Consider the following 72,089-nt stretch of genomic DNA (forward strand, 5'->3'; position numbering starts at 1 on the left):
TTAGAGACTGCCCTGGGCTGCCAGGGTACCTGAAACACCTTTAAGTCTGCATACACTCATTTGTTGCTAGTATATCGTCTCCTATAAATAAGCATTGGAATGTGGATTGGAGGGTGGGTTACCCAAGTGCTAGACGGGGTCTACACATTGACTTCCAGATCGCTGTGGCAGGGCAAATGCTACTCTTTTCCCCTCTGTGCTAAGGGCCCTGCCCGTATTTGTCCTACAAGTCGGCTTTGTCATGTACAGACTTTCTGAGAGACATCGCCCTTTTTGTGAATGTGAAGTTTTGGAGGAATTGCAGAACAGGAGGCTATGGAAGTGTTTGGTTTGTATACATTTGAGCCTTAGAGCAAACTGAGATTCTCTTTATAAAGCTTGTGCCAGGGAGAAATGCAATTAAGAAAAAAGACCTGCCGAGAGAAAGAGAGAGAGAGAGAGAGAGAGGAGGAGGAGGTGTTTTATTTACATTTTTTAATGCATTCCAACACATCAAATTGTGGTCAGCAAACCGGAAAGGAAAGGACATATTTCATGCCATAAAGAAGGCACCAAGTGAATTTTTTTTTGTTTGCTTTTTCTCCTAAGAAGACTACACTCCTGCCTAGCCTTTCTGTCCATTTTGAAATGAATATGGGTATAATTTTTTTCGTTTGCTATAGTTTTGAGGATTTTTTTTTAAATAATTGATTTGCTAATAAAATAGTTCTGTACCATTTAGCTACTTAACTTTGAGAAACTTACCCCCAAAGTGTGTTTGTGATCAAAGTTAGCTAGTCAAGATTTGTATTTTGGGTAAAAGAAGGACACAGTATTTAACAGATAATTTGGGAAATTGAGGGGGCCTTTTTTTTTTTTTTAAGACTCATAAAATAAACTGAAAATTATAGGAAAAAATAGCCATGCCTGGGTAGTCGCATTATATGTATTCAACTATGAATCTACTAATCTAGAAAGGTTAGTAGCAATGGAAATGTGTATAATATGGAACTTTGTTATTGTATTCATCTTTTTAAAAAGAATTTGATAAAATAATCATTTGATGGTACATCATCAAGATCTGGATGAAATTTTTACGAGATATCAATGTTGATTCTTTTAAAACCTCAGAGTGAGGAAACAAACACATTCCCAGATGTGTCTTGTCCTGCAAAGTAGCCACTGGAGGAGACTTCAACTTGCTCTAGTGTCACTGTTGATCTGTGGTTTTGAATAGTTTTCTGAACTCCTAGAAGGGCACTGAAGCAGCCAGACTCCCTTGCCTACTGGTCATATGCAGCAACCAAGATTTCTGAAGCCTAAACTGTCAGGTAGAGTAATGGGAAATAGAAACAAACAAACCAAAAAAGCCATGTTCAGAGGTCACAGGCCATGCCACTTGTCCGATCCCACCATCTGAAGGATCTGATTCTGTGACTCAACTACCTATAGCCTGGCTTCGCCTTGGACAGAGGAGGCTGAGCCCTTATCAGCCTGAGTAATTCAGTTCTTCTCTGCTTACCCCTGATGGGATAAAGGGGGAGAATTCTCAGGAAGAGCTGCAATTTTCAATTTGTTTGACTTGTGTTGGGGCTTTCATTGTCTTTTCTTAGCCAAGAGATGAGGGATTTTGAAATCTACTACCTTCTTCACATACTCACATTTGCATGCTCCTCCTCCCCCCAGTCTTTATTCATTCTGTATACTTGATCATTTCTGGGCCAGTATCAGCTCCTTGGTCATCTCCTTTCTGGAGTTTATGTGTGTTTTCCTGTTTGGGGTATCTACCTGCAGCCAGGGACAAAAACTGCAGGATTCTTGATCCATGCTGAGGATTTGGTTTCACTTAGTAGTAAAATTCTTTCTGCAGACTAGAAGGTCTTGGGTTTAAAATTGCAGGAGCCCATCTCCCATGTCATTGGGTTGTTTGTAATTTATGTATTATGGGGGGTGGGGTGGAAGTAGTCTGTTCATAGTAATGATAGCTCGGAGAATTCTGTATATGAGCCAAATGTAGGACAGTTGAGCTGAAAAGACCCTCTCTTGTCTACATGATACCCCACAGGGTATTTTGGTTTTTTTTTTTTTTTTTTTTAATAGGTCCCCAAAGAACATTTTGTTCCCCTTTCAGACGGTTTGGAGATACAGTCATTTTTGGTTCCAGCCGGTAGGTCAGCACAACATTCGCAAGTGAAATGGTGACAGCCAAACACGTTCATGTCCAACTAATGACAATACTTTCTCTGAAACTCTAGAATTCTGGAATTATTTGGATCTTAAAGTATCTCCAGTTGACTTTAAGACGGCAACATAAGTTTTTGATAATACTATCCACATTCTGATTTAAGCCGTGGCCATTCTTTCTTTCTTTTTTCCCCCAAAACCCTCAGAAAGTAGCTTTCCAAGTTAAACGAGACCAGGGTGATCCAGTGAATGTTTGACTTCAAATAATTTTTAAAATAACTTGTTCACTGTTCAAGTGCTTCAGTAAAAGAGCGGCAGTGGAGTAAAGTTGCTTTGAAAAGCAACTCTGCCTGGCAGAGGAATTCCAGCACTTCTGCCGAGAGATGGATATTGAATATGTGTGGCGAATGCCCCCACTCTGTATTACGGGGAAGTTCCTTATTGAATATTTCTCGCTCGCAAAGCTGGAGTCACTGTGAAACCTCACTCCTCGGATCTCTGTCAGGGCTGAACTAGCCTCCCGACCTAGTAACAAATTGCCTTTTTATGGGTTCATGTTCGAACTGAGACCAAACATCTGCATTCCGAGGCATCAAGCCGTAGAGCCTAGTATGAGGGCCAGCCGTGACCATACTAATCCGGTTGTTCTAGAAAATGGAGCAAATGGTCCTGGCACAAAATTCTGAAAGTCTTTTCCCAAAGCAAGGGTGAAGAAAGAGACTATATCCATCAGGTGATGGTCACTACCATCCTGGAAGGCGAGCCCTGTTACCATCTCTCATTACAGGTAGGTCACCCAGGTCAGGTCAGCTCATTATCTACCCAAGGTCTTCCAGCTGAGGCCTGGATTTGAGGTCTCAGCTCTGTTCAGCTCCCTGGGCTTCCCTGGAGGCTCAGATGGTAAAGTGTGTGCTTTACCCTGCAATGCGGGAGACCCGGGTTCAATCCCTGGGTTGGAAATATCCCCTGGAGAAAGGAAATGGCAACCCACTCCAGTATTCTTGCTTGGAAAACTCTATGGACAGAGGAGCCTGGGAGGCAACAGTCCATGGGGTCGCAAAGAGTTGGACACGACTGAGTGACTTCATTAACTTCACTTCACTGTTTAGCTCTAAAGCCTTCCTTTTGCTCTCAGATTATGCCAGCTCTTATAAAACAGGTGAAAGGCATGGCTCTGTGGCCTGGCCAGCAAGCCCTTTGGCTCCCTGGCACCAAGTCCCCTTCCTGCCTTCCTTCCCATCAGGTCTGTCAGGGCTTGAGCCACGTGGAGGGCTCCTCTCTGTACCACTCCATCTCTGTGCCTTTGCTGGCTCTTTCCCCTCCTCCTACATGGCCTTCCCCTGAAGGCTCTGCACAGCCGCTGGCTTCCCTGTCTGGCCGTGTTAACGTGGCCTCTGCTGGTCTGATGACCTGGAGGTCACTGTTGGGGATTTTCTGTGCAAGTCCTCTTGGAGTCGGAAGTGTCCAACCTGGGGCCACACAGGCAGGATCAGCATCGATTCAGCTCTGTATCTCTCACCAGCTGACCCCAGGCCTTGGTCAGTGGGTGTGCTAAATAGCTCCCTGTTTAAGTAAAGAGTACAGCTTCACCTTGTCACACTCACCCCAGCTCCACTTCCCTGCTTCTCAGTTCAGTTCAATTGGTCAGTCATGTCCGACTGTTTGCGACCCCATGAATCGCAGCATGCCAGGCCTCCCTGTCCATCACCAACTCCCGGAGTTTACCCAAACTCATGTCCATCGAGTCAGTGGTGCCATCCAGCCATCTCATCCTCTGTCATCCCCTTCTCCTCCTGCCCCCAATCCCTCCCAGCATCAGGGTCTTTTCCAATGAGTCAACTCTTCCCATGAGGTGGCCAATGTATTGGAGTTTCAGCTTTAGCATCAGTCCTTCCAAAGAACACCCAGGACTGATCTCCTTTATGATGGACTGGTTGGATCTCCTTGCAGCCCAAGGGACTCTCAAGAGTCTTCTCCAACACCACAGTTCAAAAGCATCAATTCTTCGGCACTCAGCTTTCTTCACAGTCCAACTCTCACATCCATACATGACCACTGGAAAAACCATAGCCTTGACTAGTCAGACCTTTGTTGGCAAAGTAATGTCTCTGCTTTTGAATATGCTATCTAGGTTGGTCATAACTTTCCTTCCAAGGAGTAAGCGTCTTTTATTTCATGGCTGCAGTCACCATCTGCAGTGATTCTGAAGCCCCCCAAAATAAAGTCTGCCACTGTTTCCACTGTTTCCCCATCTATTTGCCATGAAGTGACGGGACCAGATGCCATGATCTTCGTTTTCTGAATGTTGAGCTTTAAGCCAACTTTTTCACTCTCCGCTTTCACTTTCATCAAGAGGCTTTTGAGTTCCTCTTCACTTTCTGCCATAACGGTGGTGTTATCTGAATATCTGAGATTATTGATATTTCTCCCAGCCATCTTGATTCCAGCTTGTGCTTCCTCCAGCCCAGCTTTTCTCATGATGTACTCTGCATATAAGTTAAATAAACAGGGTGACAATATACAGCTTTACATACTCCTTTTCCTATTTGGAACCACTCTGTTGTTCCATGTCCAGTTCTAACTGTTGCTTCCTGACCTGCATATAGGTTTCTCAAGAGGCAGGTCAGGTGGTCTGGTATTCCCATCTCTTTCAGAATTTCCCACAGTTTAAAGGCTTTGGCATAGTCAATAAAGCAGAAATCAGTGTTTTCCTGGAACTCTCTTGCTTTTTCAATGATCCATCGGATGTTGGCAATTTGATCTCTGGTTCCTCTGCCTTTTCTAAAACTAGCTTGAACATCTGGAAGTTCATGGTTCACATATTCCTGAAGCCTGGCTTGGAGAATTTTGAGCATTACTTTACTAGCATGTGAGATGAGTGCAATTGTGCGGTAGTTTGAGCATTCTTTGGCATTGCCTTTCTTTGGGATTGGAATGAAAACTGACCTTTTCTAGGAGAAGGCAATGGCACCCCACTCCAGTACTGTTGCCTGGAAACTCCCATGGACAGAGGAGCTTGGTAGGCTGCAGTCCATGGGGTCACTAAGAGTCGGACATGACTGAGCAACTTCACCTTCACTTTTCACTTTCATGCATTGGAGAAGGAAATGGCAACCCACTCCAGTGTTCTTGCCTGGAGAATCCCAGGGACGGGGGAGCCTGGTGGGCTGCCATCTCTGGGGTGGCACAAAGTCAGACATGACTGAAGCGACTTAGCAGCAGCAGCAGGCCTGTGGCCACTGCTGAGTTTTCCAAATTTGCTGGCATATTGAGTGCAGAACTTTCACAGCATCATCTTTCAGGATTTGAAATAGCTCAACTGGAATTCCATCACCTCCACTAGCTTTGTTCATAGTAATGCTTTCTAAGGCCCACTTGACTTCACATTCCAGGATATCTGGCTCTAGGTGAGTGATCACACCATTGTGATTATCTGGGTCGTGAAGATCTTTTTTGTATAGTTATTCTGTGTATTCTTACCACCTCTTCTTAATATCTTCTGCTTTTGTTAGGTCCATACCATTTCTGTCCTTTATCGAGCCCATCTTTGCATGAAACGTTCCCTTGGCATCTCTAATTTTCTTGAAGAGATCCTTAGTCTTTCCCATTCTGTTGTTTTCCTCTATTTCTTTGCATTGATAGCTAAGGAAGGCTTTCTTATCTTTCCTTGCTATTCTTTGGAACTCTGCATTCAGATGCTTATATCTTTCCTTTTCTCCTTTGCTTTTCGCTTCTCTTCTTTTCTCAGCTATTTGTAAGGCCTCCTCAAACAGCCATTTTGCTTTTTTGCATTTCTTTTCCATGGGGATGGTCTTGCTACCTGTCTCCTGTACAATGTCACGAACCTCCATTCATAGTTCATCAGGCACTCTATCTATCAGATCTAGTCCCTTAAATCTATTTCTCACTTCCACTGTATAATCATAAGGGATTTGATTTAGGTCATACCTGAGTGGTCTAGTGGTTTTCCCTACTTTTTTCAATTTAAGTCTGAATTTGGCAATAAGGAGTTCATGATCTGAGCCACAGTCAGCTCCCAGTCTTGATTTTGCTGACTGTATAGAGCTTCTCCATCTTTGGCTGCAAAGAATATAATCAATCTGATTTCAGTGTTGACCATCTGGTGATGTCCATGTGTAGAGTCTTCTCTTGTGTTGTTGGAAGAGGGTGTTTGCTATGATCAGTGCGTTCTCTTGACAAAATTCTATTAGCCTTTGCCCTGCTTCATTCTGTACTCCAAGGCCAAATTTGCCTGTTACTCCAGGTATTTCTTGACTTCCTACTTTTGCATTCCAGTCCCCTATAATGAAAAGGACATCTTTTTTGGGTGTTAGTTCTAAAAGGTCTTGTAGGTCTTCATAGAACCATTCAACTTCAGCTTCTTCAGCGTTACTGGTTGGGGCATAGGCTTGGATTACCATGATATTGAATGGTTTGCCTTGGAAATGAACAGAGATCATTCTGTCATTTTTGAGATTGCATCCAAGTACTGCATTTCAGACTCTTTTGTTGACCATGATGGCTACTCCATTTCTTCTGAGGGATTCCTGCCCACAGTAGTAGATATAATGGTCATCTGAGTTAAATTCACCCATTCCAGTCCATTTTAATTCACTGATTCCTAGAATGGCAATGTTCACTCTTGCCATCTCCTGTTTGTCCACTTCCAATTTGCATTGATTCATGGACCTAACATTCCAGGTTCCTATGCAATATTGCTCTTACAGCATCGGACCTTGCTTCTATCACCAGTCACATCCATAACTGGGTATTGTTTTTGCTTTGGCTCCATCCCTTCATTCTTTCTTGAGTTATTTCTCCACTGATCTCCAGTAGCATACTGGGTACCTACCAACCTGGGGAGTTCCTCTTTCAGTATCCTATCATCTTGCCTTTTCATACTGTTCATGGGGTTCTCAAGGCAAGAATACTGAAGTGGTTTGCCATTCCCTTCTCCAGTGGACCACATTCTGTCAGACCTCTCCACCATGACCCGTCCGTCTTGGGTGGCCCCACACGGCATGGCTTAGTTTCATTGAGTTAGACAAGGCTGTGGTCCGTATGATCAGATTGGCTAGTTTTCTGTGATTATGGTTTCAGTGTGTCTGCCCTCTAATGCCCTCTTGCACCACCTACTGTCTCACTTGGGTTTCTCTTACCTTGGACGTGGGGTATCTCTTCACAGCTGCTCCAGCAAAGCACAGCTGCTGCTCCTTACCTTGGACGAGTCACCCCTCCTGCTTCTAGATCTCTCCAAATTCCAGGCCAAAGACCATTAGCAGGAGAGTGTTCCTTACCCTCCATGGGTGATCCCCTAAGATGGATAAGCTCCCCAAAGCTGGCTGGGATCATCTTGCAGCCAGCATGCACCTGCAGATCGCATGGGTGTCTCTTCTTCGGCCACACCTGTGTGCACTGGCAGACTGTCACCTTTGAAATGAGCATGGGCACATCCAGATGGAGTGTCCTTTGGTCATCTGGGTGGGTCCCAAATGAAGCTGGCATGAAGACTCCCCAAGCCAGCCTGGGTTCTGTCCCATCAGAGTCTTCCTCTTCCCATCTGTGAAGCAGGGAAAAAATACCATCAGGGAACAAACTGAGAGGCCCTCTCAGCTCAGACACCTGCGGTCATCCAATGCTAGGTTGAGTTCTGGTTGCATTCAGGGAAGATACATCCCAGGTTCCCAGTGGGACAGCCTAGAAGGGACAGAAAAGGTCAGAATCTAGGTCAAGGCCACACTGGGGTGTGGGAACAGAGCTGCCCGGGCAAAACTGACCTCCCAAGATGTTCCCTCCTGGCCGTGGGTGGTCGAAAGGGCTGCTCTTAACACCTAAGCAGTGACATATTGTTCAGGGATCCTCCGCCAACTTTGGGGGTCCTATTTCAAGACCATGGTCCGCACTCCCTTGTTGTTGTTTGGGTGCTAAGTCACATCTGACTCTTTGTGACACTGTGGACTGCAGCACACCAGGCTTTCCGGTCCTTCACCATCTCCCGGAGTTTACTCAAACTCGTGTCCATCAAGTCTGTGATGCCATCCAACCATCTCATCCTCTGTTGCCCGCTTCTCTTCTTGCCCTCAGTCTATCCCAGCATCAGGGGCTTTTCCAAAGAGTCAGCTTTTTGCATCAGGTGGCCATTCCCTGAGCCTCCACATGGACAAAGCAAGTCAGGGAAAGATGATCGCTTGGCCCAGCAAAAGACTGACACCAGTGGTGGAACTCCAGCCCTGGTATTTCATTTAGTGAGTGTGGTAGCACTCAGCACTGGCAGAGCTTAGCCATCTCAGTCTGACTCCAGAGCTGCTAATCCCCACGGTGGCAGCCTTGGAGAGGAACTTGAGAGGCTGGCCCTCGGGGTGACCTGGTGGCTACAAGTTCAGGCTCTGCTGTTAGGCTGATCCCTAGCTCTTCTGTCTACAAGCTGTGTGAGTCAGAGGAGCCCTAGAACCTTTCTGCATTTCAGTCTTCGGTTCTGTAAAATGGGGATGGTGAAACCTGCACCCTGCCCCCTAACCTCCCCCCCCCCCACCCCCCCGCCATCTCTGGGTGGGTGAGGATTCATCAGACAGCTGCAGGAATGTTTTCAGGCTTAAAGGCACATTAAGAGATTTTTACTGATTAAGACCCCCTTCTGCCATGCCCCCAAACTAAGGAAGTTATTCATCAAGGGACAGAGAAGCGGACAGTTTAGTGTGGACTGGGCTTTGCATCGTGCATAACAAAAGGCTCAAATCCTATCCCAGGGGAATTTCCAAGGAAAAAGGTGCTTTAGTGAAAAATCACAGTTTTCCACTTCTTTCTTTGATCCTCAGATTAAAGCAATGGAGGATGGGAAGAGGTGGGGTACCAGAGCAGGGACTGGTCACTCAGCTTTTCTGATGGGGAAACTTTGGGCCAGACAAGTTCAATGACTTGCTGGCCTGGCCTCCCGGTAGCCCTGGTCTCCTGTGTAGCAGACTTCTGAGTGCAGCCTTGGAGCCCTTTGGCTTCTTCAAGTAACAAGCCAGTCCAAGTCTGCTTGGGTCAAAATCAAGGTAATTTCCAGCTGTGACTAGTCTGAAAAGCTGCCAGACCACTTGCTGGGAGGGTGAGGTCATCCTGCAAAGCTGTGCATACCGACCTGCCCAGGTGGAAGTAGCTCTCAGACTATCTCTGCCTCCCGAGAAAGCAGGGGGAAGTGGCCAGATTTTAGGTCAGAGTTCAACTGTAACCAGTGCTTTATCTCTTCTCCACCCAACACCTACTGAAGAGTTTAAGGACTCTGCCCCAAACCTGTTTGAATGAAGCATATATTATCCGTAGATTAATGTAATAAGTAAGGGTTAAGATTTAAGATGAATCGCAGCATGCCAGGCCTCCCTGTCCATCACCAACTCCCGAAGTTCACTCAGACTCATGTCCATTGAGTCAGTGATGCCATCCAGCCATCTCATCCTCTGTCGTCCCCTTCTCCTCTTGCCCCCAATCCCTCCCAGCATCAGAGTCTTTTCCAATGAGTCAACTCTTCCCATGAGGTGGCCAAAGTAATGGAGTTTCAACTTTAGCATCATTCCTTCCAAAGAAATCCCACGGCTGATCTCCTTCAGAATGGACTGGTTGGATCTCCTTGCAGTCTAAGGGACTCTCAAGAGTCTTCTCCAACACCACAGTTCAAAAGCATCAATTCTTTGGCGCTCAGCCTTCTTCACAGTCCAACTCTCACATCCATACACGACCACAGGAAAAACCATAGCCTTGACTAGATGAATCTTTGTTGGCAAAATAATGTCTCTGCTTTTGAATATGCTATCTAGGTTGGTCATAACTTTCCTTCCAAGGAGGAAGCGTCTTTTAATTTCATGGCTGCAGTCACCATCTGTAGTGATTTTGGAGCCCAGAAAAATAAAGTCTGACACTGTTTCCACTGTTTCCCCATCTATTTGCCATGAAGCAATGGGACCGGATGCCATGATCTTCATTTTCTGAATGTTGAGCTTTAAACCAACTTTTTCACTCTCCACTTTCACTTTCATCAAGAGGCTTTTGAGTTCCTCTTCACTTTCTGCCATAAGGGTGGTGTCATCTGCATATCTGAGGTTATTGGTATTTCTCCCGGCAATCTTGATTCCAGCTTGTGTTTCTTCCAGTCCAGCGTTTCTCATGATGTACTCTGCATATAAGTTAAATAAGCAGGGTGACAATATACAGACTTGACGTATTCCTTTTCCTATTTGGAACCAGTCTGTTGTTCCATGTCCAGTTCTAACTGTTGCTTCCTGACCTGCATACAGATTTCTCAAGAGGCAGGTCAGGTGGTCTGGCATTCCCATCTCTTGAAGAATTTTCCACAGTTTATTGTGATCCACACAGTCAAAGGCTTTGGCATAGTCAATAAAGCAGAAATAGATGTTTTCCTGGAACTCTCTTGCTTTTTCCATGATCCAGCAGATGTTGGCAATTTGATCTCTGGTTCCTCTGCCTTTTCTAAAACCAGCTTGAACATCAGGAAGTTCACGGTTCACATATTGCTGAAGCCTGGCTTGGAGAATTTTGAGCATTACTTTACTAGCGTGTGAGATGAGTGCAATTGTGCGGTAGTTTGAGCATTCTTTGGCATTGCCTTTCTTTGGGATTGGAATGAAAACTGACCTTTTCCAGTCCTGTGGCCACTGCTGAGTTTTCCAAATTTGCTGGCATATTGAGTGCAGCACTTTCACAGCATCATCTTTCAAGATTTGGAAGGCCTGGCGTGCTGTGATTCATGGGGTCGCAAAGAGTTGAACATGACTAAGCGACTGATCTGATCTGATCTGAAGTAGATTTACCCTATGACTCCCCTCTGCTCTTACTATACACAAAGTCTGTTGAAGGATACTCATGAAGGATAATGAAATACATTAGAATCAACCTAAATTTCACCAGTTAAATTTCACTTATTCAATAACCAGCACAAATTCATAGTGGACCCCCCACAGTTGTTGAAGAGAATGAGGTAGCATACACGTAACTGATGTGGAAGACGCTCCAGGATGGATTGTAGTGACACAGGCAAGTTGTGGAACTCTTGCCTGGGATGACTGTGCCCACTTCTGTGTGTGTGTGTCTGTTCGTGTGTGTATAACAGATTCATGACAGCAGTATTAGGCTTCCCAAGTGACTCAGAGGTAAAGAATCCACCTGCCCTTGGAGGAGACTGAGGTTCAATCCCTGGGTTGGGAAGATCCCCTGGAGAAGGAAATGGCAACCTCCTCCAGGATTCTTGCCTGGAGAATCCCCATAGACAGAGGAGCCTGGCAGGCTACAGTCCATGAGGTCACAAAAGAACTGAATATGCCTTAGTGACTACACAACAAAAGTAAATATAAATGAGATGATATTTGGAAGGCAGTCAGAGAAATACCTGGAACACTGTAAATCTGTACTGTGTTTGAGAAATAAATATTATTGCAAGAGGAAAAGGTGGGGAAGGTCCATTCTAGATCTCAGAGTTGTGGTTGACTTTCTGTTGGAGGGGCTGGTATTGGGGCTGATGATTAAAGGGGACTCAAGCCTTATCTCTCAGAGAAGGCGATGGCACCCCACTCCAGTACTCTTGCCTGGAAAATCCCATGGACGGAGGAGCCTGGTAGGCTGCAGTCCATGGGGTCTCGAAGAGTCGGACGGGACTGAGCGACTTCACTTTCACTTTTCACTTTCATGCATTGGAGAAGGAAATGGCAACCCACTCCAGTGTACTTGCCTGGAGAATCCCAGGGATGGGGGAGCCTGGTGGGCTGCTGTCTACGGGGTCGCACAGAGTAGGACATGACTGAAGCGACGCAGCAGCAGCAGCAGCAAGCCTTATCTCTGTTTTATTTTTGTGATTCATGTTTTATTTGTGATATTAAAATTCAAGGACTTCCCTGGTGGTCCAGGGGTTAAGAGTCCATGCTGCCAATGTGGGGGATGCAGGTTCTATCCCTGGTCAGAGAACTAAGATCCCACATACTGTGTGGTGTGGCCAAATGATAAAAGAAGAAAAAAAAATGTTTTTAATTCAATATACACCCCAGCCCAGTATCTCCAAAATATGAAACTCCTTTCCTCCTCTGTACAGGCAGCTTAAAGGAAAACAGCCCCAAGGTGAAACAGACACGTTGAGATAAGACCCAGCTGGCACCCGCTCCCCCTTTCTCAACAAACACCTCATCACAGGCAAACAGTATCCTTGGAAATGAGTCCCCCTTCTAATGACTCACTCTCCTGGCTTCCTGGACAGCAGTTGGGGATATGGGGAAGATGGGAGGGTCCCCAGTGAACAAATTACAAGTTTAAGTTCTTAAGACTGGATTCAGGTCCCCAAATGCACCCTTTGTATGTGTAAATTACTTCTGATCTCCTAGGTGGGGACTTCTATCTTTATGCATCTCTTAATTCTTTTTTTTTTTTTTTAAACTTTACATAATTGTATTAGTTTTGCCAAATATCAAAATGAATCTGCCACAGGTATACATGTATTCCCCATCCTGAACCCTCCTCCCTCCTCCTTCCCCATACCATCCCTCTGGGTCGTCCCAGTGCACCAGCCCCATGCATCCAGTATTGTGCATCGAACCTGGACTGGCAACTCGTTTCTTACATGATATTTTACATGTTTCAATGCCATTCTCCCAAATCTTCCCACCCTCTCCCTCTCCCACAGAGTCCATAAGACTGTTCTATACATCAGTGTCTCTTTTGCTGTCTCGTACACCAGGTTATTGTTACCATCTTTCTAAATTCCATATATATGCGTTAGTATACTGTATTGGTATTTTTCCTTCTGGCTTACTTCACTCTATATAATAGGCTCCAGTTTCATCCACCTCATTAGAACTGATTCAAATGTATTCTTTTTAATGGCTGAGTAATACTCCATTGTGTATATGTACCACAGCTTTCTTATCCATTCATCTGCTGATGGGCATCTAGGTTGCTTCCATGTCCTGGCTATTATAAACAGTGCTACAATGAACATTGGGGTACATGTGTCTCTTTCCCTTCTGGTTTCCTCAGTGTGTATGCCCAGCAGTGGGATTGCTGGATCATAAGGCAGTTCTATTTCCAGTTTTTTAAGGAATCTCCACACTGTTCTCCATAGTGGCTATACTAGTTTGCATTCCCACCAACAGTGTAAGAGGGTTCCCTTTTCTCCACACCCTTTCCAGCATTTATTATTTGTAGACTTTTGGATCGCAGCCATTCTGACTGGTGTGAAATGGTACCTCATAGTGGTTTTGATTTGCATTTCTCTGATAATGAGTGATGTTGAGCATCTTTTCATGTGTTTGTTAGCCATCTGTATGTCTTCTTTGGAGAAATGTCTATTTAGTTCCTTGGCCCATTTTTTGATTGGGTCATTTATTTTTCTAAGCTTCTGCACATCAAAGGAAACTATTAGCAAGGTGAAAAGACAGCCTTCAGAATGGGAGAAAATAATAGCAAATGAAGCAACTGACAAACAACTAATCTCAAAAATATACAAGCAACTCCTATAGCTCAACTCCATAAAAATACATGACCCAATTAATTCTACTTTTTAAGCATGCATTTTACTGGATGTAAAACTTCGTGTGTATGCTCAGTCATGTCGGACTCTGTGGAGCCCCACGGAGTGTAGCCAGTCAGGCTCCTCTGCCCATGGGATTTTACAGGCAAGGACACTGGAGTGGGGTGCCATTTTCTACTCTAAGGGATCTTCCTAACTTAGGGATTGAACCCAAGTCTCTTGCATCTACTGCATTGGCAGGTAGAATCTTCACCACTAACACCACCTGGGAAACCCATATAAAATACTAAGTTTTACTATTTGTGCAACACACGTGCAGGTATGTATATGATTATGTTAGACCATAACCTTGTCAGTGAAGTTATTTGGTCAAAAGTGACACATGTTTAAAAGTTGACTTAAAAAAAAACAAACGTGTACCTCTTAATTCTTGAGAAACAAGTAGAGTGCGTGTGAGCATAATTATAATTACAGCATCTTTGCCCCTTGGTACCTAGTAGTGCCTGGTACTCACAGATGCTCATATATTTGTGAGATTGAATTAATGACAAAGGAATTGCTATCATAAAGCCTGAAATTAACATTCTGATCCTTCAAATCCATATTTGCAGTATACTCATCCAACAGATATTTATCACTTACTTTCTGTGTGCCAGGCGCTACAGGCTCATGTGCTGGAAAAAAGTGATGAATGTAGAAAAATCCCTGACCTCACAGGGCTTACATTAAAAAGAGATTTCCAGCAATAAAAAGCTGAGACTAAAGAGAAAATAAAATGCAGGACTTTTAACTGCTCAGAGCAGTGGACAGGAATAGGAAACTCTTATCACAGTTCAAAGTTGCAAAGAACAATGTCTGAATTATTGGGAGTCACAAAAAACTGTCTAGTCAAGCCTATGGTTTTTCCAGTGGTCATGTATGGATGTGAGAGTTAGACTATAAAGAAAGCTGAGCGCCGAAGAACTGATGCTTTTGAACTGTGGGGTTGGAGAAGACTCTTGAGAGTCCCTTGGACTGCAAGGAGATCCAACCAGTCCATTCTAAAGGAAATCAGTCCTGAGTATTCATCAGAAGGACTGATGCTGAAGCTGAAACTCCAATACTTTGGCCACCTGATGCAAAGAACTGACTCATTTGAAAAGACCCTGATGCTGGGAAAGATTGAAGCCAGGAGGAGAAGGATACAACAGAAGAGGAGATGGTTGGATGGCATCACCAACTCGATAGACATGAGTTTGAGCAAGCTCCAGGAGTTGGTGATGGACAAGGAGGCCTGGCGTGCTGCAGTCCATGGGGTCACAAAGAGTTGGACATGACTGAGCAACTGAACTGAACTGAACATAACCTCATAACTCAAATGTATATACCACATTTGATTTTTTTTAAGTCTCTATTAAATGTGTTACAATATTGCTTCTATTTTATATTTTGGTTTTTTGGCCAAGAGGCATGTGAGATCTTAGATCCCCTCAGCGATGGAACCCTCACCCTCTGCATTGGAAGGTGAAGTCTTAACCTCTGGACAACTAGGGAAGTCCCATGCAATTTATTTATATATATATACATATTTGTATATCCTGATAGAGCTATTTTTAATAAGCCTACTTATCTTCAATCCAGGAAAGATCTATCAGTCGACGGATGAACTTGGGGAATGTAGATTTGATGCCATGAACTCCTGGACCAGTTATTGTACTCAGAACTGAGTTCAAACTCTAGTTTTACCAACTTCTGGCTGGGTAATAGGAATTACAGGGCAAGTTCTCAGGGTGTCTGAGCCTCAGTTAAGATTGTGTGTTAGGATTGCTTTGGAGGTGTTGTTACATGAAAGAGAAGGAACGTAGGTTCCAGTCCCCAGTACGTACTGGCTCAGTCAGTGGAAGCATTCTGGCCTGGGGCAGCCAGCAAGACACCTGCCCCCGCACAGAGGCAGGTCACTTATTGTAACCTAGGGAAGCACCCTGCGTGTTCAGATTGGGCCTTACCTAGGCCCTAAATGGGCTTCTCTGTGGGTTCAGATGGCAACGAATCTTCCTGTAATGCAGGAGACCTGGGTTCAATCCCTGGGTTGGGAAGATCCGCTAGAGAAGGGAATGGCTACCTATTCAAGTATTCTTGCCTAGAGAATTCCATGGATTGAGGAGCCTGGCAGGCTGTAGTTCACGGGGTTGCAAAGAGACTAACACACACACAAGGCCCTAAACACTTCTATGACCCCAGTCATTCTATGGAGACTCAATTTGACTCTGAAAATCCACTCAGAAAATTCAATGGAGGAAGGAGAAAGATAAAGAGGCTCTTGATAGTGTATCCTTATCTTTAATATCTTTTAAAGCCCTTTTATCTTGCATTATCATCTCCATTTGCACATGAGGACCTGAGATCCTGGAAGATTAAGTGATCACACAGATTGTAAGATTGTAGCAGATAAGCAAACCCAAATCTGCCCAAAGTCTGTATTCTTTTCAGGCAACACACAGGGAGTTAAGGAGGAGATGCAGTAGGAAGGAAATTTCCAATAAAGGCTTTCTTGTGGTATTTTGCTTGAGCAGGTTTTTAACCTCCCTGATCCTCAGTTTTCACATCTATGTTTGTAGTTGTAGTTTGATTAGTAAGTCATGTCTGACTCTTCTTTGACCCCCTGGACTGTAGTCTGCCAAGCTTCTCTGTCCATTTAATTTTCCAGGCAAGAATACTGGAGTGGGTTGCCATTCCCTTCTCCAGGGGATCTTCCCAGCCCAGGGATCAAACCTGTGCCCCCTCATTGCAGGTGGCTTCTTTACCACTGAGCCACCAGCGAAGCCCCTTTGCATCTATAAGATGGGACTAATGGTAGCCTACCCACACACATTGTTGCGGGCACTAAAGGGGCTATTTGTGAGTGCCTTTAGCAACATGGTGATCAGGAGGATGGTACTCTTCACAGAAGTCAGACTCTGTGTTTAGAGAAAAAACATATTTGTTGCTTATAGTTTTTTAAAAAAATTTTAATTTAATTTTTACTTTATATTGTAGTATGGTTGATGTATAATGTTGTGGTATTTTCAGGTGTACAGAAAATTGATTCAGTTATACGTAAACATATGTCCATTCTTTTTCAGATTCTTTCCCCATATAGGTTATTACAGAATATTGACTAGAGTCCCCTACATGATACAGTAGGTCCTTGTTGATTATCTATTTTATATATAGTATGTGTATATGTTAATCCCAAATCCCTAATTTACCCTCCCCCCCCCACCATGTTGCTTGAATTTCCTTTATGTGCACATAGAGTGTGATAGATGATAAAGATTACCCTAGGCCCTGATGCTGGGAAAGATTGAAGGCGGGAGAAGAAGGGGACAACAGAGGATAAGATGGCTGGATGGCATCATCGACTCAATGGACATGAGTTTGAGCAAGCTCCGGGAGATAGTGAAGGACAGGGATGCCTGGCGCGATGCAGTCCATGGGGTCACAAAAGTCGATCACAACTTTGCGACTGAACAACAGCAAAATGGCCACATAAGCCTCAGAATCTCATCACAAGAGAATGAGGGTGCTGAGCGGCCTTTGTGTGCACAGACGCACGTGACAGCTTAGCCTGGTGCTTGGCAGGCGCTATGCTGGAGTTACTGAAGAGATCTGGTGAGCAGGTAAAACCAAGATTTGAACCAGGCGCCTGACTAAACAGATGTGGGCAGCTGGCTGACTGTCTTCTAGACCAGCAGTCCCTAAGTTTCTTGGCACTAGGGACTGACTTCATGGAAGGTAATTTTTGGACAGACAGGGGTGGGAGAAGGGGGGTGAAGGGTAGGAATGGTTTTAGAATGATCCAGGTGCATTACATTTATGGTGGACTTTATTAGCATTGAATCAGCTCCACCTCAGATCATCAGGCATTAGATTCTGGAGATGGGGGACTGCTGTTCCTTTCTGCCTCCCTTGGATGCTACTGAGACTCAAAAAGAAAGGATCTGAGTCAGAGTTGCAAATTGCCACAGGCACTGCAAGGCGTGAGCCTCACCAACACCCCCTTCCCCTCTGCATGACTTAGGACAGGTGGAGTGTTTCTGAGAATGGGACTGACCGCAGGTATGGAACGTGGCCAAATCCCATTAGATCTCTTCCTCTTTGGAGTGCCCACCCAGGACTGGGGGCCGATGTCACTGGCTAACTGACAACCAGGTCAACTGCTCAAAGCTGAGAATCCAGTCCACCAAAACTACTTCCAGCAATGGAAGAAGGTGCTTGAAACCCACCTAATGCCACTCATGCCTCGGGACACAGGCAGCCCTCTGCAGAGCAGCAGGCATGCCCTGGGAGACGTTATTGACGACTGGCCTGCACTGCAGTAACGAGGGGCAGGTTCCCTGCACCTCTCCGAGGAGGGTCCTGCTGGAGGGACCCGTCACTCCCTGTTGAGTAGCTTGGCTATCTGGTCCTGGCTCCAACATTCTTGGCATAAGTAACGAGCACTTTAGTGTGGATCGATTATCCACGCCCCAGGGTTAAACAGGGTCTGAGTTCTATCAGATGTACCCTCTGCAGTTCCTTCTCTATCATGGGCTCAGGTCCCCTGCAACATGGAAAAACTGTATAGACTTCACTGTTAGACTGCTCCGGGTTCAGACATCACCTCTGACACTTTGTTGTTCAGACACTCAGTCGTATATGACTCTTTGTAATCCCAGGGACTGCAGCACGCCAGGCTTCCCTGTCCTTCACCATCTCCCGGAGCTTGCTCAAACTCAGGTCCATCAGGTCGGTGACGCCATCCAACCATCTCATCCTGCGTCAACCCATTCTCCTCCTGCCTTCAATCTTTCCCAGCATCAGGGTCTTTTCCAATGAGTCAGCTCTTCGCATCAGGTAGCTAAAGTATTGGAGCTTCAGCATCAGTCCTTCCAAAGAGTATTTAGGACTGATCTCCTTTAGGATGGACCGGTTGGAGCTCCTTGCAGTCCAAGGGACTCTCAAGAGTCTTCTCCAACACCACAGTTCAAAAGCATCGATTCTTTGGCCCTCAGCCTTCTTTATGGCTCAACTCTCACATCCATACATAACTACTGGAGAATGGTTTTTCCAGTGGTCATGTATGGATATGAGAGTTGGACTGTGAAGAAAGCTGAGCACCAAAGAATTGATGCTTTTGAACTGTGGTGTTGGAGAAGACTCTTGAGAGTCCCTTGGACTGCAAGGAGCTCCAACCGGTCCATCCTAAAGGAGATCAGTCCTTGGTGTTCATTGGAAGGACTGATGCTGAAGCTGAAACTCCAATACTTTGGCCACCTCATGGAAAGAGTTGACTCATTGGAAAAGACTCTGATGCTGGGAGGGATTGGGGGCAGGAGGAGAAGGGGATGACAGAGGATGACATGGCTGGATGGCATCACCGACTTGATGTATATGAGTTTGGGTAAGCTCCAGGAGTTGGCAATGGACAGGGAGGCCTGGCGTGCTGCGATTCATGGGGTCGCAAAGAGTAGGACATGACTGAACAACTAACTGAACTGAGCTGAACACAGTCAAAGGCTTTAGCATAGTCAGTGAAACAGAAGTATATATTTTTCTGGAGTTCTCTTTGTCTATGACTCAATGTATGTTGGCAATTTGATATCTGATTCCTCTGCCTTTTCTAAATCCAGCTTGTACATCTGGAAGTTCACAGTTCACGTACTTTTGAAGCCCAGCTTGGAGGATTTTGAGCATTATAGCGTGTGAGATGAGAGCAATTGCATGGTAGTTTGAACATTCTGTCACTTTAAGCAGTAGGATTATGGGTAAAGCCTTTTAAGTTTGATTCACACTCACTGTGATCCTCTTTAAAATGGGAATAAAGACACACCTACCAGAGCTGGGGTAAAGTGATGCTGACAGTGGTGTCGCTGTCCCCATGAAGGACATGTCTACCTTTAGGGTTAGGCCTACAGGTTCCACTCAGGGTTAGACTGAGGTCTACAGTGTGGTCAGAGTTAGGGACCACCCCTGGGGAATTAATGGGTCTTAGAAGTACTTGGGTTGACTTCGATGACTGTACATCTCCCAGAATTGCTAAGTAGTTAAGAGTCAACTCAGATTAAGTGCTTAGCACTTCCTGTAGCTCATCATTCCTAGATGTGCTTTTTCTATTAACCATATTCTAATGCATCTGACCTTGGTGTTGAATTTCACTAATGGTGAGCCATCATTAAATCGGCAGCACATTTATCTTTGTTTGTAAGCTTAAAATAACGGTGCCAGGACTTTCCCAGCGGTCCAGTGCTTAAAACTCCACCTTCCAATGCAGTGAGTGTGGGTTGGATCCCTGGTTGGGGAACTAAGATCCCTCATACCGCAAGTGGGGCCAAAAATTTAAAATAATAAATAAATAAAACAAACTTGTCTTAAAAAAAAAATAGTGCATCTGACATTGGATGGCCCCTTTGGTTTGGAAAAACATAGGGCAGAGTTGCTGTTCTTGAGTCACCTGCCCTCTGCTTATACATCAGTTTCGCTCAGATGAGTCACCAAGCCCCCCTGCCCACCCCACCCCCCCCCCCCCCAGCCCCTTCACTGTGTCTGGGAGCTTCCATCTCCACTACAGCATGTGTCACACGGCACTTCCTGCTCACTACACATGCATATTTTTCTATCCTGCTTCTATAAGATCCTCCAGGAAAGGAATTGATTTACTTTCATTCCCACGTGGTCTTGGTCCCCCAGGAGCAGGGTCTCATATGAACCATAATGTTAGTAAGAGCTGCCGTTTATTGGGCATTTGAACAAACAAGGCATTTGCCAGAGGCTTTGCTTTGGGGCTGCACTGGGTCTTTGATGCTCTGAGAGCTTTTCTCTATTTGCAGAGAGCAGGGGCTACTCTCTTACTGTGCTGTGCAGACTTCTCTTTGCAGTGGTTTCTCTTTTTGCTGAGCCTGGGCTCTAGGGTGTGTGGGCTTCAGTCATTGCAGTACATGGGCTCAGTAGTTGTGCTGCATGGGCTTAGTTGCTCCATGGCCTGTGAGATCTTAGTTCCTGGACCATGGATCGAACCTGTGTCCCCTGCATTGGAATGCAGATTCTTAATCACTAGAGCACCAGGAAGTCCAAGTTTACTTTTTCAATAATGGCCTTGGGGCTTCTTTAAAGACAATTTTTAAAAATTGCTTTATCAAGGTATAATTTGCCTCCTATAAAGTTTACCCTTTTAAAAGTATACACTTCACTGATTTTGAGCGTTCACAAGACTGTATGGCCATCACCACCGTCTAATTTCAAAACATTTTTATTATGCCTTGAAGAAAATGCATAGTCATTAGCAATCACTGCCATTCTCCCCCCCAAATCCCCTGGCAAACACTAACTACTCTTTTTATGGATTTGCCTATTCTGGACATTTCAAATATACAGAATCATATGATATGTGACCGTTAGTGGCTGGCTTCTTTCACTTGGCATGTTTCAAGATTCCTCTATGTTGTAATGTGTGTCACTGTCTCATTCCTTTTGAAGGCTGACTGAGGAGAAGGAAAGAGCAACCCCACCCCCTCCAGTATTCTTGCCTGGAGAATTCCATGGATGGAGGAGCCTGGTGGGCTATAGTCCACCGGGTCACAAAGAGTTGGATACGACTGAGCGACTTAACTAACTAATATTCCACTGTATAGCTAGACCACATTTTGTTTATCCATCGGTTGGTTGATGGACATTGGTGTCGTTTTCATCTTTTGGCTATTTTGACTATTGCTGCCACAGATGTTTATGTACAGGTCTTTGTGTGGACGTAGATTTTCATTTCTCTTGGGTGTATATCTAGTAATAGAATTCCTGAATCATGTAGCAACTCTATATTTAATCAGTTAACGAATTGCTAGACTGTTTTCCAAAGTGAATATAACATTTTACGTTCCCAGCAGCAATGCGAGCAGGTCCCATTTCCTGCACGTTTTCACCAACACTTGTTATTGTCTGTCTTTGTTAACTGTAACTATCCTAAGTGTGCAGTGATATCTTATTCTACTTTTGATTGGCATTATCCTAATGACTCATGGTGGTGAACAATTTTTTTGTGGCTTATTGGCTTTTTGTATGTTTTTCTTGGAGACATAGCTATTTGAGTCCTTTGCTTATTTTTAAATTGAGTTGCTTTTATTGTTGAATTGTAAGAATTTTTTATATGTTCTGGATACAGTTCCCTTTAGTAGCTATGTGATTTACAGAAATATTGTCTCATTCTGTGTGTTCTTTTTACTTCCTTTTTCCCTTTCTTTTTTTCTTTTTTTTTGGCCATGTCTTGCAGCTTGTGGGATCTTTGCTCCCTGACTGTGGGTCAAACCCGTGCCCCCTGTGGTGGAAATGCCGAGTCCTACCCACAGGATCGCCAAGGAATTCCCTCTTTTTACTTTCTTAATAGTGCCAAAAATAATTTCCAAAGTGGTTGTATCATTTTGCATTCCCTTCAGTGATGAACATTTATGTATTTTTAAACCTTTTATTCATCCGTTTTCAAACTAACGAGGTGGTTCCCTAGTTATATTCCAAGAGAGATCCAATGAGTTCTTTTTTTTTCCCTTTCCTCTAAGGATCACAAATTCGTGGATTCAAATTTATGTTTCCTTATTATTTCAGATGGTAAAGAATCTGCCTGCAATGCAGGAGACCTGGGTTTGATCTCTGGATTGAGAAGATCCCCTGGAGAAGGGAATAGCTACCCACTCCAGTATTCTCAGGACTTCCCTGGTGGCTCAAATGGTAAAGAATCTTCCTGTAATGTGGGAGACCTGGGCTCAATATCTGGGTCAGGAAGATCTTCGGGAGAAGGGAATGGCTGGCTACCCACTTCAGTATTCTTGTCTGGTGAATTTCATGAACTGAGGAGCCTGTCAGGCTACAATCCACGGGGTCAGAAAGAGTCAGACACAACTGATCGACACTTTCACTTCACATAGTAAAATTAGTTTTATTTATGCTCACATTTTCCATTGTGAATGGGAATCTTTTCAGATTTGCTCCTGAGTCCCAAGTTGATGGGGCCACGGCTATTTTTCTTCTTTCTTTCTTTCTCTCTCTCTTTCTCTCTTTCTTTTTCTTTAGTTAAGGGAGCAGGTAGATTTTTTTTTTTTTTTTTTAGTTCTTCCCAATACAAACTGGAACTTGGCATGCAAGTACCCCTCCTAAAGGCGTTCCCCCCAACCCCAGCCCCCATTTGAGGCCACATGGCTCCCCACGGGGCAGCTCTCCACCCCGCAGGGCCCCCCAGCAGCGCAGAAGCCCGAGTAGTGTGGCCACCAGCCAGCATTTGCAGCCTCTGGGTCAGAGCGGAGGCTCACTAACCCTCTTCTTCACCAGCCCCTCAGCCACGCGTGTGTCTGCCAGGCTGGGGAGGAGCCGCCTGTGCGCGTGTGGCTCTGAGGGACATGAGGGGCTGGAGAAGCAATAAAGTAAACCAGATGTGGGTCTGGGGCTGGGTGGACATGGGGACAGGACCAGTCACGGCCCCTGCAAAGACCCATTCCTTCTTCTTTGCGGTGGTTTCGGTTCCGGACGGCTTCCAGCGTGTCCCCAAGGCTCACGTCGTCCTGGTCTAGGAGCTGATCCCGCTTGTGGATCTCCCCGCACTCTGAGATGCTCTGTTGCCCCTCCACAGGCTGGGGGACCTTCCTCCTGATGTACCTTCCAGGAAGTAGCCTGCGGTCCCGACCACAAGGTCCATGGGGATGTGACCTACAGAGTGTAAGTGCGCACCACGGTCCAGGGCACAAGCCACAGGATGTCTTCATGGTGCAATGCGCTTCTCCGTCTGCCCCGCCCCCTGCCCACCGCGCATGTGCCCTGGAGAACCCCACAGCCATCACGCCTGGGACCCCTTCCACCTGGCCCCAGTAGTCTCTCATAGCTGCCTTGGTTTGTTATATGACAAGATGTTCCAGAATCACCCTGTTCATTTCCTGCCTGACACCTGGAATTGATCATTCTAGATTTCTTTAAGAGAGAAACAGGGGCTTCCTAGGTGGCTCAATGGTAAAAGAATACCCTTGCCAATGAAGGAGACTCAAGAGATACCGGTTCACCGGTTCGATCCCTGGGTGGGGAAGATCCCCTGGAGAAGGAAATAGCAACCCACTCCAGTATTCTTGCCTGGAGAATTCCATGGACAGAGGAGCCTGGAGGGCTACAGTCCATGAGGTCTCAGAGAGTCTGGAGGCGACTGAGCCGCAGGGCATGCAAGAGAGAAACAACATTTAGAGATCACAATCTGGTTTGCTCATTTATACTGATGGAATGTTGTTTCCAGTACTTTTCCGTGGATCTAGAGTTAACACAGTAAAATACATCATGAGTTTGTACTGATGCTTCTAGTCCAAACGAAGGCTATTTTAACTTTTCTAAAGTCAGATTGCTATCTCCTTGTTCCTACAGCAAAATCCTGGCTTCCAAAGGCAATCGGAAGAAGATAAGATAAGCTGATAAGCAAAGCTCTAACAAAACACCAGACATTTACTGAGTGATCTGTATGTACCCTGGCCCCATCCAGTCCTCACAACCAGCCTAGGACCCAGGCACAGAGAGGCTGAGGAAGCTGCCTGGTCACACAGCTAGTTCACAGCAAAGCCAGGACTCAGACCCAGAGCGTGGCTCCAGGGTGAGCCCCTCAACTCTTCCCTCCTTAACCCCCTCCCTTTGCTTAAGATAGAAGGCACTGGGGGCCCCAAAAGAGAGGAGTGATCATAGAGCTGAGAAATTGAGCGGAAGGAGAGATCACTTCCACAGTGGGCTAGGGACACTGGGAAGGTTTCTGTGATGTTCTGGATTCAGGGACAACACCTGCGCCATGCCAGTGACAGGCGAGATCCATCACACCTGAGACACAGTGGACCACGTTCAGAAAGGTAAGAAAACCCATCCATCATTAAAGCAGCACCTGGACATTTTGGGTATCTGACTTGCATGTCTTGTTCTGCCCCACCCCAGCTGTGTTTGAGTGTGGAAGGGAGTAAGAATGCCCTACAGCCAGCAGAGTGAAACTCAGACGAGGGTACCCAAGAGGGAGTCCCATGACCTGCAAGGGCTGGGCCAGCCCATCTATGTGGGCCTGTCACCCTGGCCACCGCAGAGGAATGGGGGCACCCTGTCTGCAGGAGTTTCATGAAGACATCAGTGTCATTCCCCTCTGGTGACTAATGTGGAAACAGACTGGGGAGAGACTTTCCAAAGTTCATGCAGCTACTAAGTGTAGATCATGACCTACATCTGATCGTGACCTCAGGCCTCAGACCGCGGCCCCTTCCTTTGTGAAGTGCAGCTCAGGAAAGCAGGGTTTTACATCCCTGGTGGGTGTATCCATTTCCTAGTGTTGCTGTAACCAAGTGCCACAAACTGGATGACTTAAATGACCCAAATTGACTCATAGATTTTTTCTTTTTTTAACTTTTAACTTTATATTGGAGGGGCTTCCTTGGTGGCTCAGACAGTAAAATATCTGCCTGCAATGTCGGAGACTCAGGTTAGATCCTTGGGTCGGGAAGATCCCCTGGAGAAGGAAATGGCAGATACCCACTCCAGTATTCTTGCCTTAAGAATTCCATGGACAGACGAGCCTGGTGGGCTACAGTTCATGGGGTTGCAAAGAGTCAGACAGGACTGGGCAACTTTCACTCCCAAGACAGCCAGTTAACAACGTTGATAGTTTCATGTGGAAGCAAAGGGATTCAGCCTACATATACGTATATCCATTCTCCCCCAAATTCTCCTCCTATTCAGGCTGCCACATAACACTGAGCAGAGTTCTCTGTGCTACACAGTAAGTCCTTATTGTTGACTCAGTTCTGGAGGTCAGAAGTCCGAAGTCAAGGCGTTGGCAGGGTTGGCTCCTTCTGAGATGGTGAGGGAGAGGCTATTGCAGATCTTTCTCCCAGGAGCCAACAGCCTCAGGCGTCCTTGGGGTATTGAGGATGGTCTGTCTTCACGCACCTTCCTTCTGTATGTGTGTCTGTATCCACATTCCCACATTTAAATAAGCACACCAGTCCTGCCGGATGATGACCCACCCTAATTGCCTCATTCATCAAGTTAAAGATTGTATTTTTTCACTAAAGACCCTATATTAAAATAAGGTCACATTCTGAGGTCCTGAGGGTAGGGACTTCAACATATGAATTTGGAAGGGACACAGCAGCTTACATCATTTGGGATGGGGGATGGTCCCTTCCATAGTGCCAGTGAGCTGGGCAGAACTCAGGCCTCAGTGGATACTTCCAGGCAGCTTAGTTCTCTCTGAAGCCCTCACTCAGCATTTTCCTGCCTCTCCTTCCCTGTGTGTGTGTGTGTGTGTGTGTTTCCTCTGTGCTGTGTCTGCTTTGTCTCTGATCATGAGCTGCTCTGGTGGCAGGGACCACATCTTGGTTATCTTTGGACGCTCCTGCCAAGCCATGCTTTGCCAATTAAAAGTTCTCAGTACAGTGGGGCAACATTTTCCAGGGCTTTATCTTAAGTAAACTCAAGCCTTCACCTGTGCTTCCCCTCTGCCAGCTTTATATATTTTAAAATAATTTGCAACCATTCTCATAAAAATTAATTCATGGCAAAGGTCATTCAGTTTAGTTCAGTTCAGTCGCTCAGTAGTGTCCGACTCTTTGCGACCCCATGAATCGCAGCACGCCAGGCCTCCCTGTCCATCACCAACTCCCGGAGTTCACTCAAACTCACGTCCATCGAGTCAGTGATGCCATCCAGCCATCTCATCCTCTGTCGTCCCCTTCTCCTCCTGCCCCCAATCCCTCCCAGCATCAGAGTCTTTTCCAATGAGTCAACTCTTCGCATGAGGTGGCCAAAGTACTGGAGTTTCAGCTTTAGCATCAGTCCTTCCAATGAATACCCAGGACTGATCTCCTTTAGAATGGACTGGTTGGATCTCCTTGCAGTCCTAGGGACTCTCAAGAGTCTTCTCCAACACCACAGTTCAAAAGCATCAATTCTTTGGTGCTCAGCTTTCTTCACAGTCTAACTCTCACATCCATACATGACCACTGGAAATACCATAGCCTTGACTAGATGGATCTTTGTTGGCAAAAGTCATTGATGCATGTTAAAATCTCTGGGTGAACATTATTGGGGAAAATGATACAAATACAGACTCAAAACCTCACAGAACATGAGGATTACAGATTACTTATCAATTACAAGGGCTTCCCCAGTGGCTCCGATGGTAAAGAATCCACCTGATCAATTAGAAAAAGAGACTAGAGATTTCTTAATAATTAAAAAGGAGAAAATCTGAGATACCACCTCAATGAGTGAATGTAGTTACCCTCACTGGGATAGGAGTGATTGATCCTACCAGCCCTGCCATGGGATGCAGTGGGAGGGATCCAACATTGTTCATGTTGCATATTTGCAGAATATTTTTAACTTGAATATAATAATGAGGACAACCTTCAGACAAATCTAGATGGTGGAATACTCTATACAACAGCTTCTTTGTGACCTTAAAAAATGTTATTACCCTGAGAGATGAGGGTGGGCTAAGGAATTGTTACAGATTAAAGGTGACTAAGGACACACGACAACTGAATGTGGTATGAAATCCTTGTTGCCAGCCAGAATCAGGAGAAAGTTGCTAATTGGCTAGTGGCCCCCACACAGAGGTTTCCCCTGTGGCTCAGCTGGTAAAGAATCTGCCTGCAATGCAGGAGACCTGGGTTCAATCCCTGGGTTGGGAAAATCCCCTGGAGAAGGGAAAGGCTACCCACTCCAGTATTCTGGCCTGGAGAATTCTATGGACTGTATAGTCCATGGGGTTGCAAAGAGTCAGACACGACTGAGTGACTTTCACTTCACCCCACATAGAGGAGCACAGGATTAGACTGTGAAGCAAGACAGTGGTGGGTTCAAATCCCAACCCTGCCACTTTGTGAACATTGGGCAGATCATTTAATGACTTTCAGCCTTAATGTTTCCTAAACTGTAAAGTGGGATTTGACTAGGGAACCCATCTCTTCAGGTTGTTTTCAAAATTAAAGGTACTGATCTGTGTAAAGTACTTTATGGACTATTCGTCCACCCTTCCATTCAACCCATTCAACACGGAGGGGTTACCAGTTCCAGACAGAGCACTCAGCAGGTAGTAAAAGCACTCCCTGAGCAAGTGTGGATTCAAACCAACGCTGGCAGTGCTGTGCTCATGATAAATGCATTCTAAAGGTACTAGGAAGAAGCAGCAAGCTCTGAGATGGCCTGACTCCTGGCTCAAGGCTGGACCATTCTGAGTGCCTGAATCTATCTAGGGACCTAGTTATTCAACAGTTGTTCACTCTACAAGCATTTCCTGCACCAAATAGTCAAGCCTGGAACAGTGGGAGGAAATACAGGTGACAAGACAAGGATAGAGGAGCTGGAAGGGGAGCCAGGCAAGGAACTTGGAGACGTGGGCCCATAAGAGACTGATGAGACTTGGAGGAGAGACAGGGACATGAGACAAGGCCCATGGTGAGACAGCTGGAGATGATGCTCAGCATCAAGACCACCGTATGGACCCAATATCCAGGAAGGATGGAGGAAGTAGCTTCCTTCTCAAGTGAGTGGACATTTCAGTGATATTTTGCACATGTAAGACTTAAGGAGAGGTAGAGATGACATTTCTAATTTAAAAAATAAAACATTCATATGGAAGTCAAATAGCAGACAATGGCCGTGGGAGTTTGGGGACTAGGCTAGGCAAAAAGGGTGTGTGTGGTGGGGGGAACAGGCAGGTCATGGTTGGGGCTGGAGGGTGGGTCAACTGTGAAGGGCTTGAAAACATACTAAAGGAGGTTGGACTTTTATCAAATGGCATGAGAAAAGAATCAACTGGTTCTTCTCTGTAGGAGCAGGAAGGACACCCTTTGGCAGAGGTGGGCCCTCTCAGGGGAGATAGCTAATGCATGATAAAGAGGAGGAGACCCTGAGCATGGCCTGGGTCTCAGCTGGGGGAGGGAGGGTGAGGAGAGCCAGAACTGCAACTCTGTCTTCTCCCTGGAAACCAGCTTCCTGGAAACCAGGCCCGTGGGATGGACCTGGGGGAAGGGCCTTGCTCAGGGCCCAAGTATAAGAGGTAACACAGGACCAGCTCCCTTGATAGTGGAGGTGGGGAAGAGGGCCGCACTGGGTGGGTCCTCAGGATGAGGATTAACAAGTCTTACAAATCTAGATCATTCCACTCTAGTCTCTAGGCCTTTGCACTTGCTGTTCCTAGCAGCTGAGTTGGATCTCACTGTTTGCACAGCTGCCCCTTTATCAGCAAGCAGGTCTTATTCAAACGCCACCTCTGAAAGGCCTTTCCTGACCAACACCGTCATCTCGTCCTCCTCTCTCCCCACAACTCCTGCTCATTGTCCTGTCTTCCCCTGTTTTTAGATAGCACTTCTCACCATCTGAAATCACATTATTGGCTTGTAATTGTCTGTTTCCTCCCTCAGAATGTAATACACACCTGAAGGGTCTAACTGCATTCCCTATTTTCTCTCCATTATTTGGGACAGTACGTGACATTTGGCAGATGTCCAAAAGATAGTTGTCTGTAGGAACACATGGATACATGGGTGGATGGATGGATAGACGAACAGACAGATTTGCTGATTGCTTGATTGCTTCAGTGTGATTCTGGGAGGGCACGGCCCTGCAGTGGGCTTCCCTGGTGGCTCAGTGGTAAAGAATCTGCCTGCCAGAGCAGAAGATGCAGAAGACCTGGGTTCGATCCTTGGGTCAGGAAGATCCCCTGGAGGAGGAAATGGCAACCCACTCTGGTATCCTTGCCTGAGAAATCCCATGGACAGAGGAGCCTGGTATGCTACAGTCCATGGGTGGCAAAGAGTCAGATACAACCGAGTGACTAGGACTTTCACTTTCAATGTGAAGGAAGCTAGGGTGATTGGAGAGTCGGCCCATCATCTGAACGGAAGATAGACTTATTTGTTGGTGTGGTCCTTCTATTTCAGAAATGTTTCAGAGTTGGACTTGATCTTAGTGACCATGGAGTTTGCATGTGGTGAGAGAGAGAAAGAGTTGTTGTTCAGTTGCTAAGTCATGTCTGACTCTTTGAGAGCCCATGGACTGCAGCATGCCAACCTTCCCTAAGAGCCTGGACCCCAAAACAAAGGATATAGAGGGGCTAGCCGAAAACCATATTCAGTCTACATAGATGGTTGGTGTGAACTGCACCGTATTGAAACGTTGTTTGGAACTAGTTGCCAACATTTAAGAATCTCTTAAGACTTCAAATAAATTTACATATTCACACTGAGCCAAACGATTTGACAATATCAAACCTGCCTCACTGTAATACAAAAATTGGCTGGGCTGACTTGCATTTGCTCCCATTGGATTTAGCCTTTCCCATGAGGTCTCTCTAAACACACCTACCTGGCCCACTTCCTCATTCCCATCATAGGCCTGGCCCCATCAACCTTTAAATTTGCTTTTCTTCCTCTAATGCTCTAACTCATGATTCAAAGCAATGGTCCCCAACTCTCTAACTATGATGACCGCTTCTTAAAATAACTTTCCCCTGTAATTGTGAGATTAATACATGTTCACAGCAGGAACTAGAGAAGCATAGAAAATCAGTAGAAGATAATAGATATCACCCACCAGCCCGACCAAAATAAGATGTAACAAGAAACACTATTTTTTTTTTCAGAAACAGGGATGAAGAATTATGTCCTTCCCTCAACACATTGTTTCCCCAGAGTATTATCTCAATTACAGCAAACATACATTTTAGGGCATTGATGAGCTTATTGGAAATAAAGGAAATATTAAGGGCCATGATAAATAAATAAGCAAGTAAGTAAATGTATACCTGTCAGAGGGCTAAAACCAAAGCAAGGAATGGTAAATAGTAAGCAAGTTAATTCAGCAATAATTCTAAGGCATGGTTGTCCTGAGGTCAAAGACCTGTATCGGCACCACCAATGAGAATTTAAACGCTGGGCTCTTAGAAAGGTAGGGGACCTGAACCTGACAATCCACACAAGCCCTGGATCTCTAAAGATAGGCAAGAAATTCAGTTCAGTTGCTCAGTTGTGTCCGACTCTTTGTAATCCCAGGGACTGCAGCACACCAGGGTTCCCTATCCATCACCAACTCCTGGAGCTTGCTCAAACTCACGTCTGTCAAATTGGTGATGCCATCCAACCATCTCATCCTCTGTCGTCCCCTTCTCCTGCCTTCAGTCTTCCCCAGCATCAGAGTCTTTTCCATTGAGTTACCTCTTCACATCAGGTGGCCAAAGTATTGGAGCTTCAGCTTCAGCATCACTCCTTTCAATGAACATTCAGTATTAATTTCGGATTGACTGGTTTGATCTCCTTGCAGTCCAAGGAACTCTCAAGTCTTCGCCAACACCACAGTTCAAAAGCATCGATTCTTTGGTGCTCAGCCTTCTTATGGTCCAACTGTCACATCCATACATGACTACTGGAGAAACCATAGCTTTGACTAGAGGGACCTTTGTTGGCAAAGTAATGTCCCTGGTTTTTAATATGCCGTCTATGTTTGTCATAACTTTTCTTCCAAGCAGCAAGCATCTTTTAATTTCATGGCTGCAGTCACTATCTGCAGTGATTTTAGAGCCCCCCAAAATAAAGTCTGATACTGTTTCCACTGTTTCCCCATCTATTTGCCATGAAGTGATGGGACCAGATGCCATGATCTTAATTTTTTTAATGTTGAGTTTTAAGCCATCTTTTTCACTCTCCTCTTTCACTTTCATCAAGAGACTCTTTAGTTCCTCTTCACTTTCTGCCATTAAGGGTGGTGTCATCCACATATCTGAGGTTGTTAATATTTCTCCCAGCAATCTTGATTCCAGCTTATGCTTCATCAAGTCTGGCATTTTGCATGATATACTCTGCTTATAAGTGAAATAAGCAGGGTGACAATATACAGTCTTGACATACTCCTTTCCCAATTTGGAACCAGTCCATTGTTCCATGTTTGGTTCTAACTGTTGCTTCTTGACCTGCATACAAAGTTCTCAGGAGGCAGATAAAGTGGTCTGGTATTCCCATCTCTTTAAGAAAATTTTCCACAGTTTATTATGATCCACACAGTCAAATGCTTTAGCATAGTCAATGAAGCATAAGTAGATGTTTTTCTGGAATTCTCTTGCTTTTCCTATGATCCAGCAGATGTTGGCAATTTGATCTCTTGTTCTGTCTTTTCTAAGTCCAGCTTGTACATCTGGAAGTTCTCTGTTCACATACTGTTGAAGACCAGCTTGGAGGATTTTGAGCATTACTTTGCTAGTTTGTGAGATGAGTGCAATTGTGTGGTAGTTTGAACATTCTTTGGCATTGCCTTTCTTTGGGATTAGAGTGAAAAGATAGGCAAGAAAAGAAAAAAAAAAAAGTCATAAAGTCAAATGATGTAAACAAACCCAGTTATTTCAGTAATAACAATAGATACAACAGGGGACTTTCCTGGTGGTCTAGTGGCTAAGACTCTATGCTCCCAATGCAGGGGGCCCAGTTCAATCCCTGTTCAGGGAACTAGATCCCACATGCCACAACTGAGCTCGAATGCTACAACTGAAGATCCTGCATACAGTAACTAAGACCAGCACAGCATGAAATAAATATAAAGGGACTGAATCACCACCAGCTAAAAGACAAAGATAGTCACATTAGATCTTCTTTTTAAATTAGCCATATATTAATATATGTGACTTGTGACTACCCTCGTGGCTCAGATGGTAGGTAAAGCGTCTGCCTAAAATGTGGGAGACCCAGGTTCGATCCCTGGGTTGAGAAGATCCGATAGAGAAGGAAATGGCAACCAACTCCAGTACTCTTGCCTGGAAAATCCCATGGACGGAGGAGCATAGTAGGCTATAGTCCATGGGGTTGCAAAGAGTCGGACATGACTGAGCAACTTCACTTTCACTTTTCATATTAATATAAAAAACAGGTGAAACTATATAGAAAGTTTATAAGTAAAAAGAGGATTAGAAACATACCAGATATTTTTTAAGAAAAAAATATGCAATATTAAAGAAGATCAACAGTGAGAAGACATTCAGTTCGCCAATAAGATATGACAGTTGTACACTTGCCTTCATTTTATATAGCCTCAAAAATGTGAAGCAAGAATTGAAAATAGCTAAAGGGAGAAATGGATAAATATACCATGATGATAGGAAGTTTCAACACACATTTGTTAATTATTGAAATGTCAAATAGATGAAAAAATTAGTAAGACATAGAAGGTTTGAATTACAGTTGGCAGCCATGATTTAATGGACAAATATAGACTCTCCTAAAATTAAACAGCTCTTTGTTTCTTTCATTCTTCTCAAGAAATATGGAAACTTGTGTTTTAAGAGTCCTTAACATTTTTTAAACTCAATTTCTATTGGGTTGGCCAGAAAGTTTATTTGGGTTTTTCTGTAAATATCATCTTATGGAAAAAACCCAAATGAACTTTTTGGCCAACCCAACAGTTTAATTCCACTGTGGTCAAAAAGCATGGTTGAAATATACAGAGTTTATTAAACTACAAAACATTTGTCATTATGTTTCAAATAATCATTATCATATATATATTATATGTCCTCTAAGCATGATGGAGTTAAGAATGTTGATACAGATAATCCAAGGACAAATTTTAGTCATCCTCTATGTTTGGAAATGTGAAAGTAGACTTCAGATTGGCTAATGAATGAAAAAAAAAAAGTAAATTTTGAAATAATTTGAGTTGACTGATTCTGAATATATCACATGCTACTACTTCAGTTAAGTAGCAAGTATGATACTTTAAGGAGAAATCCATACCTTTCAATATTATATTAAAATGAAGGAAAAGCTGAAAATGTATAAACTAAAAAAAAGAAAGAAAAGAATACCCCCAGAAAAAGTAGAAAGGAGAAGACAATAAACATAGATCAGAAATTAATGAAATTGGGGGAAAAAATGCTATAACAGAGCAGATCAACTAGGCTAAATATTGGTTCTTTGAAAAGATTAATAAGGTAGTCAAACTTCTGGTAAGACTAATTTTTTGAAAAAGCATATGTACACATGACAATGTTAGGAATTAAAATAGATTAAGTGCTCGCTTCGGCAGCACATATACTAAAATTGGAACGATACAGAGAAGATTAGCATGGCCCCTGCGCAAGGATGATACGCAAATTCGTGAAGCGTTCCATATTTAAAAAATAAATAAAAATAAAAAAATAAAATAGATTAAAACTATACTACAGTGAAGATCTAATAAAATTGTATACAAATCTTTTTGCCAAAAATTTGAATGCTTAAACATAATTCCAAAATTTATTCAGAAGGATTAAAAAGCCCCAGTTTCCTCAGAACTATTTAAAAAATGAATAAGAGGTTAACAACAGGAAAAAAGTAATTACAGATTAAAAAAAAAAAACCATAAAACAGGGAAGTTCAACCAATCTTTCAAGCTCATTCCTGCTGCCAAGTCGATTCAGTCGTGTCAGACTCTGTGCGACCCCATGGACTGCAGCCTACCAGGCTTCTCCATCCATGGGATTCTCCAGGCAAGAACACTGGAGTGGGTTGCTATTTCCTTCTCCAATGCATGAAAGTGGAAAGTGAAAGTGAAGTCACTCAGTCATGTCTGACTCTTAGCGACCGCATGGACTGCAGCTTACCAGGCTCCTCCATCCATGGGATTTGCTGGGCAACAGTACAGGAGTGGGGTGCCATTGCCTTCTCCAAGCTCATCCCAGTCTTACACAAAATCTTCCAGAGATTAAAAAAATGCCTAACTCATTCTATGATGGTAATATAACCTTGATATCAAAATCATTCAGGGACAGTATGAGGAAGGAATATAGGATAGATCAAGCTAATTCATTAACATGAATGCAAAATTCTTATCTAATGGGGGTGTGGGTTGCCATTCCCTTCTCTAGGGGATCTTCCTGACCTAGGAATCAAACCCAGGTCTCCTGCATTGCAGGCATAGTCTTTACCGTCTGAGCCCTAAAATATTACCAAAGTGAAATCTGGCAATATCTGAAAAAGAATGCATGAGGGCTAAGTTGGGTTTAATCCCCGAAATGCAAAAGTGATTTAATATTGGGAAAACATTATAAATATTCACTACTTTACCAGATTGGAATAAATCATCCCAGTATGTATAGAAATAAGACTTTGGAAAATTGAACACCCACTTGTAACCAATCATTTACACAAACACAAAAATATCTATCAAAATAGAAGTTGTATAAAGCTTACTTGACAAGATAAATGTATGTACCTAAATCCCCAGTCTTAACGTTGGTAAATTTGAACCTTTTCCTCAGATTAGAGCTATGAGAAGAGTGCCTTCAATCCCTACTTCTGCCCCAGAGGTCCTAACTAGCACAATAAGACAAGAAAAAAGTGTCAAAGAAAAAAAGAAATAAAACCATCATTATTCACAGCTGATATGATTACTTACATAGGAAATATGAAAGAATCTAAAAATTATTAATGTTAATAAGAGCTCAGGAAAATAGATATATAAGGTCAATAATAATTTTTAAAAAGTGAATTCCATTTCTATACACCTGTAACAAGCAATTAGAAACTGTAGCTTCACTTGGAGGGCATTATGCTAAGCAAAATACGTCAGACAGAGAAAGATAAATACTATATGATATCACTGGTAATATGGAATCTAAAAAATTCAACAAACTAGTGAATATAACAGAAAAGAAAAGCAGACTTACAGAGAACAAACTAGTGGTTACTACCTACTGTACAGCACATGGAGCTGCTCAGTGCTATGCGGCAGCCTGGCCAGGAGAGCAGTTTGGGGGAGAATGGATACATGTGTATGTATGGTTGAGTCCCTTTGCTTGTTCACCTGAAACCATCACAACAGTGTTAATTACCTATACTCCAATATAAAATAAAAAGGTTTTTTTGTTTGTTTTTAAAAGCAAGTGGTCACGAGTGGGGAAGGGGAAAGAGGAAGTATAGGGCTGGGGATATGGAAGGCACAAACTATTGGGGGTAAGGTAGGCTCAAGGGTATTCTAGAACATGGGAAATATAGCCAATACTTTGTAGTAACTGTAAATGGAAAGTAACCTTTACAAGTTGTCTGTAAAATTTAAAAATCTAAAAAAGTCATTTAATGAAAAAGAAAATATATTAACTTGAAAGAGAAAATGTAAGTTTCAAAAATGATTTTATTTGTAATAGCAACAGAAGAAAAGCTATGAGACCCCTACAGATAATTTTTTTTAAATGTGGAAGACTTTTATAGAGAAAAGTATATACTCTTAGAGAAAAATCGTTAAAGAGGTCATAAATAAATGGAGGAAGGTTTTCAATTCATGGCCAGAAGATTTGATATGTCCCAGGTCTCAAATATCCCTAGATTGAGCCATAGACTTAATACAATGCCAATCAAAATCCCCACTGGATTTTTAAAGGAACTGAACAAGCCGATTCAAAGATTTATATGGAAGAACAAAGACCCAAGAATAGCCAAGACATTCCTGAAGAAGCATGAAGTGGGGCGATTCGCCCAGAAGATGTGGAGATTTATTATAAAACTATGTGGATTATGGCAGTGTGTTATTGGCACAGAGAAACTGACCAGTGAAGCAGAAAAAAAAAAAAAAAACTCAGAAAGAAACCCAAGCACACTCGGTAACCTGATAACTGACTGAAGCAGCATTTCAGGCCACCAGCAAGAGGAAGAACTAGTCTGTAAGATGCTGGGGTGACTCGTATCCATAGGAGGGAAAAAACAAAAATAGATCCTCACCCCATGCTGTCCCTTAGGAAAACTAGATCCAGATAAAGGTGTACATAAGAAAGATACAGTATATTTATTTATTTTAAGAAATACATGCTTTAAAAAATTCTAAGAGATAATAGAGAATACTCTCATGACTTCCAGGTAAGGAAGTATTTTCTTATTTCTTAAAGAGATTTAAGAACAGTTCTAGGAAAGATTGGTAAATACACAACTTAAGGAAAATCAAGAACTGTTGTTCAAATTCACCTTCAGCAAACAAACCACAAACTGGAGGGAGACAATGGACACACTTTACTAAACAAAGGATTACCATCCAGGATACAGAATTCCTGTAATCCAAGGAGGAAAAAGACAAACAGCCTTACAGAAACCGTTCTGATCAAGGGATCCTCCCATCCTCTGAGGTATAAGTGGAGCGGCACTTCTGCTTTCTGGTGATCTCTGAGTTTTGTCCTAGAAGGAAGTTAAAAACCTGAGTCCTCTGACTTGAAGAAATTTGTTTTGAGGAAGGTTTCCAAGTGGGGGCAAAAACTCTGCTTCCCGAGAGGTTGTAGGTAGCCGGCTACAGAGGAGAAACGGGTTAGGACAGGGGATGTTGCCGGATGATTTATGGGAGATAAGCAAAACTGTTTTGTAAATAGGAAAATCAAAAGTCTGTTTTTATTGCCTTCTAGAATTATATTGGACTTCCTTGATGGCTCAGATGGTAAACTGTCTGCCTACAATGCAGGAGACCCAGGTTCGATCCCTGGGTTGGGAAGATCCTCTGGACAAGGAAATGGCAACCCATTCCGGTATTCTTGCCTGGAAAATCACATGGACAGAGGAGCCTGGTGGGCTACAGTCCATGGGGTTGCAAAGAGTCGGACACGACAGAATTATATTGATGGGATTAAGATATAGGCAAAGTATTTTAGAAAAGAAGGGCGATTTTTATCAATGGTGGGGGTGGGGTCCCTGCCCAGTGGTGAGTTAACAGCTTCTGGAACTGGGTCGAGCTGGGTCTTACAGTGAGCTGGGAGCCCTGAAGGACAAAGGAGGGGAAGAAGTGTCAGATGAGCATCACGAGCGCCATTGTTGTTCAGTCGCTCTCAGACGAGCATCACGAGCGCCATTGTTGTTCAGGCGCTCAGTCGTGTCCGACTCTTTGCGACCCTATGGCCTGCAGCACTACGAGCACCCCGGCAGAAGCTTTTCCAGAGTCCCAGCGAAAGTGAAAGTGAAGTCGCTAAGTCATGTCCGACTCTTTGCGACCCTGTGGGCTGTAGCCTCCCAGGCTCCTCGGTCCGTTGCCATTTCCTTCTCCAGGGGATCTTCCTGACCCAGGGATCGAACCCAGGTCTCCCACGTTGTAGGCAGATACTTTACAGTCTGAGCCACTGAGTCCCAGGGATCTAGCCTGCAAACTGAGATGTCAGATACAGGAGCATTCCTGCCTGGGGCCAGCAGGGTGACTTCAGGCAGGTTGAGAACGCTGAGCATCAGATTCCTCTCCTGCAAAAATGGGGTGATAACACCTTCCCCTCCCCACCAGGATGTGATGAGATATGACCTGTGTCACTTGGGTAACCCAAAGCCTTCCACACAGTCTGTGCTCAGTCAAGTTCCATGGGCTCCTTCTCCCTTGGGAACCTAGTGACAGATGCTGTGCATTCAGTTCCTTTCTCCTGCCTCCCTCTTCGCTCCTCCCCTTCTCCACAGTCATCCCTTTTCAATTGTCATCAACGTTTAACCAGCTGTTTTTCCCTGGGTAAACTGACTTCCAAACCCCAAATGGAGAAGCAAGTGAATATATCACAATGCACACAGCTGTTATTGTTCATTGCTCAGCTGTACTCAACTCTTCTCGACCCATGGACTGCAGCACGCCAGGCTTCTCTGTCCTTCACTCTCTCCTTGAGTTTGCTCAAACGCATATCCATTGAGTTGGTGATGCCATCCCACCATCTCATCCTCTGTTGCCCTCTTCTCCTCCTGCCCTCAGTCTTTCCCAGCATCAGAGTCTTTTCCAAGGAGTCGACTCTTCACGTCAGGTGGCCAAAGCATTGAAGCTTCCATTAGGGCTATGATAGATGGAAGGGACCACTGAGGAATTATACACTATGGTCGCAATAAAAATTGACATCAATAAAATAGATGATCACAGTAATGAAATTTGCTGCCATTTGACCAGCACTGAACCCAGAATCTGAGCTAAATATACTGCACATTTTTCCAATTTAGTTTTCATTCCATTCCTAGGACCCAGGCAGGCACTGTTCTTATGCCCATCTTGCAGATGTGAAAACCCAAGTTACAGAGAGGTTGTATATCTCGTCCAAGGTCACTGGCTTGTTGGAGTAGGAATCATACTTTTTCTGCAGATCCGTCAGTCAGCTGAGCACAGTGGTTATGCTGAGTGGTTGTGTGTAACTTGGCACAGAGGTTGGGAAGGTGACCCCGGGCTCACATCCCAGCTCAAGCCTTACCCCCTTCCACCTTTGGAACCTGAGGCACGTGACTGCTCTGAGACTCAGGTGTTCTCACGTGTAAAATAGGAGCCAACAGAAGCTTCAGAGCATTTTTGCAAGGATTCTATCAGATAAAAATATCTAGCGATGTGTCAGACAGTCTAGTGGCTAAGACTCCATGCTCCCAATGCAGGGAGTCTGGTGTCAATCCCTGGTCAGCGAACTAGATCCTACATGCCGAGCCTAAGACTCAGTAGAGCCAAATAAATAAATAGTAAAAAAAAAAAAAAATCTAAAGAGCTTAGCACAGTGCCTAGCACATAATCTGTGAGGATTAAATGAGTTAATACGTGTGAAGCAATTGGAGCCGTACTTGACTCCAAGGAGTAACTGTTGCCTAAGTGCTGGCTTTTATTATTGTCCTTGCTGATGCCAAGACCATCCAGATTACAGACAAGCCCCTTCACCAAGGACCCGAGGTGTGCTTAGGGGCCATATGAACATATCAATTGGGTCAAAGCCGCAGCAGCACACAGACCCCTTCCAGCCCATGATATCTTGGGGGGAAAAATCAGATTCTACACACAAAAAATCTGAATACTATCCAACTTCTCTTGAAAAGCTAGATCTGGCAGTTCTGAGCTCACATTCCTGTCAACAGCTGCTCATTCTCTCTTTGTAGCTGGCATGTTTGACGCATGTAGCTTCAGTGGGGGAATGTCACCCGCCTGGGCCCTTTAGAGGCTGGAGTCTGTAACCCCTGGAGGAAGTGTGCCAGGAGCCCAGGTGTGCCTTGCACAGCCTGAGAAGGGTAAGGAGGGCTTCTAGGAGAAGACTTTTGTTTTTTTGTTTTTGTTTTTAATTCCGAGGCTTAGGGACTTCCCTGGTGGTCCAGTGGCTACAATTCCACACTCGCAATGCAGGGGCCCGGGTTCCATCCCTGGATAGGGGACTGGATCTTGCATGAGGCAACTGATACGCGGTGCAGCCAAGTAGATAAATATTTAAAAATAAATAGACTCTGAGACATAGCAAATGTACTCAAGAACATAAAATATGTACACTTAGTTTAAAGAAAACGCACGCCCATTTACTTCTACTCCGGCTGAGAAATTGAATGTTACCAGGAACTCAGAGCCTTGGTTCTCAGCCTGGTCCCTGACCAGCATCAGCCTCATCTGGGGTTTAGCTGGAAAGACAGCATCTCCCGCCCCTCCAGGTCCATAGAAGCAGGTGACTCGTGTGAACCTCAGAGCTGGAGAAGGGCTGCTTTTGAGGTCCTGTGTCAGTGCGAGTTCCCCATTTCCTCCCCCGCAGCTGAAGATCCTGCATCCACCTCGAGTTTAGCTTTACCACATTGTTTAGTTTTGAATCTGATGCAAAGGAAGGGCCCTGTGCTTGCTGCAAGCTAAGTACTGGGCACTGTCTCTGGGACGCACTCACTTCAGCTTCTCTGAAAGCTCCCTGGAGGGGACGTTGGGGTGCAGGCATCTCCACGGGGCATCTGGAGGGGTTGCCATGTGACCCAGGGATGGGGCAGGCAAGGGTCCCACCTGTATTTCCGGTGCACACGCTCAGGAGTAGGTCACAGCAGAACGGTGGGGGCTGATAGGGTGATAGGAGTATTCTGGCTGAACGTGGGCCCTGCCCTGGAGGGCAGGAGCTCCACCCGCTCCCGGTCAAGAGCATGTGGGAAGCAGCCGGGCGCACCACACAGGACCTTGCTGGTGGGATCCTAGGCTGCTCTGGAGGCCCCATGGAGGTTGAGCATCAGCCCCAAGGACAACCAGCCAGCTGAGTGCAGGGTGACTCAGGCTTTCCTGGTTTCCTCCTCTCCTTTTCTCCCATCCTAGTGAACTCTCGTCTTTAAAAATCTCTTCTCTAACCTGGTGGGAATTTTTTATTTTTTTAAAGGACGCGAAATCAGAAGTGTGTGTTCCTCTTACCCTTTAATCCAGAACTCTTTGGCCAGGTGTTTGAACAATGAAGAGGGTTTGGAAGGCCCCTGAGGAGCAGGAGGCTTCCTACAGGGCTGGAGCAGGGGAACAGGAGGATGGTGTTGGCTCTCCTAGGGTCACGTGACAAAGGACCACAGACCGGGTGGCTTAAAGCAACGGAGTGTGTTTTTACACTGGCCTGGAAGCTGGAAGTCTGAAACCTGGAAGGTGTCAGCAGCGCCCTGCGTCTTTCCCCATGTTGTGAGACAGGGCTCTTCTCGGGTCCTCCCTAGCTTCCAGGGGCTGCCAGCAGCCCTTGGTGGTCCTTGGAGGTATGTAACTCCGACCTCTGCCTCTGTCCTCATAAGGCCTTCTTCCTGTGTCCCTGCATGCCCTCTTTTCTTTTCATAAGGACACCAGTCATTGGATTTGAGGCCCACCCTATTCCAATAAGACCTCACCTTCACGAATGACATTTGCAAAGACCTTGTTTCCAGATAAGGTCACATTCTGAGGTTCTGGCTCTGAATTTGTGGGTACACTGTGCACCCCACTACGGATGGTGTGGCTGGAACTTGGGGTGATGGGAGAGGGTGCACGGGATGCTGGTTGCATGTTGTTCTGCACCCATAGAGGGATTTAAGCATAACGGCAACGCTGCCCTCTTCCCGACATTCTTCCCCATCTCCACCTTCCTCTCTGCCTGTGAGAACCCATCGTTCCAGGCTCTCGTCAGTGCCTCTGCAGAACCATCTCTGACCAGCCCTGAGGAAGAAGAAGCCCTCCTCTTCCATCCCCACCACCCACACAGCCCTGAGTTCTCCTGGGCTTCCCGGCTCATGACCTGTCATGACCTGTGGACGCATCCATCTCTCCTCCTTGGATAGGAGTTCTCAGGGTCAGGGCCATCTCTCATTCATTCCTGTATCCTCTGCTCCTGGCAAGGCTGGGGACAGCATGGATGGGAAGCATGAGATGAGCCTCAGCCCCATCAGGTGCTGTCCTGTCAAGGTTTGTTTCCAAAGAGGTGATTGCTTTTCTGCGTTCACAAGAGTGTGGTTTTTCCCGATCAGAGATTCTTTTCATTTTTTTTGAAAATGAACTTCCTTTAATATATATATATATATATTTTTTTTGGCTGCACCACCTAGCATGTGGGATCTTAGTTCCCTGAGCAGGGATCAAACCCACAACTCCCTGCATGAGAAGTGTGGCGTCTTAACCACCGGACCACCAGGGAAGTCCCTCAGCTTCCTTCTAAATATGCGGCTATCCCTCAGCTGCAGAAGAAAGGATGTTCTTCTTTGGAGCCCAGGTGACCTGTGAATCTGGCCCCCAAGCTCCCTCCTGCCTCACCTTCTGCCAGCAGCCCCACCACTGCCCACCGCAGAGACCCCTCAGTTCTCAGCCCTTCTTTGACGACAAGTCCCGTGTTTCCAAGACAAGGCTCGGTCATAAAACCAACTGTCCGCAGCCATTTAGGCCCAGGCATGGTTAATGCCAAAATTGGGTTCCAAATTGACAGTTAATGAGGGAAAATGACGAGAGGGCGTGTTAACAGATGCAGGCTCAAGGTAATAAACAGGCCATTAAAACCAGGTAGTAAACAGCTTGCCAAGGACCATTTATGAATTTATTTTTTTGAAGGGGAAAAAAAATTAACCAACAAGGCTCTTCTCCTTGGGTGACTGGGTCTGACTGGCAGTAGAAAGAAGGGAGAGATTCCTGAGAAGGACAGAACTAGAGGGGTTGGTGGGAGGCCCTCCCGGGAAGCCCCTTAGGCTGGGATGCACCTGGGCAGTGGGCTTGCTGCAGACTCAGAGTCAGAGCTCGGTCCTGTCAGTTCCACACACCCCTGGAGGCTGTGTGTGGTGTCAGGCATCCCATCACAGATCCGAGCCGTGCCCTCTGTCTGACACCTCACGCTGGAGAAGTAACCTGATTTTTCTGGCCTTGGTGTTCCCACTGCAAAGATGGGGAGGGACTCCATGTTCTTCTCAAGGCCTTGTCCTGAATTAAATACTGCTCTCCCCAACTCATATCTTTTCTAGAAACTCAGAATGCCACATTTTTTTTTAATTGAAGTGCGGTTCATGGGATCACAAAGAGTCAGACACGACTAAGCGACTGAACTGAACTGAACTGATGGTTGATTTACCATGTGCTGGTTACAGGTATACAGCAAAGTGATTCGGTTGCACATACATATATATGAATATATAAAGAATATATATGTGTGCATTCTTTTTCCAGATTCTTTTCCATTATAGGTTATTATAAGATATTGAATATAGTTCCCTGTGCTGTACAGTAGGATCTTGCTGTTTATCTGTTTTATAGATGCTGCTGCTGCTGCACCCAGAATTAAACAATAAAATGTTTTAGCAGTGCTCAATGCATAGCTACTGCTAAGCTGCTTCAGTCATGTCTGACTCTGTGCGACCCCATAAACGGCAGCCCACCAGGCTCCCCCATCCCTGGGATTCTCCAGGCAAGAACACTGGAGTGGTTGCCATTTCTTTCTCCAATGCATGAAAGTGAAAAGTGAAAGTGAAGTCGCTCTGTCGTGCCCAACTCTTAGCGACCCCATGGACTGCAGCCTTCCAGGCTCCTCCGTCCATGGGATTTTCCAGGCAAGAGTACTGGAGTGGGGTGCCATTGCCTTCTCCGATAGTAGTGTGTATCTGCCGGTTCCAAACTCCTAGCTTATCTCACCTTCCCCCTTTCCCCTTTGGCAACCGTTAGTTTGTTTTCTATTTTTAACATTTTTAACTGCTCTAGGTCTTCACTTGCCGTACTTGGGCTTCCCTAGGTGCGGCGCTCAGGCTTAGCAGTTGTGGTGTGTGGGCTTAGTAGCCCAGTGGCCTGTGAGATCTTAGTTTTCCAACCAGGGATTAAATCCACACCCCCTGCATTGGAAGGCGGATTCTTAACCACTGGACCACCAGAGAAGTCCCCATTCGTTTGTTTTCTATGTCTGTGATTCTGTTTCTGTCTTGTAAATAAATTAGTGACATTTCTTTTTAGAGTCCACTTTTTTGCGCTAAGAGTCAGACAGGACTGAGTGACTTCACTTTCACTTTTCACTTTCATGCATTGGAGAAGGAAATGGCAACCCACTCCAGTGTTCTTGCCTGGAGAATCCCAGGGACGGGGGAGCCTGGTGGGCTGCCGTCTCTGGGGTCACACAGAGTCGGACACGACTGAAGCGACTTAGTAGCTGCAGCAGCAGCATAGCTCAGTTGGTAAAGAATCCTCCTGCAATGCACGAGACCGCCGCAGTTTGACTCCTGGGTAGGGGACATCCTCTGCAGAACGGATAGGCTACCCATTCCAGTAATCTTGGGCTTCCCTTGTGGCTCAGCTGGTAAATAATCCGCCTGCAATGCAGGAGACCTGGGTTCCATCCCTGGGTTGGGAAGATCCCCTGGAGAAGGGAAAGGGAACCCACTCCAGTATTCTGGCCTGGATAATTCCATATAGTCCACAGGGTCCCAAAGAGTTGAACACAACTGAGCGACTTCACTTTTTGGAAATAGGGTTGTTGCAGATATAATTAGTTAAGATGACCTCGTACTGGCATAGGATGGGCCTTAAGCCAATATGACTGGGATCCTTACAGAGGAGAAGAGACACATGGAGGGCAGACCGCAGGGTGACAGAGGCGGAACTTGGAGTGATGTGTCTACAAGCCAAGGGACACCTGAGGTTGCTGGCCACCACCAGAAGCCAGGAGAGGCGAGGAAGGGAGAGGGAGCCTGGCCTGGAAACACCTTGGTTTCAGACTTGCAGCCTCCACCACTGTGAGACTGTACATTCCTGCTGTTTTCAGCCTCCGTTAGTGGTGCTTTGTTAAGGCAGCCCCGGAAACAACCACAGGCCTCTGGCTGTACAGACCTCTGTGTGGGCTTGCTCCTAAAGTCCTCAGCAGACGAAGGTGAATTTCTGGAGGACGGCTGTAGAGTATTTGCCTTTTCCTGTGGTTCAGAACTAGGGATGGTTTTGCCTTCAGGGGACACTTGCAGCATCTAGGGATATTTTTGAATATCACCCCTGGGTATGGGGTGCGGTGTGCTCCTAGAATCTGGTGGGTAGAGGCCAGGGAGGCTGCTTCCTGTTGTACAAAGAATTACCCAGGCCAAAAGGCTGCTAGTGCTGTGATAATCCCTGAAGAGCCGGCCGCCGGGTGAGGGATCTGCAGAGACCGAGAGCCCGTGTCTGCTCTTCCAGCTGCAGTCAGTGATTGATGCCACCCACCCCCCACCAAAGACGTGTCCATTGGTGAAAAGGGTCTTTTTTTTTTTAATGTAAATTGTTTTCTTAGAAAAATGTATATTTATTTGGCTTCGCCAGTCTTACTTGCAGCATGTAGGATCTTTGACCTTTGTTGCAGCTTGTGGGATCTTTAGCTGTGGCTCGAGAACTCTTAGGTATGGCATGTGGGATCTAGTTCCCTGACCAGGGATCGAGCCTGGGCCCCTCTGCGTCCAGAGTCTCAGCCACTGGACCACCATGGGAGTCCTAAAAGAGTCTTTGTAGATGTAACTACATTAAGAATCTCGAGATGAGGTTCTCCTGGATCGTCCAGGAGAGCCTTCAATCCAGTGACAAGTGTCCTTTCAAGAAACAGAAGAGAGAGAATAGCATTGAAACATGTATATTACGATATGTGAAATAGATCACCAGTCCAGGTTTGATGCATGAGACGGGGTGCTCCGGGCTGGAGCACTGTCATGACCCTGAAGGATGGGATGGGGTAGGAGATGGGAGGGGGGTTCAGGATTGGGAACACATGTACACCCATGGCTGATTCATGTCAATGTATGGCAAAAACCACTACAATATTGTAAAGTAATTAGCCTCCAATTAAAATTTAAGAATAAAGAAGAGAGAGACAGAAGAGGAGGAGGGAGAAGGCCATGTGAAGAGGGAGGGAGAGACTGGACACAGGAACTCTCATTCTCCTATTTTACAGGTAAGAAAACTGTGACCCAGAGAGGTCAGGAGGAGGTGGAAGTGGGAAGCAAACTCTTTGCTCCTGGCCTGGGTGCTTGATCTCAACACCAGGCTGTCAGACATGGGGAGCCATTCAGTGCCCCCTCTTTGGCCCTCTCATCAAGCCAGCTCTTCTTCATAGAGACCTTGCCCAGCCCCGAAGCTCCATGGGAGCCAGGTCAGGTGCTGAATAATTACAATGCCAGCAAGGAACAGTTGCCGGCATCTGCTGTGCATCAGGCACTGTGCACTGTGTGTGTCCACGAGTTAGCTCATTGCCTCTATAGAACCTGCAGCTCTATAAAGCAGTGGCTATTATTGTTATCATCCTATTTTACAGATGGGAAGATGGAGGCTTCCAGTGCAGACCTGTTTGGCCAGCTTTCATGATCTCAAGTGTCCCGTTTTGTAGCAAGCACCTTGGAAAGGAAGACAGGACATTGGCCAGAACATTTGCACCTGGCTTCAACATGATCATCCAGTTCCCAACTGAGATGCTGTTAAAGGTCATCGTTCATAGCTCTTAGTACATTACTTAACCATGGAATTTCACTGTTTTCACACACTAGAGTGGAACCTCCCTGAGGGCAGGGACCAGACTTAGCAAGGACAAGCTTAGTTCGTATTAGAGGAATAATGAAGTTTCTCTGTCTCTCTACCACACTCTGGACTCTACAGGGTCAGGGCTTGTCTCCAGACCCCGGCATCCAGCACAGGTTAAAGCCCCACGCCTAGGTGTCTACAGACCACCAAGCCCTGGCCGAAACATAAATGTGGAAGAGACAGAAACCCTGGGAGGAAGTCCTCCTAAAACAAACACCCCCATTTCGGGGCCTGATATATGTGAATGAAAATGGTATTTAATTGGCTAAAACCAGAGCTGTCATCACCTAATCAGAGAGCTTGAAAATAGATTTTCAGCACCTTCCGCTTGTGCTGGGGACAGTGGTGCAGTGGCTCCGGGAGTCCGGGGCTGCTGGAGACAGCAGCAGGCGTCCGTCTGTCTGGGGAGCAGCTGGACGTTTGGTTATTCAATCAGGGGAGTCCAAAGCGTCAGAGCGAGCCCAGGGAGGGGGAGGCAAGGAAGCCTTCATTTCTGGAAAAGCCAACAGCCCCATTCATTTCTTTTGCCTCAATAATGGTCATCATTGTTCCTTTGGGCCCAGCACTTTATAGTTTCCAAAGCGCTTTCACATTCACAGGTCTTCCCTATGTGTCCACAAGGGAGGTCAGGCAGGATTGTCACCCCGGCGTTATGGTTAAGGGAACCGAGTCGCACGCAAGGCGGCCTGCCATGAGCTTCAGTTGCTTCCAAAGGCGAGCTGCAAAGCATCGTTTTCCCTCTCGCAGGGGTATCCTTCCCGCTGGCAGGGTGGGGCTGTCAGAACTTTCCCTCCACCAGCTTGGGAAGTCTCATGACCTCCTCCTGGGACCTTCTTGCTACCCCTCCCCCTGCTGAGTCACCCCCATTCCCATGGCCCCACGCCCACCGCCCGGCTCTCTTGGACTCCTGCAGGTCTGCGTGGCTTGCAGGGCCCTCTGCCTGGTGCCAGGCCAGCTTCTCACCTGCTCTCCTTTGCTTCCTTATGGGCACTTGGCCCTGCGAGGCTCAGTGGGGGAATCACCCTGTCTAGGACACAGGCTTCCTCTGTGCTCCCTTCACAATCAGATTCTAGAACCTTCTCCCCAAGGGTGGATGTCAAGGTAGACTCCACCTTGATAGAGATCAATGCCTGCATGCACCTGGATGGCACAGCAGGGTGTTTCACCAAAAACAGTGGGCTGAAGGGATGGAAGACAGAGGGGTGGGCAGGGCTGGGGAGAATCTCCAAGGGGTGGTAAGGTGCCCCAGGGCTAGCACTGGAGGGGAGACCTGTTACTACTGAAAGAACAAGGCGGGAGGAGGTCTAAGAGAGGGCTGGGGAGGGAGCCGTGGACTTGACCAGCAGTTGCCCAGCATGGAGTAAGCGAGAGCAGGGAACACCCTCCCTCCCCCTTCTTCTGCCTCTGATCTCTCTCCCACTTCCCATCCACCAAACCCTACAAACAGCCAGAGAGCCAGGGGTCTGGGTTAACTCCATACAGGTTAGGCTCAAGGGGTACCAGAAGGGTGGAAAGAGGGGAAGATCTGGGAGGCGGGCGGAGAAAGCCTGGCACATGGGTTTAAATAGCAGAGAAGACCACACTGGCCCATCAGACCAATCACCACCACCAGGAGTGGTTTTGAATTTCAAAATTCAGATTTCTTGGCCCCTGCCCTGTCTTAGAGGTTCTAATTTAGGAGGTCTGTGGTGTGTCTCCAGAGTCTGTGTGTGTTTGTTTGTTTTAAATCAAGGCTCTGGGTGATTTTTAAGGTCAATGTCAGTTCAGTTTCAACATGCTTTCAGGAGGCCATTTTGGCAGGGAGTTCTGAGCTCTGGTCCCATCCCTGGTTCACTGATGGCCTTGGGCCAGTCCTTTCCACATTCTGGGCCTCGGTTTCCCATCAGTAAGCAGAGGGGTCTGCAGGCTTCCGACCTGAACAGACTGAGCTAAGTTGCCAGCCTTGCAGACAACCTCGACTCCCTGGATCCTTCAGCTCTTTTTTTTTTTTTTTTTTTTATTTGATTGCGTTGGGTCTTAGTTACAGCAAATGGGATCTTTCATTACAGCTCTTCGTTGCAGTACAGGCTTCTCTAGCTGTGGCTCACGGCCTCTGGAGTACACAGGCTCAGCAGTTGCGGCACGCAGGTTTAGTTGCCCTGAAGTATGTGGGATCTTAGTTCCCCAACTAGAGATCGAAGCCACATCCCCTGCATTGGAAGGCAGATTCCCAACCACTGGACCACCAAGGAAGTACCCATCCCCCTCCAGCTCTTTGAAGTTGACAGAAGCAAAGGAGATCAGGTATACCTTGACCAGAGGAACGTGGTACAAGTTGTTCTCCTGAAATGAAGTGTATGTTCTGATGTGGATGGCGGTCACTGATATCAGGAATCCAAGGCAGATGTAGGGAGGCTGGAAGGACAATGGGGTTTTATGGATTCTTTTTTTTTTTTTATAATTATATGTATTTTTTGGCTGTGCTGGGTCTTCATTGCTGCATGAGTGCTACTCTAATTGTGGCGAGTGGGGGCTACTCTGTAGTTGGTCAGGCTCCTCATTGGGCTTCTGATTGCCATGGTTTCTCTTGTTGTGGAGCACGGGCTCTAGGGCTCGCGGGCTTCACTAGTTGGCAGCTCGTGGGCTCAGTAGTTGCAGTTCCCAGGCTCAGAGCACAGACTTAGTAGTTGTGGAGCATGGGCTTAGTTGCTCCATGCCATGTGGGATCTTAGTTCCCCAACCAGGGATTGAACCCGTGTCTCTCGCATTGGCAGGCAGATTCTTTACCACTGAGCCACCAGGGAAGCCCAGTATGGATTCTTGATGTATCCACAGCCCACAGTCAGGTCTCCACGGCCAAAGAGGGCAGAAAGGGTGGTGAACCACACTCCATAATCCTTGGGGAGGTTACCTGCCTCCTCTGTATCTCTTCCTTTGGTTGGAATGCACCCAGGTGTGATCTTCAGGAGAAAAGATGAGGAGCAGTCTGTCCCCACAGGTGACTGTGTTCTCAAGACCTCTGTGCCCCATTTCCCTAAGGACGTCCCGTGAGACCAGCTGGGGAGGAGTACTCTCACTGCTCCTGGCATCCTGGGCCTGGTATGTGAGTGCAGAGCTGCCCTGTTCTCTCCACCATATGGTGCCACTGGGTCTCATTTATCCTTTATTCTGAGAGCCCCACCCAAGCCCGGAACCCAGTAAGGGATCATGGCATGCTTGGCAAATGGCAAACACAAAGTCTCCTTGGACTTCCCTTGTGCATTGCCAGACCCCAAGAAGTAGCTGCGTGTTATTTGTCTGACTTTGAATCCAACTCACAATAAAGTCCACCCACTGGCCCAAAAACCCAGCCACCATTTTGTAGCTGGTTCTCAGACATCCTCTAGTGGTGAGAAGGGCGGCAGCTGAGTGAAAAGGCACCCCCGCCCCCACCCATCAAACTGGTCTAGGAGAAGGAAGCCACTGTCCCCAGAGATTCTCCTGCTCTATTCTCAGATTCTATCACTGCTGACAATAGTAATAGTAACAGCTGGAGAATCTCTGAGGACAGAGGCTTCCTTTTCCTATCGGGGCTTCCCTGGTGGCTCAGATGGTAAAGAATCTGCCTGCAATGTGGGAGACCCAGGTTCAATCCCTAGGTTGGGAGGATGCCCTGGAGAAGAAAATCATAACCCACTCCAGTGTTCCTGCCTGAAGAATCCCATGGACAGAGGAGCCTGGCAGGTTACAGTCCATGGCGTCACAAGGAGTCAGACACAACTGAGTGACTTTCACTTTCACTGGCAACAAGGATCACTTATGAAGGCCCAGAGAGGTTAGGAGACTTGCCCCTACTCACCCAGGTAAGGAGGGTCTTATCCTCATTTCCAGCATTAGACTCTGCTCCCCACCATCACCACCACCGCTGCTCCCACCCTGGATGTCCCTGGCCAGCCCTCTTGTCCCTTGGCTCCTCTGTCATCTCCTTCTGTGAAGACACCATCTCACTGTCTTCAACTTCTCATACTATTCCTTCTCAGTCCTCTTCTGGCTCTGGTTTTCTTCCACCCCCAACTGTGGGTGCGCAGGAGTCTAGGAATCCCCCATGGGTACCTCACCATCCTATGACGCAAGCTGCCATTGCCTTTAGCCTGGTTGGTTAATTGTTGACCATGCCCTGAATTCCCTTGAATGGATCCCACATCCTCCTAAACTCTGTATCTGAGTCTTTTCTGAAGGCTTTCTGTCACTCGGCCACCCATCACTTGGCTTCCCCTACAGTCACACCCTGGTGTCCCAGTTGATGTTCTCAGAAGCCGCTGGAAGGAGAAACCTCGTGTTTGAAGCACAACAGTGAGTCACACAATACTTGCACACTGGCATTAAGCTGAGTCATGCTGAGTTTTACGTTTCTGAAGTAGCAGGAAGCTCCTTGGTTGGCATATGCCACCCCTGGGGATGCTATTGGAGCCTCCAGCCTCCTGAGCTGGGATTCTCCCTGCCCTGCATTTAGAGAGTTCCCAAATCTCTTTTTAAAAATATTCGTTTATTTTAATTATTTGGTTGTGCTGGGTCTTGGTTGCAAATTGTGGGATCTTCAATCTTTGTTGTGGCGTGCAGTTTCTTCAGTTGCAGCATGAGAGTTCTTTCTTTTTTTTTTTAATTTAAATTTATTTTTAATTGGAGGATAATTGCTTTACAATAATGTGTTGGTTTCTGCCATATATCAACATGAATCAGCCATAGATATACATATGTCCCCTCCCTCTTGAGCCTCCCTCCACCTCCCACCCCATCCCACCCCCCTGGGTTGTCACAGAGCCCCAGATTTGAGCTCGTGAGGGTTCTTTAGTTGCAGCATATGGGATCTAGTTCCCTGACCAGGGATTGAACCTGGACCCCCTCCATTCGGAGCATGGAGTTTTAGCCAATGGATTACTAGGAAAGTTCCCCACCCGAACCCAACCCAAATCTTTGTTTAGCACCTGGACCCTGCTCTAGGCTCTGAAGGGTACAGTGGGGAACAAGATAGATGAGGTCCTGACATACAAGGAGAGGAAACACAATTATAAATCAAGGTCATTTCAGAGTCTGATAGCGTTTGAGAAAGATATGGCAGATATGATATAATGATGCGGGTGTGAGTCTGCAGTAGCTGAAATTGAGGAAGATGTCCTTAAGGAGGTGCCATCCAAAGGGTGAAAAGGAGCAACCCCATGAAGAGATGGGAGAGGATCAAGGACAAAGGCCCTGAGGAGGCCAGTGTAATTGGACAAAGTGAGTAAGGGGTGTGGGGTTAGCAGGTGAGGGCAGGGGCCTGGCAGGAGTCAGGCAGTTCTGCGCCTACAGGGCCATGTTCAGGAGTGTGAATCCTGTCCTAGGTCATTGGGAATTCATCTTATTGGGCGTGGCCAAGAGTACAAGGCTCTGACCACTCTTTACTTGAGCTGTTTCTCAGGGTTGGGTTTGCAAATGATGGAGCTTGAGACACCAAGTAATGTTCCCTCCATGACAAAGAGCAGACTTGTTTCTTGCTTGCTGGAACAGGGTGAGTGCCCCAAGCTCAGAGTTCCTCTCTTGTAATGCAAAACGAGGACATGTGCGACTGTCCGTCTTGGGCCATCCCTGACACATCTGTGGAAAGTGGGGCTGAGGAGCCTTTGGGGACCGTGCCAACACCGCCCACTGCTTTTGTGGGAGTGACACAATCTTTTGTCTCTGATGTGGGCGTCTCGTATCTTCTATCAACATCCATGAAACCAGCATGCTCATTCTTGTGTGAGCTTTCAAGGAGGGTGAAATCTCACTTCTTGACCAGATGCCTTTGACGAGTGGAAGGACAGGGCATCAGGGAGAAGAAACAGCAAAACCAGTCAGGAGGCTCTTGCACTGAGTGGGTGGATGCCTTGGACTTGCTGTATTCAAGCTTTCACATGAAATCCAATCCCTTTGGTCCTTCCTGTTGACATCAACCAAACTTGCTCTGTGCACTTTAGCAGATGGTACTGTGTACTTTAGCAGATGGTACTCTGTGTTCACAGGCACATTCTGCTATCAGCTGGCCTCTTCCTTGTTCACTACTTGCAGGGTGGAGGAGGGGGAGTGATATGATGGCATGCAGTATGCTCTAGCTCTGGAATGAGACCTAGATCCAAGCTTGACTCAGCTATTCTGCCTTAGAGGATCTGCTGCTGTGCATCTTAAATTTAAAAAAAAAAATCTGTTAAGTACTTACATAATGCAAGATGCATAGTTCATACCCATTGAAGGCCCTTTTCCTCTTCTCCTTCCCTCTGTTCTGATTTTTTTCTGCCAGTCCATGCCCAGTGCCCCACCCATCCTGTGCTTTCATTCTAAGACCGGCAGCCACTAAAAAGAAAAACTATTTTAAAACTAACGTTTCTTTGCATCATGCCTCTTTCTGAGATACGATGGGTGAGCTTATGTTAACATTGAGGTTTGCTAGGGATAATCAAAGATGAAATCAGGAATTTGGAAAACAGAGGAGTCAGAGGCACAGGCATAAAAGCTGTTGCTGGCACTGAGCTCCCTGGCAGACGAGGTGAAAAGGGGAATGCAGCCAGTTACTCAGCTCCTATTAGCAGAAAAAGGAGAATCCACCAGCCATCCCCAGAGATCATAAATGGAGCATTTGACCTGCAGCAGAAGAAATTATATCCCATGCCCTTCTAAATTTCTTAAACTGAAAGAATTTTGGAATGCAGTGCCTGCCTTTCCTAGGTAGAATTTCTACATAAAGCCTAGACTGAAGCAGGGGGAGGGGGGAGTTTGGAAAGAAGGGAACTAGATGCTGTGAAAAAGTTATTATTACTACACATAGCAGCGGACTTAAACTAACATCTCTGATCTGATGTGTCTCTTGTGGAAAAATGAAACTTATATGTACACTGGTCGGAAAAATGCTTCCACCGAACTGCTTGTGGACAAAGCACTTTATTTATAGATACCCAGAAGGAAATTTGGCTCCCCTGCTCTATAATAAGGTAGGGAACACAGCCAGGTAGCTGCCGACTCCAGGACACTCTGTGTTCCATACGGCAGGAATGTGGAACCACTTTCCATGTAAACACAGTGGTTCATCTCTTTCTTTCTTATACTTTTTTTTAACTTCAGGGCTCTTTGAAGAGGAGCTGGCTTAGCCATGGATGTAAAGAGCTAGTCGCCCCCGCCATGGTTAGGCGGTGGGATTTGAGGGTGAAGGACTCTGCCAGACCTCACTGCCCTTCCTCTTGCTTTCATTAACTCCCAAGGAGATAAAGGAGATGGAGTTCCCCCCAGCTTCAGATTCTGGAAACAGTGCAGAACCGATTTGGACATTCTCACGATTCTCTGGATTAAAGGGAAATGAGAACTGGGGACACTAGAGAATCTAATAACTGTCTAATCCAGCCCTTCACAGCAGGAAGATCCCCCAAGAGGGAAGCCTTCACTCCATTGCACTCAAGGGCGGGTCAGGGAAGGCCAGAAAGAATCAGTGACTATGGGCCAGCGCAAGCTCTGTTCCAAGAATGAATGGGATTTGAGATTTGGATGACAGTGAGGGAATTCCTCAAAGAGTGCTTCAGACCAAGGAGAGCGGCCTGAGGGTCGTAAGAGACTGAGCGCACAGGGCTTTAGTTTGCAGAATGCTCTTGGCTACTCGGGTTTTTAGACATTTCTTGCCAGCAAACGTTGATTGAGTACCTGCTGTGTGACACACGGTGGGTTTGTTTCTGGGAGGACAGAAATGACCAGCATTGGCTGGTCCTACCTGCAGACAGGAGCTTAAACAGTAGACATTTATTTTCCCACAGTTCTGGAGGCTGGAAGTCCAGATGAAGGTTCTGACAGGGTTCTATTTCCAGTGAGGGCCCTCTTCCTGGCTTGCCTTCCTGCCTTCCCATATAATTTTGTTGTTCTTCAGTCACTCAGTCGTGTCCAACTCTTTGGGATCCCATGGACTACAAAACACCAGGCTTCCCTGATATCCACCACCTCCTGGAGTTTGCTCATGTCCCTTGAGTCAGTGATGCCATCCCACCATCTCATCCTCTGTTGCCCACTTCTCCTCCTGCCCTCAATCTTTCCCAGCATCAGTGTCTTTTCCGATAAGTCGGCTCTTCACATCAGGTAGCCAAAGTATTGGAACTTCAGCATCAGTCCTTCTAAAGAATATTAAGGGTTGATTTCCTCTAGGACTGACCAGTTTCAAAGGCCCCATCTCCAAATACAGTCATGCTGTGGGGTTAAGTTTTCAATACATGAATTTTAAAGAAAATAATCAGTCCGTAATAGCACTCTACAAATACTTGCTAGATATACACAAGGGCAAAGTATAGAGAGTCACGTGATCACAGTGAGAGGACCCTCACCAGCCTGGGGAGCAGGGAGCTTCCGGCAGAGAGGATCCATGGCTACAAGCCCAAGAAGCCCCTCTGTGCTGATGGTGGTCTGTTACCGTTCTTGCCACTTCGCCAATCAGGAAAGCAAGGTTCAGTGATGTTCGACAATTCACTCGAAGCTGGGGCTGAGGACCGAGAAGGCTGGTGTGGGGGTGTCAGTGGGGAACAGACGGGAGACAGAAACCACATGAGGTAGCTGAACAGAGAGAATCAGACATACAGGATGGTTAACTAGGTGTAAAGTGGGGAAGTGGGTAGCTGAAAGGGTAGAAAGACAGCTCTAAGGCATTTGGGAGGAAGCGGCTTCCTCATCTGGGGGTCGGGGAACAAAAGAAAGAATTTGGAATCATCATAGGGGAGACTCTTAGAGCGGGGTGGGGGGGGCCTCAGAAGGTTTCAGGCTGGCCAGTGGTGGAGGCTGCAGGGAGGGCGAGGCACAGTGAAGGGGTTCTGTGAGTTGCTGGAAAAACCGCAAACCAGGTTCAGGTGATCCTGGAGAAAAGAAGCAAAGGCAGAGGATGCTGTAAGGAAGCGCCTCTAGCCCAAGGGGGCTGTGAAAGTGGGGGGTGCCCTTGTCTGGTCTCTTTAGGGAGAGGAGGTCGGGTTGGGGAGATAAGAGTGTCTGCCACACTTCAAAAAATCTGAAATAATAAGAAAACAATTTCCATTTTGAGAAAAGTATCAAAATAGTTATCTGATTGAACTTAGTTCTGTTTTCTGTGTTAAAAATTGCATGAAAGTAGAAAAAAATTTTGATGCAATTCTAGGAAGCACTTTCCATGCTCTTCCAAATGATATATTTTGGTGGCAAACACCACATTTCATGCTGAATTGGAAAAGTAATAATGATCAAACCTCTTCAGATCATGTTATTAGCAAGACTGGCAAAGATGCTCTATGCATCTTCAAAATTCTTGCCAAGTGTAGTTTGATGGTACCTCTGACAATATAGAAAAACTTTTAAAATGTTATTACTTTATGGGAAAAATACATTTTTAGCCCAGTCTCCTTCCAACTCCTCCCAGTAAATGAGAAAGAGGTAGAGATGAAGATCAAAATATAAGCCAGGGTCATGGCAACACCTACTCAGAGAAGACCCCACCTGCATGCCAGGTTACACATAACCATGGCAACACCTGCAGAATAGGTGGTCAAGGACTTTGCTTCTGGAGATAGTAGGTTTTGGAAGTTTTGCCACAGTAAATACCCTCAGGTATATTGAGCACATACTTTGTGCCAGGGATGATACATTTACTGACTCATTTATTCCTTTAACAAAATTAGAAAGTAGACACATTACTTAGTATGTTAACCTCTAGGTTCATCCATGTTACTGCAAATGGTATTATTTTACTCTTTTTTATGGCTGAGTAATATTCATTATATTAATACATATAACATTGTGTTAATACATACAATATTGTATAACATTGTATTATTACATACCACATTGTATATGACACATTGCATGTATCACATGGTGTATATATATGCATATATACACACACACACTCACATTTTCTTTACCCATTTTTCTGTCAATGGACATTTAGCAGAGAGAGAAATTAGGAGTTTGGGCTTAACATGCATACACTACTATATAAAAGCAGATAAACAACAAGGACCTATGTATAACTCAGTGAACCATACTCAGTATCTTGTAATAGCATACAACGGAAAAGAATTTGAAAAAGAATATATAGACATGTATAAATGAATTGCTTTGCTGTACACTTGATACTAATACAACATTGTAAATATACTTCAATTAAAAAAAAAATTAAGCAGGCACATCATTATCCATTCATGATGGAGGTTACAGGCTACATGTGCTAGTATTTGTCAAGTCATACACTTGAGGTTTATGCGTTTTACTCTATGTAGGTTATACCTACGTTAAAAACTCCATTTTTATAAATAAGATCAGGGACATCGACTGAAGACAAGGACAAAGACAGTCAGCCCTCTCTCCTGAGCACCAAGCAGTTGCCCGGTACGTGGACGACCTCAGTAAATCATCGTTAGAGGAATGAATGAATGAATGGCCTCAATAATCTCACACGAGAAACATACCAGCTCCTTCTAGAAGGGGAGGAAATGGAAAATGCAGCTAGACAAAACACTCAGGTTAATAAACCACAAATATCCATTTATCTATCCAATTTGGGGAAAGTGAAAGTGTGCTAGGTGGCCATGATTACAATGCCAGCCCTTGTTTTGGCTGACAAATTAATCTGCCCAGGGTTTGGGAAGTGAGGGAGCATCTCCCCACATCATCCCACAGGCCAGGCGGCCTCATCTGATTTCAGTAGAATAAATGGAGGCAGCCTGATTTTCATGTAGATTACTCCAGAGCTGAATGTAAATTGATGTAAATCAGGGAAACGGATCAACAGCCACGGCACCTCATTCTCTGTGGTGGGGCCTCTCCTGTGCGGACACTGGCCATTGGCTCTCTGGGTACCTTCCCAATCTGAGCCAGGCAGCCTTCTGGGGGTGCTGATGAGGGAAAACCGAGGAAACCTAAGGGAGGTCATGTGGGCTTGATGGAGCCCTTGAGGAAATAGCATCTCCCAGGACAGATATCAATGACAACCGCCGGCCGTGCGGCTCTCTGCGAGGGCCTCAGACCCATCCCGACTCTAATCGACACATCAAGCCTGCAAGGAGAAGATGCTTATGGTTTTTATAAAGGCAATATGCTCATTGTAGACAAGCCAGCAAATTTAGATAAGCAAAGAGAAAAATAAACGACAGTCACACACAATTCCACCCGTCACAATCCATCGAGATATGGAGGTTATTTTCCTTGCTCTATTATATATGCAGGAATGTTCATCTGTTTTAAAATTTACATTTTAATCCTTTGTCATTTTTAACTGTTTTATTCCTGTGGCTCCAAGTAATGAGTACAGGAACCGAAACAGGCTACATGAGATTTTTTTGGAGGTAGATTTTTCATGACGCTAAAGATGCTTAAGTCACAGGATCCCCCACTTGCTTGCCCCTGTCCAGGGCCCTCTACCTAAATTTGCATTCATAATTTTGTGTTTGTCCCCTTAAAGAAGGCTCCCCAAACTGTCTCCATCTTCTGTAAAGCCTGAGTCCACGCTCTCATCCAGCGCCATAGGTTGAATCATGTCCCTTAAGAGATATGTCCTAAGTTTCCAGTGCCTGAAAACTTGACCTAGTTTGGAAATAGGGACCTCGCAGATGCAATCAAGTTAAAAGGAGATCACACTGGTTTAGGGTGAGCTCTAATACAATGATTGGTGTCCTTATAAGAAGTAGAAAATTTGGGAGGGGGCACATAGGAGGGCAAAGTCCATTTGAAGATCGAGGCGGAGACTAGAGTGTCATGGCTACACAGCAAGGAAGACCCAGCGCAGAAACACACACAAAACCCAGGGAGTGATTCTCTCAAAGTCCAGGAGGCTAAAAATCTGAAATCAAGGTATGCACAGGGCCAAGCTCTTTTTGAAGACTGCTACGCTAGGATTGCCAACCACCCCCAGAGGGTCGCCTGAGCTTTCTCTGGTTGTGGGGAGCAGGTGCCAGGGCTTCTCATTGTGGTGGCTTCTCTGGTTGCAGAGCATGGGCTCCAGGCGAACCAGCTTTAGGAGTTGCAGTGTGCAGGCGTAGATGCTCCATAACGTGCAGGGTTCTCCCAGACCAGGCATTGAACCTGTGTCTCCTACTTTAGCAGATGAACCCTTAACCGCTGAACTACCAGGCAAATCCCAAATTTCTATTGTTTTAAGTCACACAGTTTGTGTTATTTTGTTACAGTAGCTCTCGGAAACCAATGCAACTGGGGTACCCCAAAGCTTGCTGAGCACTGGAATTCCTGGGGAGACAGCGGGGACCCCACAAGGCTGTTATGTGAGTGGGGGCCTAGATCAATGGCAGGGAGCATGTTTGTGGTATGTCCTTGGCCCACAACTGAGGCCACCTGTGCAAACACTCTTGTCTGCCTTAGCTAGTTCTGGAGTAAAGGAAACACATATTCTTGTTAATTTTGCTTCTTTTTTAAAATTTTCTCCATTGACCCAGGGAAAAGAAAACATGTTCATTGAGCATCTACTAAGTGGCAGGCAGCGAGCTGGGTCTTCACTTTTGTCATTTATCTGCATAAATCTCATAGTAACTCCCCCAGGGAAATAGTATTGTTCCCATTTTACTGCCAGGAAAGCCAAGGCTCTGGATGATTGAAAAACTTGCTTGAGGTCTCGGTGAGCAGATGAACCTAAAGAGCTTTCACAGCAAAGTCTGTGCTCTTTTGCCTTGCTTCCCTGAAAAGGGCTTGGAATCCCGTGTCTAAATTTCTACTTTGATTGTCCACAGCTGGAGGTAGAAAGAACTGACTGGGAGCTCTTGGTCCAAGATAGAGTTTGGAAGTTTCTTTTGGTCCTTGCCTTTCCCATGGTCATGTGCGGCTATGAAACCCCTGGATGGCAGGGCCAGCCATCTGCTCACCACTGTTCCTGAGCCAGTGAGCCCATGGTGAGTGCTCATAACAAGGAATCTTCACTCTAAAAAACCCCCTCAAATAAAAAGAAAATTGGTAAAAGAATAATAGCTGTCAAAGATACAGAGAAATTGGAAGCCTCAGACATCGCTAGTTTGATGGTTTCTCACCAAGTCAAACCTAGGATTATCAAGTGACCCTGCAATTATGTTCCCAGTGTCTACCCCAAAGAACTGACAACAGCTGTTCGAGGAAAAAAAAACAAAAAACAAAAAACTTGTACATGAATGTTTACTGCAACACCACCCAAAAATAGCCAAAAGGTAGAAGCAATCCATGGAGAAGGAAATGGCAACCCACTCCAGAATTCCTGCCTGGAAAATCCTACGGACAGAGGAGCCTGGCGGGCTACCATAGGGTCTCAAAGAGTCGGACACGATTTAGCGACTGAGCATGGAGCACCAGAAGCAATTCAAGTGTCCACCAACAAATAAACTGAGAAACAAAATGTATTATAGCACGCAATGGAGTAGTATTCAGCCATAAATGGAATAAAGTGTTGATGCAAGCTACAGTGACGAACCTTGAAAGCCTTGGGCTCAGTGAGAGAGGCCAGTTCCAGAGGCTGCATCTTGTATGAGCCCACGTGTGTGAAAAGCCCAGAACAGGTCGTCCAGAGTGAGAGGATGCAGACTGGTGGTTGCCAGGGACTGGGGGGAGCGAGGAAAGCCTAGTGAGGGGGCACTCTCCTTCGAGGGTGATGAAGACGTTTTGGAGCTCGAGAGTGGTGATAGTACTGATGGTTGCAGAGCGTTCTGAATGCATTAATGACATGTACACATTAAAATGGCAAGTTCTACATGATACATATTTATCACAATGAAAAATATTTCCCCAAACATCTCCAGTGGATTTCTCACAGCGCTGCTTTTTTTCATATTTATTTTTATATGTTTATCTATCTGGCTGCGCCAGGACTTAGTTGCAGAACGCAGAACCTTCTAGTTGCAGCTTGTGAACTGTTAGTTGTGGCGTGTGGGCTCTATTAAGAGCTCCCTGACCAGGGATCGATCCTGGGCCCCCTGCATTAGGAGCGTGGCATCTTAGCCACCGAACCACCAAGGAAATCTGACAATGCTTCTTTTTCTATCTCTCTTCTCTATCAGGCAAACTTCTCAGAACAGTGCATACGGGCTCTTTCCATGTCACCATCAGCCACTCACCGACAGCCCCCTCCAGTCTGGCTTTGGGCACCATCCTGTCTCTGAAGTGCCAGTAGATCACCTTCTCACCTCTCCTACTACTTGGCCTCATGAAACATCATCAGACCATATGCACACACACATACATAACTGTCTTGTTCCAGACGCAGCTCCCTTGCCACTGGATGCTTTCAGACTGACACCTTGATGCTGACCTTGAACAAGATTTCATTCCCTGGCAGGAGAGATGGGGCTGAGCCCAGCAATTATGTGCTGATGGCCATCAACCTAGCTCGTCTGGGGGACGAAGATTCTCGCCAAGGCAGGCATCAGATGTGGAATATACATTCATGAGAGTCAAAAGGTAATTTGCACATGTCTCAAATTGCACCCTATCTCTCCCCCATCAATTTTCCTCTCCCACAGAAGGTAAAATTAAAGGTTTCAGAATATTACACCTTTTAGTAGTTACCAGGTGACAGGGAATCAAGGTGTCAAAGCTACTGACAGACTGACGGGTCGGACTTGGACTTGGAATATCCCCTTATCACAGCTACAATCAGGGCACTTTGTAACCTCGTCCCAGAGACAATAGCAATTAATTTGGGAAAAGCACAACCTCCGTGACAACTCCTGTGAATAGTTGTACCTACACGCCTTCTCAACACTTGAGCTCTTGGGGGTCAGCTTACTGAAAATTGGAGGTGGCAGAGCACAAGGGTTCAGAAAGGCTTTTCTATCAAGAAAACAAGTCCTGGCTTTGCCACTTAACCAGCTATGGATCACACAGTCACCTTTCTTTCAGAAGCTTGGTTTCTGCTTCTGCGAAATGGACACTATGCTGTTCCTCCAGCATGGGGGCTTTTGTAGTATTACAAGGAGCACATTTCTCCACCTGTTGTTGTTTAGTCACTAAGTCATGTTTGACTCTGGGACCCCATGGACTACAGCACACCAGGCTCCCCCGTCCTTCACTATCTCCCAGAGTTTGCTCAAATTCATGTCCCTTGAGTCAGTGATGCTATCTAACTATCTCATCCTCTGCCACGCTCTTCTCCTCCTGCCCTCAATCTTTCCCAGCATCAGGGTCTTCTCCAGTGAGTCAGCTCTTTGCATCAGAAAGTACTGGAGCTTCAGCTTCAGCATCAGTCCTCCACCTGATAAACCTTTATGATATGCTGGCCACTGACAGTAGGATGGAGATCAAGCCAGGTAAATCTGTGTGCTTCCACCACCTGCATTCTAGAAGATACTACAGGTACAGAACTCAGGCAAGACCTGGCTTCCTGTAAGCCTTTAGAGAATGATTATGAATGCTGTTTTTAAGGAGAATATTTTGTCCTTTATGATGTAGATATCACATGCTGTACAATGCACAAAATAGCTTGCTCAAGAATTTTTTAGAAATGGATTTTCTTTTTTAGCAAAGTTTTAGTTTCACAGCAAAATTGAATGGATGGTATAGAGAGTTCCCCTATGTGGCTCAGCTGGTAAAGAATTCATCTGCAACACAGGGGACCTGGGTTCGATCCCTGGGTTGGGAAGATCCTCTGGAGAAGGGAAAGGCTATCTACTCCTGTATCCTGGCCTGGAGAATTCCATGGTCTGTATAGTCCACAGGGGTTGCAAAGAGCCAGACACGACTGAGCAACTTTCACTTTCATATATCCCCTGCCCCATGACCCTAACCAACACACAGCCTCCCTAGCTATCAACATCCCCCTCCACATGGTACATATGTTACATTCCTTTAACCTACACTAACACATCATCACAGAAAGTCCATACTTTCCATTAGGCTTCACTCTGGGTGTTGTACATTCTGTGGGTTTGGATCAATGTGTGACAACATGTATCCACCATTATAACATCATACAGAAAAGTTTCACTGCCCTAAAAATCCTCTGCCTATTCATCCCTCTCCCCTCCCTCCCTCCGTCCCTGGCAACCACTGATTTTTTTACTGTTTCCTTAGTTTTGCTTTTTCCAGAATGTCATACGCTTGGAATTCTATGGTATGTAGCCTTTTCAGATAGACTTCCTTCACTTAGCAATGTACATTTCAATTTCATCCATGGCTTAATAGCTCATGTCTTTTTAACAAAATAGAATAAGATTCTGTTGACTGGATGTACCACAGTTTAAAGCTCCGTTAAATTTTCATGGACACACATGTCACCATCATCCAGGTCAAGAGCTAGGACATTGCAGCCCACCCCAGGCTCTCTTGTGACGCCTCCCAGTCAACCCCCTTCCCCCCACAGTGACCACTTTCTCTCTTCTATCACCAAGAATTAGTTTCGCCGTGTTTGAACTTTATATAAATAGAATCTTACACCATCACTCTTTCACGTCTTGCTTCTATCATTTAAACTTGTGTCTAAGAGATGCATCCACAGCACATGTAGCAGAGTTCATTTTTCTCTTTGCCATGTTGCATGGAAACCTATTTATTATGTGTTATATCCTAACATATGCACATGTCCTGTGGATCAGGGACTGTAGTAGGCACCAGGGAATACAGAGATGTGCCCAGAGCAGGCCTTGTGCTGAGGGAGTACGCAGCTTAAGAGTAGATGTGAAACTGCCTACATTTCCTCCAAATGAAGTGTCTCATCAAGTGTACCTGAAACAAGGAGCATATTATGCTTTATGGAAACACCACTGGGAGGAAATGTATTCACTTAAATTACTCTGAGCTCTAACAAGGTGTCAGGCCTTGTGCTAGGAGTTGGGATGAGGGTAAGGTGGATGAGCTCCGCTTCCTGCTTGTGGGGCGCTAATATCAGGGGGCTGAGGGAACAGAGCCAAGTTGCGAAGCGGTATAGAGGGAAGGCACCAGGCTGTGTGAATCCGGAGGGACGGTGGCCCCTCCCAGGCTGGGGGGCGGTCAGGGACGGTGCTGGAGACATTGTTGGTGGCCTGGCCTACAGACACTCCTCCCCCTAGCCCACAGCCAAGCCTTCCTAGTGCAATATTTTCTTCAAAATTGTGGTCACAGAATTCGGAGTGTCCCTAGAGGCTCCTGTTCCCCAGCAGCCATTGGTTTAGCCGTGGACACGTGACGCATTCTGACCAATTAGATCCGAGGGAAAGTTACCTGCGGTGGGTGGAGGACAAAGCTTCTGAAAAACATTCTTCACTGATTTTAAAAAAGAAGCAATCTCACATGGGATGAATTATCCCATTTCTCTGCCACAGGTCTTCAGTGTGAGTAGATGTCTGTGTGTGTGTTAGTCGCTCAGTCATGTTCAACTCTTTGTGACCCCATGGACGCTCACCAGGTTCTTCTGTCCATGGGATTCTCCAAACAAGAATAATTAAGTGGGTTGCCATTCTTTGCTCCAGGGGATCTTCCTGACCCTGGGACTGAACCCGGGTCTCCTACATTGCAGGCAGATTCTTTACCATTTGAGCCACCAGGGAAGCCCATGAGTAGATGATATTGTGTCCTTTTGCTCATTAAATTCCTAGGAGAATTAATCCAGAACTGCTCGATCTCTGGACTCCTTCTGTGCCATAAAAAAAATTCAGTTGCCTGCAGGCAAGAAACATTGCAGTTAATATTCTTAGAGAACAAGATTTCTTAGCTAAGTTTTCAAGGATGCTAAAGAATTAACCAGGGAGGAAATGCCATGAATGGAATACCAACTAATCTGCATACAAACCAGGACACTGGGAAAAGTGTGTTAGTCGCGCCATTGCGTTGAACTCTTTGTGACCCCATGACCTGTAGCCCACCGGGTTCCTCAGTCCATGGAATTCTCCAGGCAAGAATACTGGAATTGGTACTTTGTCCTGAAGACCTCAAAGGGTCTGAGCGGCAGAGGCAGGTTTTGTGGGATCTGAAGCTTGTACAACTTGAGGGACCCTCTTTAAGAAAAAAGAATATGGTTTCATGGGTCATGGATGCAGTCCATTCTAGTGGGAATGAGTGTAAGCTGCACTGGCTTTGCAGGAAATGGCCTCCCCTGTGCAGAGAGGTGATTCGGTCACAGCTGGGCTTAGAGGAGCCTTTGTGGCCCCAGCACAACATCAGGATGGAAGGGAGCAAGGTGGGAAATCTGACAACGATGAAGAATGGAGAAAGAAATTGGGAAACTGCATCTGGTACTCCATCGGAAACATCTACAGTCCATGAGGGGATAAGAGAGGATTGGCCACTGGAGGAGGTCACGTGGAAGGAGACCTTGTGGTAGCACACAGGACACATTCCACCTGCCCTCTGGATCCTGATCTCTCTTTGCAGAGAGAGGAGACCAGAAGAGATCTCTGGATCCTTCCACTGCAGTCATCTGAAGGCTCAGATAGCCAACTGAGGCCGGCTTGGATTACAAGACTTTGCACTGAACATGACCTTGTATAACAGGACTTTCAAGGCTTCCTTGGTGGCTCAGTGGTAAAGAAACCACCTGCCAATACAGGAGACATAGGAGACACAGGTTTGATCCCAGGGTAAGGAAGATACCCTGGAGAAAGGAATGGCAGCCCACTCCAGTATCCTTGTCTGGGAAATCCCATGGACAGAGGAGCCTAGCGGATTACAGTCCATGGGGTCGCAAAAGTCAGACACGACTTGGCAACCAAACAAGAACAGGACCTTCCTGGCAGTTGAGATGCCAGGAGATTGATTTTGAGATTAATTTTCCAAAGTCCAGCTGGTCCTCAGAATTTCCCCAGAAAGTTTGAAAATAAAAACAAACAAAAGAGTTACTTCTGAGTGATCCATGTGTGGCTAGGGAACCAAGTCAGTAAACTCAGGCCAGGAATGGGGATGGGTGGGATTGGGAGTCCACAATGAGCCTGAGATTACCCTCAAAGTCCTTGGGGTTGGATGGAGGGGGGGCAGGACACACAGGAATGGGGCGCTTCCCTGTACAGCCCCTGAGACTCACTCTTAGCACATTTTACACGTGAGGATTCTGAGCGAGCTTTCATTTGTGAACAAGAGACAAGTTTGCACGGCTAACAGTTTTTGTTTTTTGAAAACCACTGCTCCAGAGCCAAAGTTCTTAACGTGGAATCCATGAACTACAGGTCCTTAGCTGGGTTTCTAAGAGCTGGAGGAGGTTTCTGGAACCCTAAGCAGAGGTCTGTGTGTATTTGCATATTTATATATTTCTGGGAAGAAGACCCCATGGCCTTCAACGATGACAAAAAGCTCCTCTCACAAAAGGGTAAGAACGACAGATCAGCATTTCTCAAACAGATATGTACATGAATTCCTGGGCATCTGGCTAAATGCAGCTTCTGATTCAGTGGGTCTGGGCTGGGACCTGAGCGTCTGCATTTCTCACGTGCTCCCAGGTGATACTAATGCTTCTCATCTGTGGACCACACTTTAAATAACAAGCATCAAGGACTATGCTACCCAATATGGTAGATTCTGGCCATGTGTAGCTACTGAGCTCTTGAGATGTGGTTTGTCCAAATTGAGATGGGCATTAAGTGGGATATACACATCAGGTTTGACAGACTCTCTACTCACCCAATGTAAAATCTGTCATTAATAATTAAAAAAAAATCTATTTATTTGGCTGTGCTGGGTCTTAGTTGCAGCATGAGGGCTTTTTTTTTTTTTTTTTAAACTGTGGCATGCAGGATCTTTCAGTTGTGGCATATGGGATCTTGTTCCCTAACCAAGAATCAAACCTGGGCCGCCTGAATTGGGACTTAGCCACTGGACCACCAGGGAGGTCTCTATTACTAATGATTTTATATTGATTATATGTTTCAAGGGTAATATTTTTGATATATTGGAGTAAATAAAATATATTATTTAAGTTCATTTAAGCTGTTCCTATTTACCTTTTTGTAAATGTGGTCAATTAAAAGAAATGTTTGAATTCCATAACATGGTTCACACTGTATTTCTCTTGGTTACTGATGATGAAATGGCAGCTGACTCAGGAATGAAGAGATGATATGGGGCTGTGCAGTTTAGTCCCAGGGCCAAGTCCTGGTGGTGCAGCTGAAGAGTTATGTCTGACTCTTTGCAGCCCCATGGACTGTAACCCCCCAGCTCCTCTGTTCATGGGATTCCCCAGGCAAGAATACTGGAGTGGGTTGCCATTTCTTCCTCCAGGGGATCTTCCTGACCCAGCGACTGAACTCACGTCTCCTGCGTCTCCTGCACTAGTGGGTGGATTCTTTACTTCTCCGCTGGGCCTTGGTTTCCCCATTTGTAAAATGGCATAATAATAGCTCCCATCACATAATACTGAGGGCCATAAAAAAGTTAATACCTAAAAAGGCTGAGACCATGGCCTGGCATGCTGCATACCCTCAATTAACAGGAACTCTTACTGATGTATGGAGAAGGAAGTGGAAACCCACTCCAGTATTCTTGCCTGGAGAATCCCATGGACAGGGGAGCCTGGTGGTTATACTCCATGGGGTCAGAAAGAGTTGGACATGACTGAGTGACTCACACTTTCACTTTCTTATTGATGTAATAAACCGCATCTCCCCTCAAAAATATTCACATCCCATCCTTTCCATGCAAAGTGAGCTTGACCTTTTACTTGTCAACCCTCTGGTCCCTCTTTTGTGAAATAAAGACATCCAACAAATAAGACAGTCACCATGAAGTGCCCCGTGTGTGTGCACGGCATATAGCAGATCATGGCAAGTCATCTTCCTCTTCCACTCCTTTCTGCTATTTTCATGTCAATTGTGGGGACCAAGAGATGCTGTGTTTTGTCAAATGAAAATGTCCCCACTCCACTGCCCTGTGTCTCAGAGCAATCAAGGCTGAAGTGAAGGCATCCTTTTCAACAGCGAGAGGCCCAAGTACCAGACCCATGTAAACAGCCAGCATGAGCCTCCTCGAGATCAATTCGATGCCCCAACCACAATCTGATCAAAAATTAAAAAGAGGACTTCCCGGGTGCTCCAGTGGTTAACAATCACGCCACTAATGAAGGGTACACAGGTTTGATCCTTGGTCCAGGGACATCCTACATGCCAAGGGGCGACTAAGCCCACAGACCACAGCTACTGAGCCTACGCTCTAGAGCCCATGCTCTGCAACAAGAAAGCCCACTCGCAGCAATGAAGACCCAGCACAGCCAAAAATAAATAAATAATAATAATTTTTTTTAATTTTTAAAAAGAAAATATCCACAATTAAATCACTGAGGGCAATAAACAAAACAATAATAAAGAAACAATTGGAAAAAATCACTCTTGTGCACCAGCTCTCATAGCAAGCTACCTCTTGGATGGCCACAGTGGGTTAGCATAGTTGGATTCATTTGCAAGGCCAGGAAACTTTAAAACTGCACTTTGAGGCTGTGTCTGTTGCCCCCGCTCCTCTCTGTGTTGGTCTTTGGGTCTCAGTCGTAATCTATTTTTGGTTTGCAACTCCACATGACACTTCTGGTTTTGCTTTACCAGACTGATGGGGTCCAGGAGACTATGCATCCACCCGGCGTGGGACATTTCCGAAGCAGAGTTGCCTAGTGGAAAGGCCTGGAAAATAATTCATGGGTGATGGGGAGCTGCTTTGCATGAAATAAAGGATGGGTTCCCGGGCTGGTCCCCACTTGGGAGAGAATGCGTTTTTGTTCGAGGAAGCTGAGGACCACAGCTATTTCAGACAAGCAGGCTTGGCAGTTCATTTCTGCAGAGCTACATGGAAGGTTGCAGGCCCATCGACTTTCCCAGGCTTTGAAGCAATAAGGCAGATGTGGGGTGAGGAGAGCCGGCCAGATTTGTAGCTGGGAAACCTGGCTTCAGGCCCCCACTGTGCCTCTTGCTCCCTGGCCTCTGTTTTCTCATCAGTGAAATGGGGGAGAGTAATCCATTGCTCCCAAATTGCCTAGAGGGGGGATAACATATAAGATGATATTCCTGACTTAGAATTCATGCTTCGTAAGTATTCATTGACTATTTGCAACTAGATGTGACCCTGTGATGAAAGCCTGACCAATGGGATGTGAGCAGAAGTATGAAATTTTCAGACCTGCCTCTTGAGAAACCTATATGCAGGTCAGGAAGCAACAGTTAGAACTGGACATGGAACAACAGACTGGTTCCAAACAGGAAAAGGAATACGTCAAGGCTGTATATTGTCACCCTGCTTATTTAACTTATATGCAGAGTACATCATGAGAAATGCTGGGCTGGAAGAAGCACAAGCTGGAATCAAGATTGCCGGGAGAAATATCAATAACCTCAGATATGCAGATGACACCACCCTTATGGCAGAAAGTGAAAAGGAACTCAAAAGCCTCTTGAAGAAAGTGAAAGAGGAGAGTGAAAAAGTTGGCTTAAAGCTCAACATTCAGAAAACTAAGATCATGGCATCTTGTCTCATCAGTTCAGTTCAGTTCAGCTGCTCAGTCATATCCAACTCTTTGCGACCCCATGAATCGCAGCACGCCAGGCCTCCCTGTCCATCACCAACTCAAAAAAATAAGTCTGACACTGTTTCCACTGTTTCCCCATCTATTTCCCATGAAGTGAGGGGACCCAATGCCATGATCTTCGTTTTCCGAATGTTGAGCTTTAAGCCAACTTTTTCACTCTCCTCTCTCACTTTCATCAAGAGGCTTTTTAGTTCCTCTTCACTTTCTGCCATGAGGGTGGTGTCATCTGCATATCTGAGGTTATTGATATTTCTCCCAGCAATCTTGATTCCAGCTTGTGCTTCTTCCAGTCCAGTGTTTCTCATGATGTACTCTGCATATAAGTTAAATAAGCAGGGTGACAATATACAGCCTTGACGTACTCCTTTTCCTATTTGGAACCAGTCTGTTGTTCCATGTCCAGTTCTAACTGTTGCTTCCTGACCTGCCTGGTCCCATCACTTCATGGCAAATAGATGGGGAAACAGTGGAAACAATGGCTGACTTTATTTTTGGGGGGTTCCAAAATCACTGCAGATGGTGATTGCAGCCATGAAATTAAAAGACGCTTACTCCTTGGAAAGAAAGTTATGACCAACCTAGATAGCATATTAAAAAGCAGAGATATTACTTTGCCAACAAAATTCCATCTAGTCAAGGCTATGGTTTTTCCAGTGGTCATGTATGGATGTGAGAGTTGGACTGTGAAGAAGGCTGAGCGCCGAAGAATTGATGCTTTTGAACTGTGGTGTTGGAGAAGACTCTTGAGAGTCCCTTGGATTGCAAGGAGATCCAACCAGTCCATCGTAAAGGAAATCAGTCCTGGGTGTTCATTGGAAGGACTGATGCTGAGGCTGAAATTCCAATTCTTTGGCCACCTCATGCGAAGAGTTGACTCATTAGAAAAGACTCTGATGCTGGGAGGGATTGGGGGCAGGAGGAGAAGGGGACGACAGAGGATGAGATAGCTGGATGGCATCACTGACTCGATGAACATGAGTTTGGGTAAACTCCGGGAGTTGATGATAGACAGAGAGGCTTGGCGTGCTGTGATTTATGGGGTCGCAAAGAGTCGGACACGACTGAGTGACTGAACTGAACTGAACTGATGCAGCTTCCAGGCACATCCTTATAAAGGAAGTTTCTTGCCCTCTTTTCTATTAGAACTGTTAGACAAGTGCATCCAGGCTAGGCTCTGAATCTGAGAAAAAGGCAGAAAATCTCTGAATTCAAAATGATGGTCCCCACAGATGGTCCTTCCCAGGAGGGCTTCCTGAAGGCCCTGTGCTAGGTCTTTTTTTTAATAATGTCCAGGCACTCTTTTATTTATTTAATTTTTTAGCAGTAAATTTGTATTTTATTTTTTAGATTGAAGTACAGTAGATTTACAATGTTTCAGGTGGATCTGTGGTAAGTCTTGCCGTGGTTATGAGGGGAGAAGACAGAACCACTGGCTCTAGCCCAGATGTGCCTTGAAGCTTCTGGGAATACCCTTTGTGGATGGACATTGCTATGGTAGGGCTTCCCTGGTGGCTCAGTGATAAAGTATCTGCTTGCCAGTGCAGGTGATGCAAGTTCAATCCCTGGGTTGGGAAGATCCCCTGGAGAAGGAAATGGCAACCATTCTTGCCTGGAACATCCCATGGACAGAGGAGCCTGGCAGGCTATAGTCCGTGGAGTCGCAAAGAGTTGGCCGTGACTGAGCAACTAAACAAGAAGAAGGCTGGAGAAACTGTCATTGTGTACGTGTTCAACGTCACCATTCGTAAATACATTTGGATGTAAACTAAATCCTGCAAAAAGAAAGAAGTATGAATGAGATTACAAGAGGCAAAGAACTAGACCTCTGAGGGCTAGACCTTTCTCGAAAATTTTCAAGGAGTCTTTAGAACTCGTGAAAGATAATGTGTGTATTGCTCTATTTCTTTGGACTAAAGTTTCTTATGTCATAACCCTTAAGCACTTAAGCCTTTCTATTTTTAAGAAAAGGCCAAAAAAAGTTGTATCCTTCCTCCAAAATGTCACTGTGAGCACTTTCCCATGCTATTACATTCTCCTTGGAAATATGACTTTTATCGGTTAATCATATCCTGTAATACTTCTAGCCCATTATTTAGTTATCCAGCTAATGTTAGATATTTGATAATTTCATTTCTCCATTCTTTTGCTATTAAAAATACAGTTAAAGAGAAACCTAATATTGATATCTTAGTGTGCATTTCTGACCCTAGCTTTGGGGTAGATTCTTCAAAGTGGAGCTATTGGGTTGAAGGGCATGACTATATTTAAGACTCCTAATACGTTTTGCCAAATTTCCTTCAAGAAGTTTCAACACAGCCCATTCCCACAAGCAACATCAGCGAGTAGGGCTTAGAACCATGACCTTGTGGTGGCAATGCAGGACCCACCAGCCCAGACTCTACCCCTGGTGTCCCTGGAGAGCTCGTTAGTCCTCATTTGATGAAGATGACAGCGTGACTGGCCGAGGATGGCAGACACCCCTTCTGCTGAGGGGGTGTGGACACTGTTAGTGCATATTCTAGAATTTCCACACCACACAGGAGCCCTGGTTGCAGGTCTGGCCCACTCTGAAAGGTTCATTTTTCAGTCTGTGTTCTCCTTCTGCACTGGATTTCCTGCAGGCTTGTTTTCTTTTGTTTGTCTCTTTGCCCACAGTTTCTGCCTATGATCATTTTAAACACAGTCCTTATGAAGTGTATTGCCAAGCTGGGTAATAGTATCTGATGGAGTCTGCCACCAGGGACTTGAGACATTCACTCCTCTCTTTATTCATTCATTTTGCATACAACACATGTATATTAACTACCTACAATGTGCCAGGTGGGCTTCCCTGGTGGCTCAGTCGGTAAAGAATCTGCCTGCAATGCAGGAGACCTGGGTTCAGTCCCTGGGTTGAGAAGATCCCCTGGAGGAGGGAATCGCTACCCAGTCCAGTATTCTTGCCTGGAGAAATCCCATGGACAGAAGAGTCTGGTGGGCTACAGTCCATGGGTACATTGGGAAGCAAAGTATTGGATAAGATGGACATGATCCCTCTCCTTATAGAGCTCATTGGCTAGTGGTAGAGCTACATAATAGGCTATAGACAGACAAAATAATATATAATCATGAAACTTTAATATGTATCATAAAGGACAAAAATTGAGCCCTACGCTAGGGACCTCTGTGGGTCTACTTCAGAGAAGTGGGCAGAAATGCCTCTCTGAGGAAGTGGTGTTTAATTTGAGACTTGAAGGAGAAGAATGAGAATGAGATGATTGAGGGAAAAGTGTTCTTGGCAAAGGGAACAGCATGTTCCTGAGATGGGAG

The 72,089-nt window shown here is 45.6% G+C and overlaps 1 non-coding gene across 1 annotated transcript; it reads left to right on the forward strand.

Moving 5' to 3' along the window:
- The first annotated feature begins 33,714 nt into the window (after positions 1-33,714).
- On the forward strand, positions 33,715-33,821 carry LOC113880229. The gene has a single exon (XR_003507687.1). It is a non-coding gene; the product is annotated as a U6 spliceosomal RNA (small nuclear RNA).
- Positions 33,822-72,089: the final 38,268 nt, after the last annotated feature.

This window comes from Bos indicus x Bos taurus, chromosome 21, assembly GCF_003369695.1.
Source record: "Bos indicus x Bos taurus breed Angus x Brahman F1 hybrid chromosome 21, Bos_hybrid_MaternalHap_v2.0, whole genome shotgun sequence".
Taxonomy (NCBI): domain Eukaryota; kingdom Metazoa; phylum Chordata; class Mammalia; order Artiodactyla; family Bovidae; genus Bos; species Bos indicus x Bos taurus.